General features: G+C 36.2%; 2 protein-coding genes across 2 annotated transcripts; one reads left to right on the plus strand and one right to left on the minus strand.

Moving 5' to 3' along the window:
* The first annotated feature begins 8,921 nt into the window (after nt 1-8,921).
* LOC149845092 (uncharacterized) lies at nt 8,922-20,173 on the plus strand. The gene is made up of 2 exons (XM_089997457.1): nt 8,922-9,344; nt 19,945-20,173. Exon 1 carries the CDS (start codon nt 9,054-9,056, stop codon nt 9,306-9,308), a length of 255 nt encoding a protein of 84 aa, XP_089853583.1. The 5' UTR covers nt 8,922-9,053; the 3' UTR covers nt 9,309-9,344; nt 19,945-20,173.
* Nucleotides 20,174-21,653: 1,480 nt separating this feature from the next.
* LOC149845093 (chromosome transmission fidelity-like protein) lies at nt 21,654-52,329 on the minus strand. Its single transcript, XM_089997459.1, has 3 exons — nt 51,751-52,329; nt 24,104-24,311; nt 21,654-21,943 (listed from the first exon to the last, which is right to left on the minus strand). Exons 1-3 carry the CDS (start codon nt 51,895-51,897, stop codon nt 21,891-21,893), a joined length of 408 nt encoding a protein of 135 aa, XP_089853585.1. The 5' UTR covers nt 51,898-52,329; the 3' UTR covers nt 21,654-21,890.
* Between the last annotated feature and the right edge of the window lie 19,368 nt (nt 52,330-71,697).

The following is a 71,697-nucleotide window of genomic DNA, read 5'->3' on the forward strand; positions in this document are numbered from 1 at the left end:
ATATGATACAATAATGATTACTTTGTTTTGGAATTAATTATTATTTCCACGGGGGCACCACTGCCTCAGACTGCTATAGGATCACCGGTCTATATGGGAATGTATTTTCAAACACTGGTAATTTATATCTTTTATTAACCCCAAGAGAACTTGGTTATACCAGAACCAAGGTCCAAAACTCTTCATCAAGGCATTTCTTTTCTCAAACAAAGTCATATTGCACTACTGCTAGCGTACATAGTGAAATTCCACTAGAGGGGGGGTGAAGAGTGAAATACGATGCAAGTTGATATAATAAAAAATAAAGCAATAAGGCACAACACAATGAACACAAGATTTATACTGGTTCGGTCAAAACCCTGACCTACATCCAGTCCCCAAGCAAACCACTTGAGCTTTCCACTATAACATCTGAGTCACCGGATAAATAGTACAATACCCTCTTCCTCAGAGGTCTTCTTCTCTCAACAGAGAAGGGGCACACCCTCTTCCACAGAGGTCTTCTTCTCTCAACAGAGAAGGACAACACCCTCTTTCACAGAGGTCTTCTTCTCTCAACAGAGAAGGGCAACACCCTCTTTCACAGAGGTCTACTTCTTTCAACAAAGAAGGAATACAGTGAATAACAGAAAGTTACAATACTTCCTATAGAACCTTCAGGATGATATGAATCCACAAATGAAGGATTCTCAGAATGTTCTGTTTGTCACTCAGAAGATACTCTTTATCAAAGAGTTATTTTTGACTTTTTCTCTTTCTTTTTCTAGGCTCTCTTTTAAATATCGAATAGGTATTTTTCTCATTGTAAGCTCACTTGTCTATTCCATTGCCTTCTGTTTGAATAGTTCATTTTAGTGTGTTTTTATAGCTTAAAAAAATAGTCGTTGGCCTTTTTGAAATCGTAGCCTTTTTGAGATGTGAAATGTCATGTCATTTCAAAAAAACATCTTTAGAGGAATTCGAGAAAGTCTTCTTTCCATAAAAGTAAAATATAGGGCACACTAGTCGTTGTAATATTTTAGGTAATACATATTTTATGTAAAAAGTTTATTTCTTACAATAGTACATTGAACGTTGGATTGTAGGTTGTCATGTGGTTTTGTCTTTATCCTAATTAATGATTTGTGGTACATAGGTACTTCTTTACTTTAAATGAGTGTAAGTACAATGAGTGCTTTGAGATATTTATTTGTACATAGTCATGTCAAGTGTTTTCTTTATGTTGTGTATTTCAAAGTCTACAGAGAGAATGAAGACTACAAGTTTAGTCGACATTCTTGAGAAGGATATTTAACAAGGATTCTTTACAGAAGGTATTTAATGCTATACAAAGAGAATGATGACTTTAAGTAAGTCGACATTCTATGAGTTTGTAAAAAGGTAACTAGAGTCTTTTTCAAAACAAATTATATTTGGTTTCTTTTGTGTAGCCGATTTCAAGTTTTGTCTTTTTCCTATATTTGAAATCATTTCTTTAAAGAAGGTAACTAGAGTCTTTTCAAAACATATTATATTTGTTTTCTTTGTGTAGTCGATTTCATGTTTTGTCTTTTTCCTATATTTGAAATCATTTATTTAAAGAAGGTAACTAGAGTCTTTTCAAAACATATTATATTTGTTTTCTTTGTGTAGCTGATTTTATGTTTTGTCTTTTTTCTATATTTGAAATCATTTCTTTTCATGTTGTCTTGTATATGATATAAGGTACAATTATTTGTTTTCAAAAAGGAGCTTTTTGAAACTATCGTATACTTTTATGAAATAGCTTTTATGAGTGAGTATGTAATATGCAATATGCATCCTTCTGAAGGTTCTGTTACAAATGACTCTAAAGAAGAAAAAAATCTTCAACTTGAGGAAGCTGATCTCTTTAGAAGGTCTTTAGGAGTGCATGGCTCAACAAGATTTTTCTTCAAGGAGTATGATTGCATCATAGTTGTACTTGAACAAGAGGTCTTCATCCTTTTTGAGTGAGATATCCTTTCATCAAATACTCGTTAGATATATGGCAAAAACATATCCAGACATTATATAACATTTTTCAAGAAGACATATTATCATATCATATGAAATTAAATAAGACAGTGTATCATATTGTGTGACATCAAAACAGAGTTTCTCAACACATAGCAGAACCTCCAACGCAAAGGATTCCTTGTCTCCTAAGCCATCATTGTTGGGGATTGGTCCACCTTAGTGACCAAGACGAGGCCACCAACAACTTGCCATCCTCAGTTGAGACCCCATGTGTGCAATAAAGTGATTGCACACGTTTGAAAATTAATCTCTTAAGCTAAGAACATAGTGTACTTTGTTGGGCAAGCCCTGTTACACTGAGATTATTTGGTTACGCCCTGAAAGATGAGGTAACCTGTCACCTTGAGAACTAATGTAAAAATGAGAATTAATCTACCATAATCTCTAAGATTGAGAACTAATGTAAAAATGAGAACTAATGTAAAAATGAACACTTATTCAATATGGAACAAGTTACACTAAGATTATTTGGTTACGCCCTGAAAGATGAGGTAACCTGTCACCTTGAGTGACTATCTATTTGAGGATGAAAGGCGACACTGAACTTCATCTTCATACCAACCCCATTCAGCAACTGCTTCCAAAATTGTGACATGAAATGAGGATCATGATCTGATACTATGTATCATGGAACACCATGAAGATGAATGATCTCATCAACATACAAATCTACCATACTCTCTAAGGATTTGCTCCTATTGATCGGGAAGAAATGAGCTGACTTGGTCAGTCTATCCACGTCACCCAAATCGTGTCATTATTTTTGTAGGTTCTTAGCAGACCAAGGATAAAATTCATGGTGATATGATCACACTTCTACTCTAGGATTCTTAATGGCTGCAAAAGATATCTAGGTTTCTAATGTTCTATCTTCACATGTTGGCAAGTGAGAGACATCTCACAATGAAATCAATCACTTTCTTCTTCTTACTATTCCACAAAAAACTCCTTTGAAGATCCTTAAACATCTTTGTACTCCTAGGATGAATAGAGTACCTTGATCAGTGAGCATCTGCCAAAATTTTTTCTCTCAAGATGGAATCATCATAAACCCATAATCTCTGCATAAAATGAACAACACCATCACTGCTGCACAACAAATAAAAATCAGCCTTGCTGACCTCTGCCACAAACTTTTCATAATCAGGACTCGCTTTCTGCGTAAGAGCGATCCTATCTAAATTTTTTGGTGTAACGATTAGATTTGAGAATCAAATATGGCTTGAACTCTCTAAGAACGACTCCCAATTGATGAACCCCTGCAGAAGATAACAATCTTGACTGATCAGGCATGAAATCGAAGCCTTTCTGCTCAATGCATCTGCAATCACATTGGCCTTTCCTGGATTATATGATATAGAGAAATTATAATCCTTTAAGAACTTTAACCATCTCCTCTGCTTCAAATTAAGCTCTTTCTGCAAAAATATGTACTTAAGACTCTTATGGTTAGAGAAAACCTTAAAAGTCTCATTGTATAGATAATGCCTTTATGTCTTGAGCGAAAAAAATGACTGCAGTTAACTTTAAATCATGTGTTGGATAATTACGCTCATGGGTCCTCAACTATCTTGAGGCATAAGCGATTACACTACCATGCTGCATCAATATATAACCCAATCCAACACCTCAGACATTGCTATAGACAATGAAGCCTCCAGAACCACTAGGTAAGGCTAACATTGTGGCTGAAGTTAGCTTCTCCTTGAGAATCCTGAAGCTCTCTTCACATTGTGGAGTCCAAACATACTTGGCTCCCTTTCTCAATAGCTTTATCATCGGAGCTGCTATCCTGGTGAAATTTCGAATGAATCGCCTATAGTAATTTGTTAAACCCAAGAAGCTATGAAATTTCGTGACTCTCTTCAGTTGCTCTCAAGCCATCACTGCTTCAACCTTTGCCAGATCTGCCTTGATACCACTACTAGAAAAAATATGGCCCAAAAACATCACATGGTCAAGCTAAAAATTCACACTTTGAGAACTTATCATAAAGCTTATGTTCTCGCAGTGTCTTCAATAGAATACGAAGATGAGTTCTATGTTGCTCCTCATCATCAGAATATACCAATATATTGTCAATGAACACTATCATGAACTAATCTAGGTACTGACAAAAAACACGATTTATCAAATCCATGAAAACTGTCAGAGCATTCATCAACCCAAACGCCATCATAAAAACTTGTAATACCTATATCAAGTACGAAATATTGTCTTTGGCACGTCCTCTGCCTTGATCCTCAACTGATGATATTGAATCCTCAAATCTATCTTAGAGAATACCTTAACAATCTTGATCTGATCGAACAGATCCTCGATCCTCGACAATGGGTACTTGTTCTTAATCGTCACTTGATTGATCTTCATATAATTGATGCACAATCACAAAGAACCATCATTCTTGATGAATAAAATATGAGCTTCCCACAATGAAACACTCAGTCAGATGAAACCTTGCTCCAACAACTCCTCTAGTTGCTTCTTCAGCTCTGCTAACTTTGCTCGCACCATACAATATGGTGCTTTGGATACGAGGGTTATACCAGGAACCAAATCGATGAAAAATTCCACGTCTCTCGGTAATAGTAATCCTGACAAGTCTTTGAAAAACATATCTAAAAACTCACGAACAATCTTTATATCATAAATTGATGTTTTCTCATGGTTTAAGGAAAGCATGCTAGCAAGGAACATCTGACTTCCACAACGCACAAACCTCAAAGCCTTCAACAAAGAGATCACTCTCTCGTCACTGGAGGGTCAAACCACGCAAAACTCCACTATGGGCTGACTAGGTCTTTCCAATAGGACCCTACGCCCATGACACTCCAAACTAATGAAGTGTTCGTAAAGTTAGTCCATCTCGAGAATGACACCAAAGCCCTTCTTCTCAAGGAGGATATGGTTTGTCATAAACATTTGACCCTCAATCAAAACAGCAACCCTTGGAAGATATAACACATAATAAGTCTTCGCTCTTAAAGTGTATTTATCAGCACAACTATCCATCTCAACCAAAAACTCTTTTCACATATAAGAATATGTCACACCAGAATCAAACAACGCACAATCTAATCACCACAAAGGTTACCAAGCTACACAACAAGCATACAGACACAGTCTAATTTTGTAGCATCAAACAAGCAGTTAACACAAAGCATCAATACACAAAACTACTACCCACACTAACAGGGTTAGGCGGTAGGCAGGATATAGATCTCAAGCTTTTTGATCGAATATTGGACCATTCTGGGAACTCTGCTCTAATACCAAAAGGTGTGGCGACCCTAAAAAATTGAGTCAAGTTTGTTTTTAATGAACACACAACAAAAGGAAAAACTATTTTAGATTATTTTTTAAAACCAGATGAAAGGACATTCAATAAAAATCAGTTATACCATACATTGAATAAAAACAATTCTATATATTGATTTTCAAGTTTTATTTACAAAATCTGGTGAACTACAAATACTCTTTTATAAAAAATTTAAATCATATAATCACAGTGATAGTCCTAAAATATGCAAAAGCCCAAAGACTAGAATGAGTCTATGATCTATCTCTAGAGATACTCGAGTCCACCACATCCATCACCACCAAAGCATGTCAAACCGTGGGTACCTGAAAAAGGAAAAGTATGGGTGAGACTAAACACATGTCTCAATAGAAAATTCGATCTCCCATCTCGTGATAGTAATATGGATAGGTCAACAAGCCAAACTAGACTCCAACCAAGTCCCCAGCTCAACACAAGTTCAACACTTGACTCTATGCAATATCTGATTCAGCTCAACCTCTAACTCAAGAGTGAAAACAACAATACATGCACAACCTAGATGCTTGAACATCTTTTAATTACTTTTTTTATTTAAGTTAATTTTTTTCCTTTCTACATGATGCAATCACGATTTTAGGCAACTTAGCATATCTCATAACAATTTTTTTTCAAAATCATTACACATAAGCATCATAGATATTTCATAACAGAAAAAAAATTCAAAATCAATACACATAGGCAACTTAGCATCTCATAACAGAATTTTTTTCAAAATCAATATACATAGGAAGCTTAGCATATCTCATAACATTTTTTTTAATCAATATACATAAGCAACATAGATATTTCATAACAGGAAATTTTTTGAAAATCAATACACATAGGCATCTTAGCATCTCATAGCAGAGTTTTTTCAAAATCAATACACATAGGCAGCTTAGCATCTCATAACAAAGTTTCTTTTTTTTTCAAAACCAGTACACATAAGCAACTTATCATCTCATAAAGAAGTTTTTTTTTTCAAAACCAATACACATAAGCAGCTTAGACATTTCATACAGGAAAAATTTTCAAAATCAATATACATAGGAAGCTTACCTAATGAGTTGAGGGTTGACTCTTACTGATTGGAAAATAGATTTTTGGCAAAGTGACTTTTCAAACTAACTTGTTCCCGTGCTACTATCTTGTGATGCTCGTGTTGAGTTGTTGGATCACACTGAGACATGTGTTGTCTCACACCTTCAATTGTTACTATTTTCAAGCACCCAACAGCAGGCAGATGTGGCAGTACAGGATACATGAATAGCTCGTGGACATTCATGGATGTGGACTTGGGATTGCTTCTATAATTTTGGAAACCTTGTAAATAGATGTACCTAATGATAAACATTTTGTATGAGATAAAATTTGTGAAATGAATGGCCCTTATGTTTTTCATAAGTGTACAAATTCTCTTGTGAATTTTGAATCTTGGTTTGGAAACCCGCATTTCAAAAGTAGTTTTAAAACAAGAACAATTTTTCGCTGTGTTTAAAAAAAAAAATTAAGAAAAAAGAAAACTATGAAAATTTTACATTAAATATCCCTATGTTTACAATAAGTCCCCAGTATATAGTCCTAGCGCAGATGAGGTCCAGTATGGATCTAATCCAGTACAAATTGATGCAAACTAAGGCACATACAAATCAATCTAAGATGGAACCGATCTCACACAAAAATACCAAACCAAATCAAATAAGTCTAAAACACAACCAAATACCCGACCCAGATACACAAGGACCCAAACAGGAAGAAGTGGATCCGATCGATTCAGAAGGTTAAGAACAGGATCCAGGTCGATCTATAACAGAAGGCCTTCGATAAGGATAAGGTCCAGATTCGTGTTTTCAAGGGAAAAAAACTGATATCCAAGGAAGAAACATATTCTTGTTTTAATGTGTTGAAGAGGCAAGTTCTTAAATCGTTATCTACTAATGTGGATATTGAGCAGAGCATGAAGTTGCACAGATACATTATATTCAGGACCCCGAAGAGCAAAACAAAGTGGTCAGTGGTCCCACAAGAGATGAAGCCAAACCTAGGGGAAAAAATGCGGAGATGCTATTTCTAGTCGAGCTCTTCAACTGGTGGATGAAAACCTTGGGTTTTGGAGTCAACCAGAACCGTTTGAGAGAGGCTGATGAAGGTTACGACCTTGGTTATCCTACTGTTTAATTAATTCCCAATGAAAATCCTGTCTTGGAATGTGTGGGGTCTTGACCCGGATGCGAGTGCTATATGGAAAGATAAACCACCGGACTGGTTTACGAGTGTCAATGAACTGATAGGAGGTCTGCCTAAGCCCAACCTTACCATAAAAACCAACAAAGATTGCTTTTTACATTTTAACCGTTTAATACATAATATGTGGGTCGGAAATAACAAGCTACCCTCATTTTCTTGTGCCTTAACTCTCTCTCTCTCTCTCTCTCTCTCTCTCTCTCTCTCTCTCTCTATATATATATATATATATATATATATATATATATATATATACCATAGTATCCTCACATTTTTAAATATTTAAAAAATGCCATCACTTGAAGTATTTCTCTCTCTCTCTCACACACACACATATATAATGTTTTGCCATACTGTAAGTTTAAAAAATTAATGAATTCGTGTTGTGTATGTTAAAGAAGAGTATCGCAGTTCTAAAAAGGAGTGTCACTTACCGAGAGTATAAGCGACACTAAATGTTCTAAAATAGTGTCGTTGTCCTAAAAAATATAACTATGGAGTGTCACTTGCCGTGCAAGCGATGGTGAGAATGTCTTAAAGAGGAATAATTTGTCAGGGGCTAACAGTGAAAATGTCTTAAAGAGGAGTCTCGCTGGAAAGAAGTTTATTACAAACAACTGTAAAAATGTCTCAAAAGAGGAATGTCGCTGTAATAAAAATAGAGTGTCACTTGTTAGGAACAAGCGATGGTGAAAATGCTGTGGAGAGGAGTGTCACTAAAAGGAAGTGTTGCTAAAAAGGAGTGTGGCTGAAAGAAAGTACCATTACAAAAGAGTGTCGTTAAAAAAAATGTCATTAAAAAGGAGTCACTAAAAAATAAGTGTCGGTAAAAAAAAGTATCGCTAAAAAAGAAGTGTGGCTAAGAGTGTTGTTAAAAGAGAGTATCATTAAAAAATAAGTGTCGCTAAAAGGGAGTATCGCTAAAAAAGAAGTGTCACTAACAATCTCTAGGGAAGGGTAAAAGCGTTATAAATGCTTAAAAAATCACCCAGAAATGAGTTAGTGGGTATGAAAAGAATATTGTGATGTCTTGTTGAGCACACTAAGAAGTACCATTATTTTTAAGGGTAGCACAATAATTATCCGCAAGTGGTTTTACATAGCTGGTAATGCAGGAATGCAAAGAGATCGGAAATCCAATATGGACCTGGCTATATTAGTAGATCCAGGAAGCCCGTATTTAAATACGGACCAGCTCAAGAAAATATTTGCGTCTTCGTCATTCAAAAAGTCAAGTCAACGGCCGGATGCCCATCGCAGTCCTTGACCCAGGCTCCTCCTATGACCCGATATATACATCGCCGTCCTCGCTTCTCTCACGTCCTTCCTGCGCACCACGTTCTTTGTCCCGAATTCCGTCCTCCGTTTTACCGTTTCCCATCATTTCCGCCACCGTCTCTCGGTCGGAATCCGACCGTCGACCTGCAGAAACCCTAGCGGATCGCCGGAGGAGATGGAGAGCATCAGCAGCTTCCTGACGTGCGATAAGCTAGACCGGGTGGCCAACTGGGTCGGCGCGAGCGTCGCTTCGGCCTTCTTCGCCTCCCTCGAGCGGTGTTCGTGCATCAACCTCAGCACCACCGACGCCGAGGACGAGGAGGAGGCCAAGGACCGCCCCTTGATTCTCACCAAGCCCATCATCCATGACCTCCCCGAGAACCAACCGGAGAAGCCGCCTCACGTCGCCGCGAACGTCGGCACCGATTGACCGGTACTCCTCGGTTAGGCATCGTCAAAGATTAGGGTAATTACGTCTCCTTCTTCTTCTTCTTTGAGCTTGTTATCGGTTTTCCGCTTTTTCTTTTTTATGTTTCTTCTGTTTCGAGTAATCGTGGCAGATTGCCAGAATTCCACGGCATGTTCGGGGGGGATCTTGATTCACTCTCTAGGGTTCTCTTTTTGTTTTTAATCGATATCCTGATTTTGTTGGTTTTCTTCGGATTGATTGTTAAAATATGGGGAAGATAAATTTAGGCTACATCAGTTCTCGAATATGAACTGAATTACGCTGCCTAGTTGAAATTAGGAGATGAGTTCTTGCTTACAACCATCGGAGTTTTGAAAAATTTTGTTTTTTATTTATTTCAAGCGGAATTTGGTTGTCTGGTTTATTGGAAGTGGTTTTCAGGAAAACTGTGTAAATTTACCTGTTCTGAGCAACACTTAAGATTGTCTATTATGATCTGGATTAGAAAATTGTGGGGAAATTAAACATATGCCTAAACTGGGCATCACCCGATTTGTGAGCATTCGTGTGATGAGTCCATGCCTATCAAATAGCCTCATCTCCGCTCAAGATAGTTTGTTGTTGAATGATTTTTCTTTTTACTTGTGGTGAGTTTGTTGCTGGTTCTAAAAATCAAGACTGCCAAAGAGGGAAGCAGAATCCAGAAGCGGTGCAGGAAGTGGAAGAAACTAGGGATTTATAAGTACACATGTAGCGGGAAGCAAGAAGTGACTAAGAAGCAGTTAACGTGTGAATTAATAAGTTTTTAGAATGCATAAATCAAAAGATTCAATATAATACTACTAATTCATCTCAGATTTCTTAAAACCAAAATAAAATTTCTATTTTTTTAGTATATGATTATGAAATTAGTTAATTATGCATATATCAATTATAAAAAGAAAATCTGGTTTGAAATGCTCAACTATAAATCACAATAATAACTGGTAAGCAACTTAGTTGTCAAAGGTGCTAGGCAGAGCCTAGGCGGTGAGCCCCTAAAAAGACTAGGCGGACTAGGTGGTACCTCAAATAAAAAGAATTAAAAAAACACATAAAATATGTAAAAAAACTGCTAAAATTAATAACAAACATGTATACAACATAAAATCAATCAACAATAAGCAATAGACAAAACATAACATGTATGTTATTAGAAAATCACATATACTATTACTCTTCTTCTTTTATTATTATTATTAATAATAATGTAGCACACTTATAAATTATATAAAAAAGTAATAGTGTATGTGATTTTGTAATGAGAAGAAAGTTTTGGATGTTTCGTGGCTTGACTTGTGAATAACCTAAATTACTTTTGAGTTCAATAAAGTTGAAAATACTTACATTTTAGCGTATTATAAAAAATGTATTGCCATTTCCATTTAAGATGTGATGCTTTAGTCTAATTAAAATAGATTTATAGGAATCACAATTCATCAATTATGTAAATACATAGGTTTTTGGTGAAATTTTGATTCTCATGTTGAAATTATGATGCCATTGGAAACATGCTTCCCATTGTAAGGGAAGTGAGTTTTAAAAATGCTTAGTTTTCAATTTCTGAAGTGCTTTCCAAGAAGTGAGTTTTCCAAGATAAGTAGAAGCTTCCGGCAACCGTGCTAAAAATAGTACATTGCTTCAAATTTATGGTTGAAAAGTTTATTTTGGCCATCTAAAATGTCTGCCAAAGAAGTGAGTTTCCCAAGATAAGTAGAAGCTTGATGTAACCATTTTTAAAAGTAATACATTGCTTCAACTGTATGGATGATATTTGAAAACGTCTTTTCCCCCTCAAGTTTTGGTGGGCCTGATCTCCATGGGATGTGATGTGATGTTTTGTGTTTCTTTCTGCCTTTGTTTAAGGATCCAATGGCTTGACAATGCCAACTTGGTTATTTAGAAATTTCTACATTGTATAGGAGACCAAGAACCATCAAACCCATAGTTGGCCTACACTCAAATTGGTTGGTTGCAATAATTATATTCACAAGTAATGGTCCATATCACTGGTTTGAGCTGTTGGAACTGGAGCTGCATAGCGAGATCATTCTCTAATATTTATTAGTGCTTTGCACTTGAATGTTGGAATCAAATCATGACATTCGTCAACTTAGCCACTTGGTGTTTTCTGTGTAGACCAAGGACAGTTGAACCATAGGTGGCATTTTCTCAACCATTGGCTGGCTGCTATGCTATGTTATATTTAACCAAGCGAATTATGTTTGCATGCCATGGTCCAAAATGCTGGGTTGAGCTGTTGAAAGCGGAGATATATGACTGGAGCATGCTCTACATTTAGGACCAAATCATGATGATTGCCAACTTAGTTATTTGGTTAATTTCTAAATCGTACATAAATCACAATTGAACTTGTAGTCATTAGTCAATGACTCAATCATTGACTGGTTGCATCACTTGATTTATATTTAACCAAGAAAATTATGTTTGCATGTAATGGTCCACATCAATGGTTTGAGCTTCTGAAACTGGAGCTATATGACTAAATGATACTCTGATGTTTATTAGTAGTGTGTACTTGGATGTTGGAACCAAGTCACACTATTACTCTTCTCATTTCTGGTCTAGTAATAAAGAAAAGGTGAATATTAGAAAGATCAGTCATATGAGTGTCCAAATTGTCTAACTTCAGTTCTCTGACTGATTTTAGCAATGATAAGACCCGGGGTTGGGGTTGTTTGGTTTCAAGAATTGGAGCAGAAGAAAAGTTGGTCATATAAGCACAACATGTCTTAGTTTTGCTTAGATTTGATATTTAAACCATTGGGTCACTTTGATTTTGTCCCATCTCAATTGCCATTTAGGCTTTTTCATATGCCTTTTGAACTTGTCTCATCTTTCATAGCTCTATGAAAGACCTCATGGTCCATAAAAAGCACTTTGATACACATTTGTACAATCTTTTTTTATTGGCTTGTCAATGCTAGGCCTGATCCTTTAGGATTTTCTTCCTTCCACTTGAGTTGTTTGATAGCTTTGATGTCTTATTTTTTTGTTCTAGCCTAAGCTATGATTTTTATGTTCCATGATCCCAATCCTGCTCTTGGCTATTGTATTCTAACTTATACTTGTTTCTCTCCCACAACACTGCTTCCCGCAGGGCCTTTCCCTTTTTCCTCCTTTTTGTCCTTTCCTTCCTCATTCATTTTATGTGCCTTTTTCCCCCTTCATTGCTTTTTTTCTCGGTAGGACATATCTCTGACGACATTATGCTTTCATCCTTAAATACGAATACTTGAACTAGGTTATGCTTTTGTCAAGTTCAAGATTGGATATAAAGGATTTTTAGGAACATCCTATGGATAGATCTGTTAGCGATATCAGTTCTCTATGCTGTAGAGGATGTTCTGGGGCTATCTTGACATTTCTAGACCTCAAGGGTATTATTGTAATTTTTGGATTTAGCAGTTTTATGAACCCGGCACATCTTCCTCGGATAGATGTCATTTTAATCCTCTTACTACTTTAGCCAGATTCTGGAGGTAAGCTGATGAAGCTGTGTATGTTAAGCAAAATAGTGATGTAACAACTGTAAGAGTGATTGTTATAGCCTTTGTATTGAGCTACTGGGTGCAGAGCATGCAGGTTGTGTTAATAGAATACTAGTAATGTGCTGGTGCTCTGCACCAAACACACACACACACACACAAGAGAGGCTTCCCGCAAAGCGATAATAAAAATTTGAGAAGAATTACCTTGAAATCCATGGAAATCTCTCTTACCAACTAGGTACTGTGCCAATTGTCAAAAGGAAAACTCAAAATCTCAATTTTTTTATAAAAAAAACCTTAAAAGGGGGAAAGGATATTTCTTTTCCCCCTGGTTCTTGCATAACCATCATTAAATGATAAAATCAATTGAAATGTAAAAATCAGAAAGAAGAGACAGACCTCCATGCCCTTCTCTTTCTATGAGAATGGCATCCTCAACCCGTCCACACACACACACACACACACACAGAGAGGGTGGGTGGGGGAGATTTTCTATTTTTATGGATTCCCTATTTTTAGGGGGTGTTGTTCGAATCAGTTAGTGACGGTGCTTTCTATATAATAATAGACTAGGATAATGGAGGCGATGAGGTGGAAATTGGAGGGAAGATGAGAGGGAAAACTATGGAATGACTAGGATAATAGTTTGGGATAGATGAAGGGTGTATATGAGAGTTTATTCCCCTAAATGCTAGATCTCTCTAGAGTCTAAGAGTCAATTCCCTAATTTGAGGTAGGGATCCTCCCAGTGGAGCACTCAGTGGGAGAACTCTCCAAATGAAAATCCAGTTATTCCAAGCGATACAAACCATAGTTACCAAGAAACAAAATGGATATAAGACGCAGAAGCTATGTCACACGGACTCGGCTCCAAGGTCGACGCACCCGCGTCGACATGCACAGACACGGGTGCGGACACGGGTGCGGCTCGGACTCGGTCAACCCGACCCTGGGTGCAGTCAATGCACCCAGGGTCATTTTGGTTCATTTTTTGAAAAAAAAAAAATTAAATTTTATGGGCTATAGAATTTAAAAAAAAATCTTTGGTTGGGGGGGGGGGGGCGCTGCACTGTGGACTGTGCTGTGTCTTTGCACTTTTTTTTTAAAATATATATATATATAGCCGAGTCCCCGTGTCCAAAAATTTTAAAATCGCTCTGCACCCGTGTCGCACCCGCACCCGCACCCATGTGACATAGCGCGAAAGCGGGTAAGCTAGTGCTACAAAGTAGTATGAAGCGGGAAGCAAGATACAATTATGAAGCGATTATGCAAGTGCATGAAAAATGAAAAGGAAACACATAGAAAACAATATGAAGCACATGCGAAAGCAAATAAAAAATGACATCAATACAAATGTAATAGGATATAAAACCAACATGCAAGCTCGTTATCAAAAAATTATAATTTTCTAATATTAAAAATGTAGGAAGTGTGGGGAAAGTGAGTGGGAAGTGACAAGAAACCAAAGACAAACTTTAAGGAAACGAAAGGGGAATTGATTTGGGAAACTAAGAGGGAAGTGGGCTTCCCGCTAAAGGAAATTGAGTTCCCCATATTTTGGAAGTGGGTTTCCCAAAGCTTTTCTTCTTTTTGGGGAAGCGAGGAGTTTCTCACTTTCGAAGCGAGCTTCTAGTGAAACGAGTGTAATGAAATTAGAAAGCGAGTACAAGTGGGTGCTTTCTATGGGCATACAAGAACACAAGAACATACACAATCAAAACCACTTATGGGTCAATACAAAATACAGTCACACAAGCCACTTAAAGACTAAAACAAGAGTAAAAAATATTAATGTTATTGAGGATAAATGCTTGAGAAAGCATTAGCTATACAAGAAGAGGAACACCCCCTTTTATACACATAGCAAGTCTCATAGAGCCTTTGGGATCTCTCCAACGACTAGAAATAGAGTTGTTGGGGAGATCCCAACGACTGGATTTTTCACAAATACCCTCAACAATAATTTAAATACTAAATTATAAGAAATAAAAAGGAAAACATATAAAAGATTGTTGCATCCCTAATAGGCACAACCTATTATAAGATTAGGAAATGACCAAAATACCCCTGATGGTATTTCCTATTACAACACTAAAAAATGTAAAATATATACATATACGTGTGTATATGTACAACTTAACACTCCCCCTCAAACTTACGGCTGGATCATCGAAAGTTTGTCAAGTAAGAAATAAAACCGAGGAGAGAAGGAAGCGCCTTTGCGAAGAAATTAGTGAGCTAAAATTTTGATGCTTCATATAGCAGAACGATAGTCTTCTTAAGATACTCTTTAAGAGCATAGTGGCAATCCATCTTGATATACTTGGTCCGTTTATGAAATGTGATTGCCAACTATATAGATGGTGCTTTTATTATCACAACATAACCTTGAGGGTGTCTACATATACCCCTGTGTCTTCTAACAATCTTCTCAACCACATAAATTTAGACGATGGCATGGTAGCCATGGTGTGATACTCAGCTTCAGTCGATGACAAAGATATTTTTTGTTGCTTATTGCATTTTCAAGATACCAGCGAGTCACTTATAAACACATAAAAACCCGTAGTTGAGCATCTATCATTGGGATCCCCTCTTCAGTCAGAGTTACTATAGGCAATTAAGTCAAGGGGGAGGAAGAAAATAATAAAATTTCTTTAGAGATGAAATTTTGTAAATATCTAATAATGCACGTAACAACACCCATGTGCACAGTTGTAGGAGAATGCTGAAATTGATTAGTTGTATGCACTGCATGAGAAATGTCAGGTTTGGTAATGGTTAAGTAAGAGTCCCAATCATTTGGCGGTAAGGAGTGGGGTTGTCTAAGGGTGTGTCATCATCTATCTTTATTTTTGCGTTAATCACTTCAGGGGTGTGTACCATTTTTTTGTCTGTAATTTAAGACCGGTCAATTATGTCAGTAACAAACGTAGATTGGAATAGTAAATAACCATGAGTAGAATTTACAATCTCAATCCCTAAAAAATATCTAAGAAAACCTAGATCGATCTTTTCAAAATTTTGTTTTAAAATATTTTTAATATAACTAACTTCTTGTTTGTCCCCTTCAGTGTTGATCATGTCATCAACATAGAGAAGAATAATAACACCATCTATATTATATTTCTTAACAAACATAGCATTGTCAGTATAATAAGATGTAAAACCAAGTTTAATCATAACGGAACTGAATCTATCATTACTAGGCTTTAGGAGCTTGTTTTAAACCATACAAGGTTTTACGTAAATGAAGAACTTTTCCTGTCAAAATTTCATATCCTGGTGGAGGATCCATATAAACTTCTTTCGACTCACCATTTAAGAACACATTTTTGACATCTATATGATAGATTGGTCAATTCCTAATGGCAGCTATGGCTATGAGAGTTATTTCATCTCTTCTGTTGTATTTATGGAGGATGAACGAGAAGTCATCATTTTCATTCCCGTAGACTCATACTAACTATGTGATATGGGCGTCCATAGTGAAGCACAAAATTTGGGAAAAGGGTCTATGGGGTTTGATTGATGGCTACGAGAAAGAACCAAAGCTCGTTCTCACCAAGAACGGAAATGGCAAGGAAGTGGCGCTTCAAGGAGAAGATATGAATAAAGTTGTTGACTATGAAAGAAGATGGGAAAAATAGAAGATAGGTCATTCGAAAATCACGGGATGACTCATTAATAGTGTTGACATAAAAAAGTGTTCAAGTTTAGCAAAATTTGAGTTTGCTAGTGATGCTTAAAAGTATCTCCATGACATGTATTCTCTAAGGGATATAGCCCATGTTTGTAACCTCCAAACGAAAGTGAGGACCATGACACAAGAAGAGATGAGCATTAGTCTCTCTCTTCTTTGGGATGAGTTGGCTCTCCTAGAGTCTAAGTGGCATTGCCTCATAGACATAGAACTCTGTGAGAAATAAATCAAAACAGAGCATTTCTGTCATTTTGTAAATGGGCTTAGACCTGAGCTTGAAAGAACTAAATCGACTCTCCTTTATAGAGGAGGTGTTCCTTTCATAATTGAAACTCTTTGAAGAATTAACTATGGAAGGATATAAATTGAAAAAATCTTCCTCTACAAAAGATGAAGAATCGGTGCCATGTCAAGGCTCGAAAATCACACAAGAGCCTATAAGCCTCCACATTTCAGATGAAACTCAAATGACTATGATTCTAGAAAGAAAATCATGTCACTTTTGTAATGAACCAGGTCGCATCAAACATTTTTGCCCAAAAAGGACAAGTGAATATAGAAGAGAAGAAAAGAAAGTTGCCTCCATGAGGCCATCATTCGAGAAAGGTGGTGTAAATGAAGGCTCCAAAAGTGTTGGGAACATGTCGCTTGATCAACTCATTGTAGCCCTACAACCACTACTCAAAGGTCAATCTTCTTCCTTTTCCAGTGCAGTCGTCTCTACATGTGTAGACACCGGTAAGACTTCTTGGATCTTTGATTCCAGTGCCTCATTCCATCTGACTTCTAATGAGTTCATATTATCCAAATGTCACATTAACCTCAATGAATTTTATATTTCAACCGCCGATGGAACATCTTTAAAAATCCAATTTTTTGGTACTTTTAAAAAATTCTTCTAAAAATAGCCAAAACTTTTATGTCCCAAACATTATAGTAGTACCTAAACTGAATCTAAAACTCTTATCCATTTATCAAATTACCGACTATGAATGTAAGGTTACTTTATCATCTAATGGTTGTTTGGTACAGGATCTCCGGTCCGAGAAGTCGATTGGGTGAGGCCATAAAAGAGGGGACCTCTACTTCGTGGATAATTTAGAACTTTCAAATCAAGTTTTTTGTAATTTTGTTGAAAAGAAGGATATTGAAAATTGGCATAGGTGATTAGGACATCCGAGCATGTAAAAAATGTATTTGTTTATGTTTCTTAGAAAATGTAATGAAAAAAAATTAAGTTGTGAATTTTATATTCTCGGAAAAATGAAATATTTGCCTTTTGGACCTAGTCATTTTGTTTTTTAAAAACCATTTGAGTTAATACATTCGGATGTATGGAGATCGACACCAATTATGTCTAAAGGAGGAGTTTCTTGTTATGTTATATTTGTGGATGACTATAGTAGACATACATGAATTTATTTTCTTAGGCTCAAATCCAAAGTTTTGATTGCTTTAAAAAAAATCATAAATATGTCAAAAACCAATTTAAAGCCTCTATTAAAATCTTTAGGTCTGATTCTAAAGGAGAATTTTTATCAAACGATTTTAAAGACTACCTTGATCAACAAAGAATTGTTCATCAAAGATCTTGTCCCTATACACCACAACAAAATGGGTTGGCCGAAAGAAAACATCAGCACATTATTGAGACCACTGGGACTCTTCTCATATCAAAAAATGTTCCAAGAAGGTTTTCGGCCGAAGTTGTCTTAACGACGGTCTACTTAATTAATAGAATGCCTTCAACCACTCTTGAAAATAGTTCTCTTATTGAAAAATTGTTTAAAATGTCCCCCGACTATAAACGATTAAGAATCTTTGGTTGTAAATATTTTGTCTTTTCTAACAAAAAAGACAAGCTTTCCGCAAAAGCTATTCCTTGTGTTTTCTTGAGCTATGCCGAAAACCAAAAAGGATATATTTGTTATGATATTGAAAATGACAAACTTTAAAGGAATTTGAGCGGATCTTCACACTAATGCCTTCAATTAGGTCGATCTAGCCTCCTAGTCGTCCGATCTTCTTGCAATTACTTAGATGTTGTATGCAAAGAGGGCGTGTGATTGATGAAGTGGTGGTGGCATGCAAAGAGGACGTGCCTAATTCGACAGTGACCAAGATGGTCAGCTTATTCATCAACTGTCCATGAGCATAAAAACCCCTCATGCAAGTTCGGTTGGGTTCTGGTGATTAGCAAAGGATAGATGATTTTGATGGCTGGAATTATGTCATGAAGGTAGATTGGGAGAGGATGTTCATGTGTGCTTGGTGGGTGAACAGATTGGAGCCAAGTTGGACTTAGGAGAGATGGATTAATCACAGTGCACAGGACTTGGGTTGTCCTTTTGAAGTTTGTGAGGATTAGTGGGCATATGAATCTGCCCTATGCTTTTGTGATCTAGAGGTTCCTCCAAGGAAAAGATGTGTGCTCAAGATGGCAACTTAGCTAGAATGATGAGCAGGTAAAGGTTATCTACTGCAAACCAAAAGGACTGATGACTTTTCGTTTTACTGAGTCCTAATCGAAGTGCATCTGTAGAGGGATGGCTAGAATAGCATGTGTTACATCACACATGAATATCTTCTCCATCTCTTCCTTCTTCCAGAAGTGAGTTGTTTAAGGGGTGCTGTTACATCTTCGTAGTTGACATCATGGAATATGGATACATCAACTTTGCCAATACATTCTTTCCAGCCTATATACTCAATGCAAGGTTATTAATCTATTATAATGTTTAGCAGTTTTCTTTTCCTTTTTCTTGTATTATGGGACTCTTTTTAATGAGAGATTCAATACCTTCAAGTGGTTTTAGATTATTCACACTTGTGCATGTTTAAAGATGGGCCTGATGGTGGCATTTTCATTGAAAACATTTTTTAGGTTGTTTTATCCTTTTCCCTTCACACATTAATATGATGATACAGTTAGTCTTTGGGTGAGGATTTTTTTTTTTTGGTATTGTTAGGGGATGGGTATGGAGGGAAAAAAGAATGTGTACTTTCTAATCAAGTAAATTTTTATTCCATTGTTTTGACCTTTCCACAAGGTCTCTTGGCACATATACTTAATTGAATTTATTACACTTGCCTGTCTGGAGTCGTGGCTTGCTTCTTTTTGGAAAACATTTTTATTTGTGCTTGCTAGTTTAGCATTGATATGATGTACGGGAATCATCTGGTGCCTATGAGTCAATTGGCTTCCCCTGTTGCCGTGGGTCAAATCCTGGCTCATTACAGTGAGCCAATTTTTGGTGGTTATAGTGACTCCATTTGTCAGATCAATAAACCTAGTGTTGCTGGATCTCCTCTAACTTCTGTCCTCATTTTAGCTGGTCTATTCTAAAGCAAGCATCAATTACTGCCATTTATAACTATGTTTCTGTTTCTTGACTTTCAGGAATGTCATCTGTTGATCAGCTGGTAGGCTTTGAGGTCTCCGATAGACCTGTCTCATCCTGTGTTTTAGAAGCCGTATGTGAATCAATTTGAGTGTGTAAATGTCTTTTTCCGCACTCATTTCTTCCGTAATCTGTTTGATATGCTGGTTGTCTTATGACCTTGAAACAGTGTTAAGAAACTACAATGTAAATTGATATTCATAGTGACTATCTTTAATGCACGAACAAGCAGGCTGCAGATTTGATGAGTTGCTTGTATAGCCCTTTTCTGCTGGAAAATTCTGCCTGGTTTTCAGTCTTTCTGGCAGTTCATGTAGGATCGAAAACATATAGGGAACGTTTCCTTGGTTGTAAGAGGATGATTCTCACAAATGTGAGAGTCGGTCATGGGTGGAGCTCATGACTGATTCTCATGAGAATCCCTCTAAGGGCCGTGTAAACGAGGCCATAATGTACTTGTTGCGACAAAAGCATTTGTTTACTCAATTTGGCATCAGGGTCAAAGTTTTTCCAAGCAAGGGTTGCATTGATGGAATCTGCCTAGTTCCAACCAAGGAATTGGGAAAATGGTCTCACTGGTAGTTCTGATTTCTTTTGGTACTTGTTACCTGTAATTCTTGGAGGTTGATGGGGGTGACTGTTTAATAATTTCTGAAAATCAAGTTGTGCCGATATGTGTGCATTATTGGTCGTCTGGGGTTAAGTAAAAGAGGAGATGGTGGGAAGTCTTGGCATCTGGAGACGCACAGGCTTCTCAAGCATATGGAAAAACTGCTATTGCAAACTCCTCTCAAAGCATATGAAAAAACTGATAATGCAAAGGCCTCCCGGCGTGTGGAAAAGCTTCCAATAGAATTGTAAAAACTCACCTTTGATTCCTTGCAATAGTTCTGAATCAGGTAAAAACTTCCAAAGATTTCCGGTGTGGTAAAAAGCAAGGTTTTGCACCCAATCTCGCAAAGAAAAAGGAGTTCTAAAGTTGACAAAAAGTTTCATCCCTTCGGGAAGGTTGTACAATTGCTTTCTGATAGTTCCCAAGCTCAATTCCTGCAGTAGGTTATACTTTTTACCCCGATTCATGTCAGGTTGACATTGGTGAGATTTACATATTGATCAGATTCTAGTTCAGGCTCAAGGTCCAGACCTGACCAAATGCTTTACAACCGAATCAAATCTTATTTTTTATCAGGATCAAAATGGCATGTTCTCGAATTGCAGAGGAACCATATTTTGGGTGGATCATCCTGCCCTAGATAATCTGTGAGAAGGTACGTTGGCATATTGAGTACCAAGGGAATTATGCCAACCCATTATATATATATATATATATATATATGAGATGGATGTATTGTCGAACACCCAGTTTATTCGACCATCCATCAAACAAACGAGCACCGCTGATCACATGCACGAATCAGTGGCATTTTTTTAGCGCAAAACAGGTCAGTAGCAGCGGTCTTTGACCACCACTAAAGAGGTTTCTTTTGACGCACAACCGTGTGTCCAATGCTTGTTCGACGCTTTCAATATATATATATATATATATATATATATATATATATATATATATATATATATATATATATATATATATATATATATATATATATATATATTCTTGAGTAAAATCATATTCTGATCTTTTGCAAGAAATAGTTTAATTTAGAGAGAAAGTTCTCATACTTGGATTTAGACACTAGAAATATATATATAATTCCCCCTTGTGAACATATTCACACATAAAGCAATTCATGTTCTGTAATCATCCTTGCAAACAATAATAGTTGAAAGAAAATACTGAAGGCAGATGAGGGCCATTAGTAGTGCACAGATGCACATGCTCTAATAAAACCTGCTCCAGAAGCATCACAGTTACCGGGAAACGGACGTGAGCCCTCAATATTATGAACCTCGTTTGTTGCATAATATGGAATGAATTGCTTGATCAACCAACTGCGACGCTTGAAGTACTGGCCTTCCTTTCTTTGGTGGGTGGTTCTGTGTCGATTTAAATTCACCAAGACGACACAAGTCAGCAATGGTACATGGAGCAACATTGGAGATATTCAAGTGTTGGAATAGTTTAGCAGCCTTTCAACTCAAAAGTTATTACCAAGAACTTTAGCTGGCTGTGTGGCCCATAGTTGCCAGAGCGGAAGCAAGAGCGTGGACATGGGAATCAAGAGTAGAAAGCCACAATTTTAAAGTTTGAAACAATTGAGGAAGTGAGGTGGGGTGAAAGCGACAAGGAAACCATTTGGAAAGAAAAACAGGATTCGTGTGAAGTCATGGAAAATAATTTAGTACATGGATATCATATTCTACAAGCTATTTCAAAAGATCCTAACTCATTTTGTTTGAAAGAAAACAAAGAAATAACCATGCAAAAGTCAAAAAAGAAAATTGTGATATATTTGAGACGAGAATGAGATTCATGAAAGGTAACACAAGTTTTATAATAAAGTACTAAAAAAGACTTAAAGAAAATTTTATGCAATAGTCAACATATTCCACAATGTTTTTTAACTACTAACAAATCTAAATAAGCAATTATATAATATGGATGGTACTTTTTGGTAAACAAAAAAGGGAAAACTAAAAGCTCATAGAATAGTTGCTTCAAAATTCTCACTTCCCATTCTCAGGAATCAGGATTCTTGAATATAAATTGAGGTTCCTTGTCAGAAGCAGGACTCTTGACTGCTTCCTGCTCATTCTGCAAGTGGGTGGCTTCCCCCTTCTTAGTCAGGTTTCCTAAGAAGCAGGATTCTCACTCTATCCAAGTGCTTCCGGTAACTACAGATGGCCCATTATCATGGGCGCACAGCTTTTCATCGAACATGTTTTCACCCATGAGATGCTCAGTCCATGCACAGGATAAATCTCTGTGCCTACAAGTTACTACATAAGTAGTATGTTTCTCTCTATTTGCAAATAAATGCATCTGTAGAACCCAAACTTGAATTCGGGTGAACATAGCTTGCTAAATTTTGAGACCTAAACTTCAGCTCGGTTTAGTAGCCAATCCCATGAGCATAAATGAGCTGATAAACAAGCCAAGCTCAAGTTGCTAAGAAATTTCTTGGTGCCTACTTATTGCCTCTATTGAGAAAAATACTTTTGTTGCAGCCTGTCACATGAACAGGCTCAAAGGGACACGGGACATGCCATTTTTGTGCAGTTTCCCATTAGAAATAGTATACAAGCAAGGGAACACGACACAAGCATAAATTAAAGTATCCCTGTGAGATAGGCTGGGAAAATTACCTGGGTTATTAGAACAACAAGGACCATAAATTATCATAAAGTAAGCCAAATCATATTATCACGCATACTTAAACCTAGGGTGAAAATCAGCAGGTTAGAACAAGGTTTGCCCAATATTCCCAATTCATTAGCTAAAGAGATCTCTGGAATTTGTAAAGCCTCTCGAGCCTACTTATAAGCCAAGCCAACCACAATATGCTATGGAGCTTATATGAGCCAATCCAAACCTGGATGGACTTAAGAAACAGTAAATTTGGAGTGGGTTTAGCTATTAGGCTAATGGATCAGACCCATCTGGCAATGCACAGTACAGGCTATACCAGAGTTACCGGAAGCGCCTAGGTAAGTGGGGAAGCGCGCTTCGGAAGCGCAGAACGTCGTGCTTCCGAAACGCGTGGGGAAGCACCCTTTTTAAATGGGAAGTGCGCTTCCCATCACACTTCCCCCATTTTTTCAATTTTTTGTATTTTTAAAAAAAAATTGCTTCCCCCTCACTTCCTAGGTCGCTTCCGAGACGATTCCCGATTCGCTCCTAAGTGGTCCCACGCTTCCCGCTTCCTAAAATTTTGAAAGTACCTCACTTCCCGCTCCCGCTTCCCGTATCGCTTCCCGCTCCCGCTTCCTCAACTGGCAACCATTGGCTATACTCTTAAATCTTGGCCTCAGTGAGAACTAGATGGATCTGATTCATCTGAACTTGCAGAAAAGAATCTTGACCCAGATCTAGATGGATCTCAGCAATACAATTTGGTTCTCGCTCCATCCAGATTATTACCAGAGTGAAAAAATAAGCTGTAGTAGAGCTCATTTGAACCCTGCTGGGGTTGCTTAGGTGAGATCCTTGGTGAATAAGGGAGTGTAACCATAATTTTTTAAGTAGAATGGACGTACTAGATATTAATGCCTTGGGCCTGGTCTTGAAAAGAATTCGATGTCTGATGATGCCTATGACGTCCAATTCTGCCGCCAAATGACTAGTGCTTGTGCTGTCATGAGCTTGCTTCTCTTGGGCCGTCTTCCTCATCACTAGCAATGGCTTCTTTAAGGGTAATTTTGTCCCAGAGAGTTCATGATACCCGATTGTTAAAGTATAAGTCCCCTGAGACAAATGAAAATAGTGAGAAATTTTTCAAGAGAAGAAGTCAAAATTAACCAATCTTATCTTCGACTTCATCCATGCATCCAAATTTAGGATATGTGCAATTCCATCCCGTCCACATTTTCTTAGGTGTGTTTGCATGACACTAACATGCACTGAAAATGTTACTACAAAACCAAAGTCTAACATCTCCCTTTGACTTTGTCTCAGATTTTGTTTCTACCAAAAAAAAACAAATAAAGATTTTAATGAGGTCAGGCCCTCCCTCTGAAGAGTCTGAACACATTCTCTCCTTCGCATCAGACTATTGCCACAAATGTCACTGAGATTTTTAGCACTTATGATACTATCATGAGATTTTCACAAGCAGTGCCAAATCTCACCTATTTCTGATATATTACAATATCATCAAGATTTGTCTAATTTTATATTTTTATAAATTTTCTGTTTTTTCTTATACTTTTTAACTGTAAATGTACCAGGACTTTCCCAATTTTTTTCAAAAAAACAAAAATTAACAGTTTATGGAGAGATTTTCCCTTGCCCAAAAGTTCCCAAGAACAAAGAATTGTTGTGTATTAGACACGCCACATATGTATCAGCCCAGAGTTTCCACCAATGTTGTGAAAAGCATTGAGGCATAGCGAAGTGCTCCACCAAAAATGAAGTGAGGTGTAAACCTCGAGGCATAAAACATATGACTCAAAAATATATTTTTAAAAACTTTTAAAAAGATAAAAATATCAAAAAATACAAATAAATAAATAAAATGCTTTATTCATGAAGCAACAACCAATCTAAGATAGGAAATATCAAATAAATACCAAAAAATATGAGAATAACATGTAAAAGTAACATTAATGCAACAACTTGATCAAAGTATCTAACAAATAAAATATGAGCATTCGATGAAAAATGAAGTAACAAAATCACTAAAATATGAGCATGTCATCATCATATAATGCATATTAGCATTAACAACCAAAAGTTAATGTATTTGTCCAAGACTCTCCAAAATTAGTGTTACAACATTCACGAGTGCAAATGAAGGACAAAACATATGCAATTTTTATATGAAAATCTACAAACTTACACATTGGTGTGTGCTTGGGTCAAGGGTTCAGATAAGGGAAGGGGGTAGACTCAATTTGGTTAGATTAAGGTCAAGGTAGCAGGGTAGTGGGTTCTGACAAGTTTGGGGAGAAAAATCAGTTCTTCCAAACGGTGCAACAGGAAAAACCCAAAATTTGAGGGATGATTCAAGACACCCTAAACTAGGTCCTAACCAAGATTGCCAGACTAAGAAGCAAAAGCGGGAAACGATATAAGAAGCTGAAGCAAAAAGTGATGCATTTTAAAATGTATAGGAAGCGGGAAGCAAGGAATAAAAAAAACAATATAAGAGTTGAATGAGAATCGAAATAGAATGCAAATAAAAACTAAAATAAGTGATTATTATTAAATTTTATGATTTTTTAATGTAAGAATTAAATTTTTAACAAAATCTAAAAGACTACCAATTTAGAGAAAGCACATGAAAGTGAGTGAGAAGCATGAGAAAAAACACATAAAAGCATTGAAAGTAGAGTGAACATATAAGAAGAATGGATAAAGTGTGTGGAAAGCATAGGAAAAGCATGGGAGAATCAAGATTCTCATCAAGTTTCAAAAGCGAGGAGTATCGTGCTTCCGAAGCGAGTTTTCGGGAAGCAAACTTCCCACTTATCTAAGAAGCTTCTGGTAACTCTGGTTCTAACCAAATTTGAGGGTAAGAGGACTCGGTAATAGAGAGTTGTGATTTTTTGAAGCAGCAGGGAATTTCAAGACTGTACAGAGGCAGACTAGGTTTGGGACTGACAAAATCGACTTGAAAATTTGAGTTCTCGATGATGAAAATGTAAGTTTTTCACTTTTGTTCCTGTATTGAGAAAGAGAAGAGAAAGAGAGAGGGAAAGAAGGAAAGATATCGACTGCGGCTTGTCACGATTTCTGTAAAAGAAATCGTGACCTAAACATGTATTTAATGTTACATTACAATATGGGTCGGATCCTGCACCTTTTTCACCTTCCCTCAAGTTGATCATGGTTTTGGACCATGAACAACTTGCTTTTAAGCATCCAAAAGCGATCCTTGGTTAACCCTTTGGTAAATATGTCTGCAACCTGTCTTTCAGTACTGACAAACTCAGGTTCAATCTCTTTTTCTTCAACCTTCTGCCTCACAAAGTGTTGGTCGATCTCAATATGTTTGGCACGACTGTGATGTACTGGATTGAATGACATATTGATAGCACTTTGATTGTCACAGAGCAAGGTAGTGTGGGAGATCTTTTCTCCTACTTCAGTTAGAAGATGCCTGATCCATGTGACTTCGGCAGTGGCAGCAGCCATGGATCTATATTCAGCCTCAGTGCTGGATCTAGCTATAGCTTTTTGTTTTCTGCTGCTCCAAGAGACTAAATTTCTTCCAATGAAGACACAATATCCTGATGTGGATCTTCTTTCGTCGGGATCTCCTGCCCAGTCCGCATCACAATATACAGTAATTTCGTGCTTGTTTTGGCCATGGGACTATGGTAAATATATCAATCCATCCCCAATAGTCCCTTTCAGATATCTAATGATCCTTTTGACCGCTTCCATATGTCCAGTCCGTGGTGCATGCATAAATTGAGACACTTGATTGACTGAATAGACAATATCAGGTCTAGTGAATGTGAGGTATTGTAACATTCCTATTATGCTGCGATACCTGGTGGGGTCATCACACAGATCTCCATCATGAGCGCTAAGTTTTTGATGAAGTACACTCGGAGTTCCTAGAGGTTTGCAGTCTTTCATGCCTGCCTTGCTGAGAACATCTACGGTGTACTTGTGTTGAGTGAGTGTCAATCCATGAGCCTGGTTGTCAACTTCTACACCAAGGAAATAGCGTAGAACTCCAAGGTCTTTCATTTTGAACCTTTGACCTAATAAGTCTTTTATTTTTTGGATGTGGTCCGCAGAGTTTCCTGTGATGATAATATCATCGACATAAATTAATAATAGAGTAGTCACAGACTGGCTTTTAAAAATAAATAATGAGTGGTCCAGCATGGAACGTGAAAATCCATGTTTCCGAATCTCTGATGAGAAGCTATCAAACCAAGAGCGAGATGCTTGCTTCAGGCCGTAGATGACTCTTTTTAACCTGCATACATGGGTTTTACAATTTTGTTCTTGATATCCAGGGGGTTGTTCCATGTATACCTCCTCCTTCAAATCCCCATGTAAGAATGCATTTTTTACATCAAGCTGACTCAACTTCCATCCATGTTCAACAGCCAGGGAAATGATAATTCGAATCGTTCCCATTCTTACAACTGGACTAAAGGTCTCATCATAGTCTTGCCCTGCTTCTTGAGTGAATCCTTTTGCTACAAGCCTTGCTTTATATCGTTCAATGGTTCCATCTGGCTTGTACTCGATTTTGTAGACCCATTTGCATCCGACAACATTTTTGTCAGGTGGTCTGGAAACAACTTCCCATGTTCCACATTCATGCAAGGCTTGCATTTCATCATTCATGGCTTCTACCCATTTCATAGAAGTTGTTGCCTGATAATACATGATGGGCTCTTCATCCTTATTTATGGCAGTTAAAAACAGTTGAAAATCCAAGGAGAAGTTGTTATAACTAACCCACCTGTCAATAGGATGTCGTATGCGATTTGATTTTCTGACTGCAAGGGTATTAGAAGGAGTAGGATTGGCGACTGAGACATGATCTAAAAGGCTTGATGTTGCCGGTTTCTGTCTGGAATAGACAATGCCTTTGTATCTGCCCGGTACCTCCTCGACATTCTGTGACCCTGACGTCCCAGTGTCCTCAAAGACCTCTTCTTGTTGTTGCACGCAATCTGAGGAACATGTTTCATTGGAGCCAGCAAAAAGTTCTGAGCTTAGCCAAGGATAGTAAATTTCAGGTGGCATATTTGTTGTGTCAGCTCTGTGATCAAAATTTTGTTCATCAAAGACAACATTTCTTGAGGTTCTGATACGTTTGTTGGTGGGATCATAACACCTATATCCTTTGTAGTCATCTGCATATCCCATAAATCTGCACTTTTGGGCTTTGTCCTGAAACTTGTTTCTCAGGGACTGATCGATATGCACATAGCAAACACATCCAAAAACACGCAGATCATAATAACTAGGATAAGTTCCAAAAAGACAGTGATAAGGAGACTTATTTCCAGAATAACCATAGGCAGTTTGTTTATCACATGCACGGCAGAATGGAAAGCTTCTGTCTGGGAAGATTGCTGTCATGAAGCATACTCATGGCACTTTCAACGATATGCCTGTGTTTTCGTTCAGCAATTCCATTTTGTTGAGGGGTGTGAGGACAAGACACCCTTCTTCCTATTCCGTTATTTTGAAGAAAAGAGATAAAATCACGGGATGAGAATTCCTCACCTCCATCACATTGGAAAAATTGAATGGACTCAGAGAATTGATTTTTGACAAGGGAAAGAAAATTTTGAAACAAAGAGAAGACTTCCGACTTATTTTTTATGAAATATATCCAAGTGTATCGAGTATAGCTATCAACAAAGATTAGATAGTATTTGCTCCCAGATCCAGAGGCAACTGGGGCGGGTCCCCATACATCAGAACAGATTATCTCAAAAGGTTTTGAAGCTCTCTTATTAATGGAATGAAAAGGCAATACATGACTCTTGCAGGAAAGACAACTGGAACATTTGTGACTGTTCTCATCCTTATTTAGACTTTCTTTTGGAATGAGATTATTAGATACAAGTTTCTCAATGAAATGACCCCCACAATGTCCTAATCGACTATGCCATAAAAATGGCTTATTACATTTAGAAATACTAAAAACATTAGCAGAAGAGGATGAACACGACTCTAATGAAGACTCTGAACTCAGGTGGACAGGGCGGACTTCATGGCAAGGAGCTTCTTCAAAGACATACATATTGCCTCGTCTCTTTCCTTCAGCGAATGTTTCCCTCGTGCGAAGGTCCTTGACCTGCACAGAGAAGGGAGTGAATTCAACTGAAGCATTATTATCATCAATAAGTTTGGAAACAGAGACAATATTTTTCTTAATGTCAGGAGCATGAAGAACGTCAAAAAGAGTAAGAGTGGAATTTGACATGGGAATGACAGTTTTTCCAACATTAGAAACAGGGTGGTGGGATCCATCTCCAGTGACAATCTTACTTTTTCCAAAATAAGGAATGGGATTAAAAATCTTACCTGCATCACCTGTTACATGAGTCGCTGCCCCTGAGTCGACAAACCAGGTGCCTTCATCGCTCTGCTTCAATTTCAACTCTGACAAGGCAGATATCAGCAAATCTTTAATCTCTCCACTGCTTGAGAACTTCCTTTTGTTTTTTGTCTGTGGACCCTTTCCTTTATTCTCTAGATTATGCCAACAATTCGCCTTGATATGTCCCTTTTTGTTACAAAGAAAGCAGGTAGGAATGGATCTTGACCTGTGCGCATGAGCTAACATATTTGGAGTAGGAAGCAAACCACGCTCTCCGTGTCCACTTCGCCCTTGTCCTCCTCGTCCGCGTCCTCTACCATAAGTTACCCCTGTGGCGAAAACTTCCTGAGAATTTGTGTGAACGTGAGATTCCTCAGAGAACCCTTTCAGAGTCATCTCATACTGAATTAATTTTGCTCGCAACTCATCAAAGGTAGGAAGGGCAGGAAGACACAATAGGGAAGTGACAATCATGTTGTAGTCGGATCCCAATCCACTCAGAGTCTGTTGTACCATATCTCTGTCACTCACCGCGCATCCTATAACTGCAACTTGGTCTGTGATAGTCTTCATCTTGTTCAGATATTCCATGATGGTCATGGAATCTTTTCTCAACATCTGGAATTCCCTCTTGAGAAAAACCATTCTCGCCTGCGAAACTTGTGAATATGTTTGAACCAATTTTTCCCAAAGTTGTAGAGCAGTACAATTGTCGGGAATGGCAACAAGGACCTCTTGAGACAAGGTGGAAGTTATGTATGCAACCACTGATTGGTCTTTCCTTTCCCAGTTGAGGTACTCAACATTCTTGACATACACAATTGAACTTACTCCTTTGTCGTCTTTTTCTTCTCTCGTAACAAAATCGAGTGGGACGGAAGTGGTTCCATCAAGGTGACCTAAGAGACCTTGACTCCTTATAAAAGGAATGATTTGTCTCTTCCAAATCAAGAAGTTTGAGGTAGTTAACTTTTCAAAAACGAGTTGAGTGAGAAAACTTGAGGAAAGATTGGATGAAGGGGAATGAAGATCCATGAAAAAGGAGTTGTAATAAGAAAGAAAACCTCCTTTTTTTTAGTATTCACAGAGTGCTCAGTCTGCAGTCAGAGAGGTTTGCTGATCGTCTTCTTCCTCTTTTTTTTTTTTTTGCGCTAAGTAACTCAAAGATAAACGACCAGGAGCTGTCAGAACTGTCAAAAGAAAAACTGTGTTTTCACCACTCGTAACTCAAATGATACGAGAAAAGTCAAAAGAGAGCAAAGAGATGAACTGTCGCACAACAGGCTGGACAGTAAAAGAAATTTTTTTTTTTGGAATCCCAGATTATATGTCAATTGGTTTTATGCAGGAGAAGAGATCTGAATAAGAAAGAATATGCATGTGAAGTAGATTCACGTGAAAATCACGACCTTGGATGAACAGCGTTCACGTGAATCCTGCGTGAACAAAATAGGGATTCACGTAACGTGAATCCTGCGTGAACAGATTAGGAATTCACGTGAGATGTGAATCCACTAAGAGAAGATTTGAAAAATGGGCAGATTAGGGATTCACGTGAGATGTGAATCCACTAAAGGAAGATTTGGGGGAAAAAATGGAAAACGGTAAAGGAATCGTGGTAGAAAAGGAAGGTGGAGATTGAAATCGTGGAAGATGGAGATTGAAATCGTGAAGAAAAAAACTGAAGAGAATGAAGGAATCGTGAAAAAAAAACTGAAGGAAATGAAGGAAGGAATAGACCTCAAACCTTGATTTGCCGCACCTTCGGAATCCACTTCAACCCTTAGCTGGATCTCAGCTCTGATACCATGTAAGTTTTTCACTTTTATTCCTGTATTGAGAAAGAGAAGAGAAAGAGAGAGGGAGAGAAGGAAAGATATCGACTGCGGCTTGTCACAATTTCTGTAAAAGAAATCGTGACCTAAACATGTATTTAATGTTACATTACAATATGGGTCGGATCCTGCACCTTTTTCAGAAAACTCAATAAATCATGAAATTCGGGGGTTTAGTTCTAGACACATTGAAGAACACTGAATCCAAAAATCAGACCCAGATACATCACGGTTTGTGCTAGGAAAATTTTAGAAGTATGATGAAGTTTCTGGGTTCTACAGAAATGAGGTGAGCTCACTTGGGTTCGGTTAGGTTCACACTTAGATGAAGGTAATGTAATAAACTTGGCTGGCTTACCCGGTCCAGGGTGACTCAAGGGGAGGTCATCTGCAGAGGGTTGGGCAGGTGGGTTGAGGTTGGTTCCACCAGGGTTTGGCTCGAGAAGGTGCGGACCGTCGAGACTTGGGTTGGCATGCGTTAGGTTGCTTGGACCTTGGGCAACAACCTAAGCTCAAGTGAGTGTACATGACCCATTAGAGGTATGTTTCACCAAAGAGAAGAAGTGAGAGGGACGAACCCTTGAGAGAGAGGGAGAAAGAGAGAGAGAGAGTAGAGAGAGGATTCAATTTTCCTTTTCTTTTTCCTTTTTCAAGGCTAGAAACAAGCCCTATATATAAGCCTAAAGGGGCCTTATAAAACCCTTACACAGGTAACAAAAATATTTAAATGCACTACTAATTCTAGTTAAACCCTCTAAGGGCTTAGGCTAAATCTAGTTAAGCCCTCTTTTGACTAGCCTAATTATTAAGAGTGTAATTAGTTGCTTACTGAGCGTATAACCCATTCAATGTTATTATTGTTTTTCAGAGTCAGAATTTTGATAGAAGTAGCAAGAATTTAAAGAGACGCTCACACGATATTTCAACGAGGATAGCGACAAGGAAGTCCAACATCTTAACCACGGTGGAGATATTAGTTTGATCATTTAGAAGACATGATTAATCAGTTCATAATTATATTTTATCTTGTATTGGAGATTTTAATAAAAGATGAGCTATTTGATAGAGTTGTTAGAATGCTCTGTAAATGTTCATTTTCTTGTTTTTACACAGCTTTGTTGGATTAGTTAAGCCCCAAAGACAGATATGAACAGGACAAGAGTCACACCCTAAGATTGGACCAAATACGGGCAGGTTTCAGGGTGTGACAAGTAAAGCAGATCCAATGACTAATCAACATTTGTACCATAGATCATCATCATCAAACCTGATCCAACTGTATGAGGTTTGCTTTCCATATCTTCCTCTTTAGAGCTATAACTCTGTTCACCTTAGAAGCCTTTATATCACCTCTCGCTAGCTCTCTTCAAGTATCCAAGTGGTTCCTCTACTAATTCTTTCCACATGCAATACATAAACCATTCATACTGGTTCTGTGATAGGTCTCCACAGGACATGCACAACGCATCTAAAATTACATTCCTTAGTTTTTTCTTTTATTGACAATACTCCTCAATGTTTTTGGATATATTATTTCTAGTTTTATGCTTTTCGTAACTCCATCCATACTAATATGCATCTTTATGGCATGCACTCTTGTTGCTTTTTAGTTGCCCAACAATCAAGCACCATATAGGGGTGCTAGTTTTATAAAAGTTTTAAAGAAATATCCTTTTAACCATAGAGGTATTCAGTTATCATAAAACACTCTAATAGCTTGTTGTACGTTTATCCAACCAGAACAAAAAAGTAGAATAAAAAAATAGAATCCTCTTTCATTTGATTGATTAACTACTGCATATTAGGATCAGCTTCTCGATCCTTCTTCAATCCTCCAACCAGGTAGCATGCAGCTTTGAAATTGCTTAGGTCATGATCCTTTCAAACTGTCTTAAAATGCATCAACTGACACATTATTTGTTGCTTTAAAGAAGTCAAACACTACTCCAAAAATGCCTCAAACTTCAATTATCAGTATAGATCTTGAAATGTCATCCAAGGAGATAGGGTTGCCATTTTGTAATTGCATATACTATAACAAGCATTTCTTTTTCACAAGTTGAAAAACTACCCAAAAGGTTGTTTCTCAACACCTTACTAGCATAAGCAATCGGGTGTCCATTGTACATTAGGACACACTCCAATCCCCCAACCAAATGCTTCACACTTAATTTTGAATGTCTTTGAAAAGCTCAACATGGCTAAGACAGGTGCAACTATCATTGCTTTAGTAAGATCCATAAATGCTTCATTTGCTTCTAGTCTACACATGAACAATTTTTTTCTCAAGGAGGGATGCAAGTGGTGTATTCCATAACTTTCCATGAACTTGTGATAATAACCATTCAGTTCAAGTTCTCTCAGAAAAAAAAATTTGTCAGTTAAGGAACCCACATAGAGCCCTTAAGTTTGCAGATGTCAGCCAGGAAACCATGCCCTCTACTTTGTGAGGACCAACTAGGGGTGGCAACGGGTCAGTTTTGACCCAGACCAGACCTGTACCAAACCCTATAGGGTCAGGGTTTGGTGATAAATAAGAAGGTCCAATTAGAATCTGGGTCAGACCCGAATGATCGGAGTAGTATATGGAGCCAAGTATGGTTTGTGAAATTTGATACCAGACCTGCGTCTGACCTGAGTTCTGACTAAGATCCATGAATTTTCAATGTAAAAGAAATTAAAAAAAATATTACTTTATAGGGTATGGACTGAGTCTGGTTCATGTAATCCTTATAGGACCGGGGTACGGTTTTGCTTATGGTGGACCCAATCAAACCCCGGGTTCGGACCCGATACTCACACTTCAAAGTCAGAACAAGGTTCAAACCCTGAACCAGATCCAACCCGTTGACATCCCTAGGACAAGAGGATACACCCAGAGTTACAAATATCCAGGGGCGGCTTAAGAGAAGTCGAGGCCCTAGGCGAAGACTCCAAATGAGGCCCTAAATTCTTTTTTATTGTACAAAAAAAATCTATTATTTATTAAAGGGGTTGCACCTTTTTTTCTTAAATTTTTAATATCCTCTATATTTACTATTTGGATTCATATATATATATATATATATATTCATCATACTACACCAAAAAAACATAAAATAGTTTAAAAAATATTATCTAAAATTCACATTTCTTGCTTTTAATGATTCAAATGTATTAATTAAATCTTTATAGTCAAGCTTTGTCATTATATCTCTTTCAATAGATAGCATAGCTAATTCACTTAATATTTCTTGTGACATAGTTGTTCTTAGATATGATTTAATCAATTTTAATTTTGGAATTTTTTTAGTAGAAGCAAACAAGTATGGTCAAGAGTATTCTATAAGCAATAAATGCATTCAGAAAAGAATTTGAACTTTTTATGAAAGTTAGTGTGTCAATTGGATTCTTTATCTCTTTTTCTAAAATTTCTCTTAAGACTTTTAACTCTAAAAGTAAATTTGAGTCATCTATATCTAAATATATATCAAATTTTAAAAAACATGCAAGTTTAACACAACAAGCTTTTAAACTTTAATCATCTAATGTTCTTAGTTTTTCTAAGTCAAATAAAAAACCAAAATAATCTTCATATTTTTGAAATTGTCCAAATCTAATGTTAATGGAGGAGATGGCTTGATCAACAATAAATATAAAATAATTAATTCTAAAAGATTCTTCCGTTGATTGCATAGATTCATCACTAACATTTTCATCAAAATGGTTTTTCCTAAAAAAATTAAGTTTTACATGAAAAATGGGCTCTATCTTCATGTTACTTGCAATCTCTTTGGAACGAGTTAAAGATGATTCAAATCCATTTTCTCTAAATTTTTTAAAAAATTTAAGAAGGCCTTCTAATTGGCTTATGGAAACATCAATATACATATCTTTAGATTGCAAATTTTTACTAATTGTATTAATGACAAACAACATATCATACCAAATAATCATCCCTAATAAAAATTCAAAATCTTCTATGTCATGTATAGCTAAACTTTCTGCTTCACTTCTTATTTTAGCATCTTCACTAATTTCTCATAATTTAAATAATGCATCTCTTATGTATGGTGTTTGGTATACTATTGTTTTAACACTTTCAACCCGACTTTCTCATCGTGTTGTGGACAATGGTTTAAGACTTAGAAATGAAAGTGTCTTTTAAAAATTTTCAGCGTTTTGTGGAAGAAAATAAGAAAAAAATACATTGTATAATTCCAAAAAAAGACAGCTTTAGGACAAGAATTAGCCATTTAACAAAGTATTAAGTTAAGACTATGACAACCTCGGCGTGTGTAAAATGCCCTAAGATTTAAATCTAGCATTCTTTTTTGCACACCTTGATATTTTCCCTTCATATTAGACTCATTGTCATAACCTTGTACTCTTATATTATTAATATCAAGTCCAAGACTGTTTATTGCATTTATTAGTTCATTAAAAAGACCTTGTCAAGATGTGTCATCAACATCTAAAAAATCTAAAACGAATTCTTCTATTTGTATTGGAATAGTGGAAACATCAACACATCTTAAAATAAGTGTCATTTGTTGTTGATGACTCGCATCTGGTGTATAATCAAGTATTATTAAAAAATATTTTGCTTCTTTAATTTTTAAAACAATAACATTTTTAACAATATTAGCTAACAATAATATCAATTCATTTTGTATGTTATATCCAAGATAATGATTTTGTATTTCATTATTTTTAATACGCCTCCTATGTTCTTTCATTGTTGGATCAAATTCTATTATCATTTCAATTAAACTTAAAAAAATTCCATTGTTTTCTTGATATATCATCTCATTAAGTCAAAGAAATGCTAGATTATTTTTTGCAAGAATCTTAACAACGACAATAATCCTTGCCAAAACTTTTTTTCAATGTTCTTTTTCTAGATTAATTTCTTTTTTAATACTTTTGTCAATTGGCTTTTTTTTAATAATCTTTTATCAAATTCAACCCAAGCATTCATGTTAGTAATATGTTCTCTTGATGTTTCATGACTTTTTAATATTCTACTAAGATTCTTCCAATCTTTACTTCCTTCGTTAGCTAATTGAATTTTGTCAGGTTTCACTGTAAATAACTTACAACAAAAACAAAACACTTTATCAACAACTTTCAAATCAATTGACCATTTTCTATCATGTTTTCTCCATTTGGTAATTCTTGATAATAATGAAACATAGAAAAATACCTAGAGTCTTTATCAAGAAGAAATTTTCTTTTATTTTTTTCAGTTAGCCTCGTTCAACTAATAAATCTCGTAATATTATATCTATTGTTAGCTAATGTCCTAGGTCATAAATATTGATAGAATCATCATCTATTATTTGTGGTTCCCCTTCTAAATGGTCTTGAAGTTCCTCATTTACTTTTACATGTTCTTCCTCTATATTTTCATGAATTTCTTCAGGTATTTTTCTTGGTTCTTTTAAATCAGTGACAATTTTCTCACTTTCTTTCATTTCAACATCTTCTAAATTTTCCTTATTGTGGGTAATAGTATCATCATTCAAGTAATTTATATTTTTCCTATTAATAACAAACTTATAGCACCCTTTTGAGAAGCAATTACCTTTTTATTTTTCTTTTTTTCACGTTTTTTATGTCCATATTCAAATTTTAACACTAAAACCAGATAATAATTTTATAGCACCTTATATTTTTCCTATTATCACATTTTTTTCAAGTTTTTGGGAAGACATAATAATTTTAACAAGATAGAAAATAAAAATGTAAATAAAAGAACACTAAAACTCAGTGTTGTGAAAAGCGTTGAGGCGTAGTGAGGCGCTCCACCAAAATCTGAGGCGAGGCGTAAGCCTTGAGGCGTAAAGCGTAAGCCTCAAAAAAAATTAACTTAAAAAACTATAAAAAATATCTAAAATTATAAATAAATAAAAAATTCTTCATTGATGAAGCAACAACCAACAAGAAATAAAAAATCTCAAATAAATACTGAAAAAAATATGAGATTAACATGTAAAAGTAACATTAATGCAACAACTTGATCTATGCAAGTATCTAAAAAATAAAACATGGGCATTCATTGAATAAAAAATTAACATTAAAGAACATCCAAACGTGATCTCAATGTCCAAACGAATATTCTAAATCTTAAAGACCATTTAGATGATCCTGTATAAGGAGGAAAGAGGATAAAGACATAACACGATATAATTTAATGCAACAAGAGAACATCCAATGATCAGATTTTTGTTTTTTTCAACATGGGAACATACAATGAAAATAAAATGCTAATACAAATACAGCAAGGGAAAGGGAACAAAAAGTAGAACAATACAGCAATCTACGGTGTGCACACGCTAATAAAAACCATTCATTATAAATGAAATGCAAACGACACTCATTTCAACAATATAAAAACAAAACAGGAAACAAAAAAAGAAACCAGCTAAGGTTTTTCAACATACACTATATGGGATATTGTTCAACGCATGGATGAATGGCATCAGGTTGACCTCTACCATTGGAAGTAGAGGTCACGCGTGGGCTGCAAAATCCATCAAATGTACTAGACATGCCTTCGATAGCACGCTAACGGCACAGCAGTTGCGGAGCCGCTGATTTTCGCAGACACACTCGTTGAAAGGTGGGAAGAGCATCAATGATTGAGAGAGAGGGGGGAAAGAACACACCTGACCTCCGAGAGAGGGAGAGCGAGCTGGCTCAATGGTGGCGACGTGGGCAGGTGAGGAGAGGGAAGCGCGAGCAGGAAAGGAGAGGGAAGCACGAGCCGAAGAGGAGCTGGAGGTCAAGCAGGCGAAGGTGGAGCGTGAAAATGCCTTTTTACTAACCTAATCAATTAAAATTGCGTGAAAACCCCTCATTTCTGGTCAAATGGGGGCTTTGACCCTCATTTGACCAAAAAATTAGAGGCGAATATGCCTCGGCTTGAGGCGCGCCTCGCCCTGAGGCGTGCGCCTCAAGGCCTATGAGGCGCACGCCTTGAGCCTTTTGCGCTTTATATGTGCACCTCAAGGCATAAAGCCCCTCGCCTTGAGGCGAGGCGCGCTTTTTGCGCCTTGAGGCGCGCTTTTTGCACCTTGAGGCACGTTTTTAATAACACTGCTAAAACCTAATAATTTCCTTAAAATGAATCCAACAATTGTTAGGCACACCACACATGTGAGAGACCTAGTTGTTAGGCAAAACCAACATTTGTTAACACCTACTGAAAGGAAATACATTATCATATATGTTAAAAGAAAGGGTGGAAGACCTAATTGTCATCAATGAAAGTAGTCATACATCGTATAAATACATCATGCATAAATTATTTAGACTAATAATGCATAATATATACAGGATTATGCAATCCTCACTCTATTAAGTCGGGTTAAAAGATATACAGGATTATGCAACCAATAAGGTTTAAATATGAATTGAACATGAGCTTGCGCTTGAGCTGTTGAAACTTGTCATGGTTATTGAGAGTGCAATTTTCTCTTCCTCTAAGTTATCATTTTGCCAACCTCCTCCAATCATTCATTAACCAAAAATACCACTTCAAATGGGATAGTGTAATATCGCGTATTTTCATACTTAGTTAAATTCGAGAATTTCATAAATTTGGCTAAGTATAGAAGAAAAATTGTTTGATTCTCGATTTTTGGCCGATGCTTTGGAGTCTGGGCTTAGCCCAGGTCTCATTGTCAAGGCCTAAACGAGCCAATCGAAACGTGAGAAAAAACTTTATTTTCGACCTTTAAATTCAAGCAAAATTTGAGCAAAATTCGAGTTATTTTCGAGTGAAATTTAGAATTTGATATTAGTGTTGTATGTCGTTGGATGCGTCTCGGAATTTTGGGCACAACGGTGTTTTACTTTTCTAAATTCGGGATACGGTTGGCCCGAAAATTGTGTTTTTCCAAAAATTGAGCAATCTGTCGAAATGGATCCGAAGTTGGATCGGATTGGTTCCAAGGCCTACGATCCGAATTATTATGGATTTGGATCTTATTTAAGACCTACTTAAATCTGGATTTAATCTAGATCTTGATCTATTTTCGTTTTGGGTATGGGTTTGGATCTTTGACCCAAATTTAGATCCAAATCCAAGCCCAACGTTTTTCTAGCTTTAAATTTAATATAAAGCCTTAATTTGGAGTTTAATAAGGTTGAGAAGTTTTTTGGGTTAATTTGGTAATTTTTGAAAGTTTTTAGATAATTTTAATTAATTAATATTTAATAATTAATTAATTAATACTAATTCCGAATTTTATTTTTTTGGCTTGAGTAAAAGAGTCCTTATTCCAGCTTAAGAGAGGTTAGGAAAGAGTTTTAAAAGGATTGAAAGCTTTTTTTTAGAAAAGTCAACATTTTGTAGTGTTTCAAAAAAATTAAGAAACAAAGGAAGAGAGAGAGAGTTCCATCTTTTGGAAACTCTCTTAGAGAGGGCTGGAGAAAAGGGAGGGGTGACCTCCCCTATGGGGCCTATAAAAAGACCCTCAAAAAAGAGAGAGCAGAGAAAGAGATGAAAAAAAAATAGGAGGAGAGATAAAGTGAGGAAAAAGGAGGAAGAAGAGGAAGAGTTTGGGTCATCTCCAACCATTTACCCACGTTTTTCAATATCTACCATCGTTTTCTTCATCTTGGATTCATGGTACGGGTTTCCTCTCTTGATTCAAGTGAGAAATTGAATATAAATTAGATTTCCATACAATATTTTGGTAGAAATTCATGGAAAAAGAGTGAATCTGGATATTCACTCTAAAATACATGAATGAGAATTTTTGAATCCTCTTTCATGAATGTTATTTTGTATATATGCATCTAGCAAAAGAAATTTCTGTACATGTTTATTTTTATATCAAAACAGAATTTTATTTCGTAGTAAATACAGTTTATTAAGTGCGTGTTTTTATTGAAAAAGGAAATGGGAATATCAATTTATCCACATTGCTTAGGTATGTTAATGGTTTAGAATCTGATTTTGTATTGAAAATGTATTCTATTTCAGATTTATGCTTACACGCACATATGAAACATTGTACATCTGTGTATTTGTTAGTTTTTAGGCTCTTTGAAAATGCTGTTTAAAATTGGTGTCATTATCTTTTGTTCACCCACATTCATACAAACTTAAAAGTGACGTTACACACTCTAATATAGATAATTTAATTGCTGATATGGATGTGCAGAGGGCTAACTGTGGATCGGCATATTCATATAAAGATATGCAAATCCAGGAATAACTGTGGATTTGCATATTCGTAGAAACCTAAATATGAATTTACATATTCCTGAACACTTGAAAGTAAATCTGCATATTCATGAAAACTTGATTATGAATCTGCTTATTTTAGTTTTCTTCTGTCAGTTTCAAAAAAAAACTTTACATATAATGACATGCGGGTCTCTAGTGGGCTGGCTGTCAGGCCGGCTAAACCTGGCCTGACAGGCCAAGTCCTACTAGGACTGGCTGGGTCTGGTCAGACCAGACTAGACCAGACCCGGCCTGGTCCTAGCTGGCCAATCGGCAGCCCAACCGAGTGACTCTGCTGGGCAGGCTGGGCACTGTCAAGACCAGTCCAGCTCTTGGCTGGACTGGTACAGGCCTGGCAGGCCCTTGCCAGGCCCGATTTGAATGAGTTTTTTTTAAAATAAAAAATTGTGTGGGGCATTTTAAATTTTCAGATTCTGGTTAAGAGTGTCTATTTTAAATACATGATAAACAAAAAAGGTTTTTTTTTACAGGTGCAAACAATATTCATTTTAAGTTTGGTTTCAAGTGCATGCATAAGGTGGGCATATTCAGTTATGTGATTAATTCCCAGACTTGTTATTGGGCTTGGCTGTATGCATGTAAAAGGATGAAAATTTTGCATGCTTGAGCACTTGTATAACATGCTTAATTAAAGTGTTAATACACAATCGGTCTTATGTGCATGTGTACTCTTGAAATCGTTGTGTTTTGCATACAAGTAATAGTATGAATGTCCACATGTTTCAATTTAAAGGACTCCAAAATGAAAGCATGCATTTGATATGAATACATGTAATAAATGAAATTATGCATTAGACATGAATGTGGGTATTGAGTGAAAGCATGCAATGATCATGAAGTTGTGAACTCATGCATATGCATATTATTGTTTTATGCACATCTTTAAATGACATATATGAATGTGCATTGTGAAGCACTCAAAAGTAATGCATTGTGGTATGATATTCATGATTCTTGCAAACCTTTTCAGAAAAATGCCCCAAATTTCAAACTTGCGAACCTTTTCAGAAAAACAGGCAAGAGACTAGAAATATCTCTTTCCTTCAGAGTTGTTTTATGAAATCAGTGAAAGATTTTTCTTTTGATAAATCATAAGGCAAGCTGATAACTTTGGGCAACGTTAACTAAAAGAACCAAAACTCTTAAGATTCGGATATCCCAAGGAAAATCCGATACAAACCCATAGCATCCAGGACGCGAGCTAAGAGCAGGAAGAAGTCTTGAAGTCATCTTGCAATCGCGTTATCGCCCGTAGAGTACTTAATCATCACATGTACCCATAGAATGGGTTAGTTTCGCGAAAAACTAGTAGGTGCACAAGAGAGACTACAAGAAACTGAATTAAGTACATTTAATTCAGTAGGTTACGCAGTTTAAAGCAGATACGCAGTTAAACATGTAAGCAATGCAAGCAGGTGAATAGTGCAAACGCGTAAGTAGTACAAGCGAATAAGTAGTGCGAGCGAGTAAGTAGTGCAAGCGAGTCAACAGTGCAAGCGCGTAAGCAGTGCAAATGCGTGAGTAGTGCAAACAGTAAGCAGTTCAAAGCAAGTAAGCAGTGCAACTGACAAACGCAGCATACGATTCAATTGATCGTAAGTTGTGAACCACCACGCAACTGGCTTGTTCTCGTTCCTAGAACGAGGTCTCTGCATCTAATCACCAGGACATCGTTTGTCGCCCACTACTTCTAACAAACACTTTGTCCTGAACAACCTTAATCTATTCTCATCTCTCAAAGTCTTACGCGGGTAACTGTCACCGATTATGACTCACTAAGGCGTCATACTCTCTGAGAAAAGCTCACCCTTCCGTAGAAGGTCCAAAACATGATCATTAACTCAAATCGCTAACGATCTAATTCTCACACCTCAGTCATGCATGTAAACATGCTAAAACAGAAAGTCGAAACTATGAATTCATAGTTGGCTATCACAAACAATCTCAGAAGATCGTCACAGCTCACCATAACTTTTTATGGTAAGCAAAAACACAAGATCCACGTTGGATCGCTCGGTCCGGGAGATATACGACCAGACAAAGAATTTCCGCCCTAGAGGGTATACCTGATCTTGATCATACATACCCCCACAGCGAAACCTTTGGGAAGCCGGTCCCCCAACAAATGCCATATCCAATGAAAATCATTGGATACACGATCACACAAATGACCACTCTCAGGGTCGATATCCCCCATTACAATCAACAAGGTCAACACTGAATCACCTAGTCTGGAAAATGTATAACCTCACAAGGAATTCCGCCCTAGATGGTATACCTAGTCTTGGACCATACACTTCCTCACAGGAGTTCACCGTCCTTGCGGCTACCCGTTCGTGGACAGTGTACATCCTTACAAAGAATCTACCACTCTAGCCGGGTACCTGGTCTTGATCATACACGCCCTCGCAGATAATCCTTTGGAGATCAGGTGCTCGACAGACACCCCACTCAGTGATACATGCATCAATAATCGATTGCTCTGAACCATTGACCGCCTCGGGGTCGGCAGCCACAAGCATGCATATCAGCAATATGCATCGTATCACTTCACATAGAAGCATATAATCCTACGCATTGTGTTATTGCCACAAGGAATATTGCAATCCTCATATAGGCCCTCAAAGCATGTGTAAACGACACATGAGAACGCGCATATATGGCAATCCAGTTGATTCTATGGGCGAAGGGTAACTAACTCTACCCGTTAGCCAAACAAAACAACTGAATAAGACAAGCACTCATAATAATGCTCGTAAAACATATAATTACCATAAAATGGCTCAGTCCATCAACAAGTAATTAAATTAATCGTAAGGCATAAACCATTGCATCACCATCCATTCATAAGGAATCATACAGCAGCAGTTATATCATAATATGTAAGCAGCTTATAAGACAAGCGGTCACATCAATCCTAGTTGCCACCAGTTCGTAGATTACGAGTTGTATGCAATCACATCAATCATAAGAGATGCAAGCCAACAAGTGCTACGCTACAATAAGCACCAAAACAGTTCGACCAAGGGATAAAGCAAGTCACATGCAAATATGTAGCAACTGGCATAATGCTATTATTATAAGCATTTAACTAGTATGAGAAGCTTCTTATTACTCTGCAAAGAACTGTGTAAGCAGTTTAACCAACTAGAATAATGCCTTGACAGGCGTGCACAACTCAACGAGTAGTATACTGAACTATCGAGCAAGCAAGCGAATTAGTAGTACAAGCGAAGCAGTAGTGCAAGTGAATCAGTAGTGCAAGCAAATCCGTAGTGCAAGCGAATCTCACGACCCAGCGACCAGTGTGAACAGACTTTATGTATTAATAATTACTAGCCTGCGGGTACGCGCAGGCAAAACGTAGAACCAACTGAGACTAGTTCAGGCGTCTGTTATTCTATGTATTTTCAATAACCCGAATAGCTAGTTGAGTTCGCTCCAAAGGGACGGCTTTAGCCGAGAGAGGATTCCCCAAAGGAGGTTGTGCCACGGATGCATCCAACTTCTGCAGAAGTGTTGAGCTAACTAATGTAGCCCCTTTCCCCTAACTCCAATGACTGGGGAGGCCGGATCAAATGCTCGTAGGGTGGTTGTTAACAACCTGTCCATTAGAGTTTGTATCGCTCCGTCATCTCCCTTGACAGACACATAGAAGCGAATAGGTACGTTAGGGGTTGCTTAACTAACGACTCATCCTATGTTGTGATCTTTAAACCACTCGAGCATCTTGCCTGTGAAGGCGAATGTGAGGCCATTTATGTGATTATAGCATTTTGCATTTAGCGTTGTTCGAGGTCGCACGACCGTCTTATCTGATCATCGCAGTATTAGGCGTGTCGTGCACGACTACAAGTACTCTAGGATGAAGGGGTATAGCTCCTCAATAGAAGCATCAACAGGAGTGTTTCACAAAGATGTAAAGTTTATCAACTTTACTTTATCTTTTGAAACAGCAGTACCTTGTGTCAACATTATGCATGTGATTATCTCGAATCACATCCGCTATCGGGGTATCTACATGTCTCGATACCGACCTCGATAGACGGGATACAGGTTTCTCAACAGAACACCCGATAAGAAGTTCGCTCGAACCCCCAATTCTGCATATGATTGTTCCCTAATGTATGTTAAATGTTTTAATGCTTAAACTGTTATCTTTGTTATTATTAAATGTTAACTCATGCTTAATAAATGTTTTTTATTGCATGAATGATTATTTGAATTATGAATGTGTTATATTTATGTCCCTCTAAAATATTGCATGAATCTTATTTATGTTCTTTTTACTTATTTGATTCATTAGAAAGACCTGTACACAGGATTCTTTGGATTCTGACACCCTACTTTTTGTGTTTTTCGCAGCCTCAGATGCTTAGTGGGAAGGACTTGCTTCTGAGAAGAGTCACGAGGGGACCACACGACTACATGGCAGATTCTTTTGACGACATGGCTCTTTTCTTTTGTTTTTCCTTTTGCTTTCCTTACTTTTAATTAATTATGTCTCAAACTCTTTACATTTGAATAAATAAAGTTTGGTTTGGTTTGGTATGAAAGATGAGTATAAGATCCCTTGTGGTGGTGGTGGTGTTTAACTGTAAGGCCCCAGGTTTCTGGGATTGTTTCCGCACTTGTTTAAAAAAAAAATCCGCACCTTTTAAAGGGTATGAGTTGGGGTCATTACAGGTAGAGCTATTCTTGGCCAAATGTTTAGGCTCTCATTGTTTGATGAGCTATGTTACATGGGTGCAGGCAGGGGTGCGCCACTTTCAAAAAACTTGGGTGTGGGGGTGCGGCAAATATATATATATATATATATATATATATATAAAGTCCAAAAGTTGGACATAAATGACCCTGGGTGCGTTGACTGCACCCAGGGTCAGGTTGACTGCATCGGGTGCGGGTGCGATGCGGGTGCGACACCTAGTTGGAGAATCCCTGTGACATGGTTGATGAGACATTCCTATGCAACAGACTCATAGAGTTCTTTGCAAAATCGGGTGATTTGGGCAATGCCCACAAAGTGTTTGAGGGAATTCCCCAGCGAAATGTTTATTCGTGGAATGCCATTGTCAGCGCATGCTTCAAACATGGGAATGTGGACAATACCCACCAATTGTTTGTTGCAATGCCTAAGAGGAATGTGGTGTTGTAAAAGTCGGAAAAAAAATTTGAATCCTAATGAGTGGAGGAAGAGCAAATCTTTTTAACAAGATTTGGCAGACAAATAAGATGCCTAATGAGTGGAGGAAGAGTACTTTGGTGCCTCTATATAAGAATAAGGGTGATATACAAGATTGCACAAACTATCGTGGTATAAAACTCATGAGTCATACTATGAAACTTTGGGAGAGGGTGATTGAGTCTAGGTTGAGGAAGGTTGTCATGATATCGGAGAATCAATTTGATTTTATGCCTGGAAGATCAACTATGGAAGCTATACATCTTCTTAGACAACTTATTGAGAGAAATAGAGAGAGGAACAAAGATTTGCATATTGTTTTTATTGATTTGGAGAAGGCATACGATAGAGTACCTAGGAACGTTCTCTGGTGGACAATGATGAAGAAAGGTGTTTCTCTCAAGTACATTAGTATAATTAAGGATATGTATGAAGGAGTAGTAACCAATGTCCACACTTGTGGAGGGGTGACAACCAATTTTCCTATAACGGTTGGGTTACATCAAGGATCTGCTTTAAGCCCTTTCCTATTTGCTATAGTGATGGATGAGCTTACGCGATCAATTCAAGAAAATGTGTCGTGGTGTATGTTGTTTGCTGATGATATTGTTTTGATTGATGAGTCTAGAGCTGGGGTTAATGCTAAGTTAGAATTATGGAGACAGACATTGGAAGCAAGAGGTTTTAAGTTGAGTAAGAGTAAGACATAATATATGGAATGTCGGTTTAGTAAGCAACGAAGTAGTGATGGGAGTGTAGTGAAGCTTGGTGAGCAAGAAATACCGGTGGATGATTGTTTCAAATATTTAGGATCTATCATTCAAAAGTATGGAGAAATTGATAGAGATGTAAATCATAGGATAAAGGTTGGGTGGATGAAATGGAAAAGTGCAACTGGAGTGTTGTGCGATCGTAGAATGCCATTGCGGTTGAAGGGAAAGTTTTATAGGACGATTATTAGGCCCGCTTTACTATATGGTACGGAATGTTGGGCTGCCAAGAGACATCATATTCAAAAAATGAGTGTAGCTGAGATGCGTATGCTTAGATGGATGTGTGGAAATACAATAAAAGATAAGATTCGGAACGAGGAGATACGTAAGAAGGTAGGCGTTGCACCCATTGAAAATAAGATGAGAGAGAATCGTTTACGGTGGTTTGGACATATTCGACGAAGGCCTAATGATGCTCCAGTTAGAAGGATGGAGAAATGGGAAAATATATTAGTTAAAAGAGGTCGGGGTAGGCCTAGGAAGACTTGGATGGAGATGATAGGAAAGGATATGAAGGCTTTGAACCTCACCGAGGACATGGCATTGGATAGAAATGATTGGAGGAGAAGGATTCATGTGGAAGACCCAAAATGATTTTCTTTGTTGGTTCATATCGCCGACCCCAATTGTTTTGGGATGAAGGCGTAGTTGTTGTTGTTGTATTATTATGGAAGAGCACACATTATTCAACTTTTGTGCTTGATGTTAATGTAATTAGTAAAACTAATTAATGAAAGACATTATGAAGCTTCTTTTTTAATGCTTGCTACTTATGAAATGACGTATTACTTTCTTTTATTTTTACTTTTTAATGTTTAATCTTGGACTCTTTTGTTATATGTAATGGATACATTATATAATATCATAATTATAGGATTTATAGTTGATAATTGTTATATATTTATTCATAGTCAATTTATTTCATGATTAAGTTTACTTAATATTGTAGTTTGTCAACTTAAATGTGTTTTATTTCTCTTTGTGGTCATACTTTTAATTTTTTATAGTTATTGTAAATTTTATTTTATTTTTTAATTATATGATTGTTATAGTTTGTTTACTAAAAACTTTTTTCTTCTGTTTTTTAATCTAATATGACTCTTTAATAGTAAACCCTTTGTTTTGTTTAGTTGTTAGATTGTTATAATATCATTTCTCGCATGTTATAGTAGTACATGTGTATGTTTAGTTATTCATAATGCTTAAATTTGATTTACTTTTTTCTATTTCATTCTATTTTTTCTAATTTTTTCTGTTTTCTAGAAACTTTTCTATTTTTTTGTGATTTTAAAATGAGGGTTTTTCGGTTATCTTACAATATGGTATGTACACCCATAACATCAGCCTATCTGATACGATAATTGCAACATTGGATACACCCTTATGAGATATGATGTATCCCAAAGATTAAACTTGAATTTCGCATATAACCTATTTCTCTTTACAATGTCCAGATTAATCTTTATATGCTAGAAATATTTGATACAAGAATTATTATGTACAAGAATGTAATCAAAGAAAGCAAGAACAAACTTGTGCAAATACAAACAAAAATACCCCATTCATTAGGCTTTGAAATGTGGAGGGTGCATTAAATAGCCAACAGGCAACACTAGAAATGCATAGCATCATGAATCTAAAATGTTGTCTTAGGAATGTCATCTTCATTGATGCGAACTTGATGGCACCATGCTGATAAATCAGGTTTAATGGAGTATTATGTATCCTGAAGTTTATTCACTCCCATAACCGAAAAATGGCATGGTCTTTGACCATGATCTTATTCAATGCTCGATAATCCACACACATACTCCAAGACCCTTTTTTACAATACTAGAGAGGAGTATGGACTAATGTTAGGGCAAAGGATCCATGTGTTCAGCATTTCATTCACTAGTTTTTCAATTTTATTCTTCTAAAAATAAGGGTAGCACTAGCAGATTGGACCAGAGTTACCAGAAGCGCCCCTACTATAGGGGAAGCGTGCTTCCCCGATACACGCTTCGGAAGCGCGAAACGCGGCGCTTCCGAAGCGCGTGGGGAAGCGCACGCTTATGACAGGAAGCATGTCCCCCTTTAATGGGGTACGCGTACCCCATTAGATACACGTACCCCATTAAAGGGGTATGCATTTTACCATTTTACCCTTTTTTTAAAGAAATATTTTTTCCATTAAGGGTAAAATGGGAAATTTCAAAAAATCGTGAAATAAAAACTCGAAAGAGAGGCTTAGGGTTTTTTTTCACGCCTCTTTCGAGCCTCTACTCCTCCCTCTCTCGCTCAGCCGATTTAGCAACCTTTTCCGGAGACATTCTCCGACGACCTTCTCTGGCGACCTCTGACGTCCGATAATCAGTTGAGTGGTTGATTTTCTATCGATTTTTTGGTGATTTTTGGATATTGAGGTTTCTTATGTCCAGATTTGGTTTTTTGTTTAATGTAATCCAATCGGTGAGTGTTTGGGTCTCGGATGGATTGTATTTTGGTGACAGACGTATATTATTCATGTTTGGCTGAGTTCTCGTGATGCTTATGAAGTGGTACTAGAGGCGGTAACCTGGATTTGGCTTGATGTGCTTATCGGCATTGTGAGGTAAGTTCATCTCATTGTATTGATGGCTTGGATATCATATATGATATTTGTGGTAGTATGGATGTGATATACTCAGTTTGGATGTGAACTTATTGTTAGTTCTCGCTTACTTTTGGTGCCTATAGTTGAGTATTCATATTCATATGAAGCTAGTTGTATGATATTTTATTGGTGTTATAGTGTCGAGTTTTAGATATATTATGCATATTTTTTCTTGGTGTTCTATTTGTGTGCAGGGACATTAACAACAAATACAATATCTCGAATCTCCAATGCTCAGCCAATTTTACAATGATGAACACTAAATTCATGTATACGATCTGGCAATCAACATAAAATAAATAAAAAGACAATAAAAATTGGGAATCATATCCCAAAATCGCTTCACTTTCGCTTCTCATTTGAATCCTATGTTGATTCCTTTTTCGCTTCTTAGGTCACTTCTGGTTCGCTTCCTATATCGCTTCCGAGACGCTTCCCGGTTCGCTCCTAAGTCGTCCCGTGCTTCCCGCTTCCTAAAATTTTAGAAGTGCCTCGCTTCCCGTATCGCTTCCCGCTCTCGCTTCCTCAACTGGCAACTCTGGATTGGACACACAGCTCTTGAGTATTTTGTGATAATGGGACCAAGGTGAAAATGACCCTTGGTTCAATGAGAAAGTTAGAGTCTGAAAAGAATTCCATCTTCATATTCATATTGCTCTCATCTGCTGCAACCTCTGCATCATACAACACTTGCACGGTTCCACCACTCCATAATATGTTTTTCGAAATTATTCATGTCAACTGTTTTAGGGTCACCCAACTTCTTTCCATGAGTTATTTACTGCTTACCTCCAAATCTGACTTGTATCCTTAATGCAGCGAAATCCCATGTAATTAAACCCAAGGTATGTAACCATTAAGCCCTAAGACAACAATCCATCTCCCTAAAAGAAGAAGGCATGTTTCAGATTTTAATTTAAATCCTTGCATATCAATTATAAGGTTTTTGGCATCTAGTGTACTTTTCCCCACCAGCTACCATGATTTCAATTCTCTCATCTTAAGTCCTACCTACAACAATCTTCTTTCCCTTTCTCGCATTGCTAGTTTTCCCTTATGTGATCAAGCCAAATGCACAGCTGTAAAAACAAAAAAGAAAACGTCGATTGAAAATTTTTACATCTATATGCATTGCTTCCTAAAGACCACTAACAAAACAGCCAACTAAGATTTCTTTAGTCCTATGTTACAGATACCAGTGATATTTTGAAAATATCACAATTTTATCACGATGTTTTCAAAAGCTGGTACATTAACGAAACAAATGTGATACTAACACAGTAAACAACCCCTTTCAATGGTTTTTTTTAATATGTTCTTTTCACTTTTATGCATTCAATGTTTTTATATTTGGTGATATATTTCAAATATTTCCCTAGAAAACAAACAAATTTTAATTTATCATGAGATTTTTCTCACCAAGATTTTCCCAAGAATAAAATATGTCCAACCTTCAGCCCAATTAGTCAACTTCTCAAGTATTCCGTAATAAAATTAGGTCGTCAACAATTTTGTGAAAGCATTGTGTACAGATGCATGCTCTATGGGTCTAAAACATGCAAAAATTGCATTCAAAATTTTGTTTCATTGAAGTTTTTGGGGTGTTTGCTCCAGTCTATGAAACCATTGCAGAACATTTTTTTCAACATGAAACCAAGCCGACAGTACTTTTTGATCTTCTTGGATACTATTATATTTGAAAAACTATTCTTCTCTATACTTAATCTCAAAACAACTTCTCCATCAAACTGAGAAAAATCGAATTGTGCATACAATGTATGAATATCTCCTCCATTACCTCATTACCTCGAGTTGGTGCTATTTCAATTGGTTGATTCAATACCATCGCAGAAACTTAAGATGTGTTGCGCTCTTTAATCGGTGATAACTTATCCAACTAGAAATTCATAGGAATGATCATAAGTACATTCACAGGCATAATATTTGAGCTGCTTTAAGTTGTCCTACATATGTACCTGGCTGTCGTGATAATATTTTTCTCATGGTTTCAGAATATTTATTGAAAGAAATGCACAGGATATTGTCCTCTTCGACCAGGACTACTCTACCAAAACAGAAGTTGCAGTCCGAAATAGCGAACACCTTTTCCATATCCCTAAAGATGAAGGGAGGGCATCCACCGTCCTAATCGAACCACTAACTACTCCAAAAGTCTCAACTCTACTCATACCAACACTCTGTCGGATCATTTCCATCAAAGAATAGAAATCAGCATCTATCAGATGCAAATGTCAAGGACTATCAAATGTCAAGGACTATTTCTGTCGAGGACACTTCCCCGCCTTTACGACTCAGGATCATTGGATAACCTGAATTCCTCACCAAATTTATTCATTGAAGAAAGGGATTAAGAGGAAGAAGAAGCAGGAAACACGAAATGAGGACTCGAGATCATAACATTGATCGTGAAAAAAAAAGGAAAAATAAAAGGGATAAGAGATAGGGATAACGTGAGGGCTGTGACCGACCTGTGAAGGGCGACAAAGGCGTCCGATCTCAAGGTTCTGGAGTTGGCCGTAGAAAGAGGGTTGGGTTTCGACGACTCCCTGCAGCTCTACGATCGCCCACTCGGGGCAATTCTCCCCGGAGCAATTGCATCGCACCCTAATCTGCATCGCCTCCGATTTTCCGATCGCCGGAAAAAAAGGAGAGGGCCAGAAATGGTGGAGAAATCAGGCGAAGAACGCCGGGAATTTTCTTCTTCGGAAATTTGATGCCCTAATCGGGAGTCTACCCTTTCCCTTTTGTGGCAAAATCGCGCGGGAAAGTTTTTTTTATTTTTTTATTTACAAATACCCGTCTGACTTTTGACCTATTTAAAAACAACCAGACTGTTTAAAAATTTTATGAATACCTTCGTAGTGAATGGTGAGTGATGCCAATGTGATAAATGAAACATAGTAAATATAATTTCTTTTTTTTTGTATTTTCAAATTCTGACTACACAGATGTGATCTACGTATTTGATTTTATAGGGATCGACTCTCGGAGCATTCAATTTGGACACATGGTTGGGTTTTATATGAAAATCAATTATTCAATATCTTTGTAAACTTTTAAGGCTTCAAGTTTCATTTTTTTCTTAGAAAACACAATTCTAGCATCAATTCCTACAAATCGACCACAACAAGGTAAGAATTATGAAAAAAAATAACAATGAAAGAGTTGAAAAACCCCATTTATCATATTTGCGTCAACAATGCCGAACACACCTGAAAATGCTGAAAAAAACCCATTTAACATATTTCATTTATCACGTTTGCATCACTCCCACCTGATTAGCAAAATAATTATTAAACAAAGTCTCCTTTGAATGGATTTATCATGGTTAGCAATAATAAAATTACAATAGTAACCCCCCCCCCCCCCCCCCCCCCAATTAGGGTTTTAAGAGCTCAGTGGTTCCGTGCTTATAAGAGTTTTCCAACCATTGAAGAACCAACTATTTTTCTGACCACCATCAATGTCTCCTGCGGCCTACTCGATAGGAGGTTGATTGACTCTCTTTCTCTCTCTCTTTCACTTTGTGTTTTTTATACTGCACATACAAGCTAGTATTTTTCATTTGGAAAAGTTGTCATCAAAATTTCTCATAGGCAAGATTTTTTTCCTATAAAAATTTTTCTTGTGCTCGTTTGGAAGTGAGAAAATTTCTTATATAAAGAGATAAAATTTTATACAAAGAGAAATTTTTGCCTATGAAAAGTTTTCATATGATGTTTGTTTTAAATTAAAAAAAATCACATGAGAAAAATAAAATAAAAAAATGAGAGAGAGGAAAGGGGTGTGGCAGTAGCGCGTCTAAGTTTCCCTTGCTCTCCATCGCCGCAGCGTCCAAGTCCTCCCTCAAGGAGAAGTCGCAGCTGCCCAGACGGTGGCCAGCGGCTTGGCGGCGGCACCTGCCAATGGTTCGGCCACATTGTCAGCACCCTCCCATACATTTTCGAGGCCCTCTAGTGCCTCCACACATCCATGAACAGCCCACCTAGATTGTACAAAGCATAGAGATGGCCTGGCCTGAGATCAATCACCTTTTGAAACTCCCTTATCCCCCTCTCATCCTTGCCCATGGCGTGCAACACCGACCCGAGATCACAATGTGCATCGGCGTCGAAAAAGAGTACTGCCCAAAAGCTTGAGAGCCCTGTAATGCGTAGGACAGAGGATGGCAGCCTCCCTGTAATGCTCGCAAGCACCAAGAAGCATTCCTTCGCCTTCGAGAGTGATCTTGAGATTGACATGAATCAGAGGAGGCAAATAGGACCATTGGTTGCTGCTAGCCTTTGCTACCTCAAGGGCCAAGAGGAACTTTTCTTTAGCTTCAAAAAACCCTCCCCAACACATACATGCGCCTCGGAAATGCATGGGAGGGTGCTGGCGAGGAGGCGAGGGCATAGACTGTGGTCGGGCTTTGGCACCGACGACGCTCGCCAACCAAATGGCGGCGGCGAGGCAGATGACAGTGGGGGGCAGGGGCGGTAGAGAGGGGGGTGGGGGGTGGTGAGACGGATGGTGGTGCTGATATCGAGACGGTGGGTGGTGGTGGTGAGAGGGTGATGGAGAGTGTAAATCATCATTTTCTCTTTGTATAAAATATTACTTCACCTATCTCTGGAGGAAATGTTTCTTTTTTAGAAAAAAAGTCTTACTCATTTGAAAGAGTCAGAAAAATCGTCATCTCGTGTCACTTTTCTTATATTTTTCTTACTTCCAAACCTGGCCAGGTTTGAAAGTGAGAAAATAGTTGAAAATAAAAAAGTGCATCTTTTCCAACCATTCTAAATGACTTATAATTTTTTCTAAAAAAAAGTTTTTTTTAAAAAGTACGAGTTTTGATAAGAAAAATTCCTCCTCCTGAGTAGTGGAGCAAGATGAATTTTTTGTATCAAAAGAAAATTTTGCATCAGGACTGTTGTCGCTGCATCATCTTGACTAGTTCCTTACCATCAAGCCCAAGGGTCACGCCGTTATGATCGGCGCCACCTGTGAGAAGCAGAAGCTAGTCTACTCCGTTGCCATTGTCAACTGCAGCTTTTGACAACCTTGTCTTCACCGCCATTGAGCTCGAGTGCTCAACTACTTTGAGGTAAAGGTTGACCAAGAACCCTCCGGCCAAGCCGCCATCGACGCCCAAAAGTACCTCACCTTCTACAAGCTCGACCTCAGCCTCAATCACGTCTCCCACAAGGGGTCCAAGCCCATCGACAATGGCACCAAGTTGCTCGTCATTGTCCCTGGAGGTGGCAACGACCCTAACGTCCTCCTTGTTTGAACCAAGAACTTCATCATCTACAATAACCAGGGCCACCTGGACATCCACGCTCTCATCCCTTGCCGTGGTGACCTCCCCGCCGAGTGTAGGCTGATCGACCACACACACACACACACCACCCTTCAAACCTTTTGTTTTTGTTTTTGTTTTCTTTTTCATCACTCTCTATTTGAGACTTATTATGTAGGTTTATCTATTTCTTGTATCTAGTGAAGCATGTTCGCTTATTCTCTTATTTTTTTCTGTTGTACTATCAAATCCCTAGTTTTCTTTCAACCAAATCGTTCATCACTCACTAAAATGATCATGAAGTTTGGTGATTATCCTTTTGTATGAAAACATAAGTAAAACTTCTTGACAAATTGATCGTGTTGGCCATTCACATCCCAAATGTCCAACAACTACCACCAAAATCTTCACGTGCCTGATGCTCATTTTCTCAACAAAAAAAAATCCAAATACTTAACAATGCAAAGAAAGGGTATGTCTTTTGTTGGTGTAAGAGAGGGAAAGAGAGGGGCCTAACCAGCCAAAAACGTGCCAGTTCCTTTATATATATATATATATATATATATATATATATATATATATATATATATCCAACGAATAGCAAACGATGACTTGGGGTCAATAGGGGCAAACCTCAAGCTCCGATGACCGGTGGGAGAATGTGTCTCAAGCAATGTGATGAGAGGTAAAACATATGTAGTGGCTTTTACTGTAAAAACTAACTTGTTTAAAGGGGCAATTCAATAAAATTACTAAGAATTGCCATGGTTTGACCATAGGTAAACCACCTGAGTTGAGGAAAGTGGGTCTTGTATATATGAAAAAACGATAAGAAAACTTTTTCCTAAAGAAGTCATTAGTATTGAAAATAATTCATTCTGATATTTGTGACCTTTTAGAATCCGACACCCAGAGAAATGTTATATTTCATTACTTTTATTAATGATTTCTCGAGATTTGGACATGTATACCACATAAGTCTGAGGCATTGAATAAATTTGAAGAATATCATAAAGAAGTTTAAAAGTAACTTGGATATTAAAATTTTAAGGTGTGCTCGAGGAGGTGAATAATGTTAAATTATTTTTAGAAATATTGTCAAGGACATGCAATTGTTCAACATATAACAACATTTTGAATGACACAACAAAATGATGTTGTTGAGAGATATAATGAAACTCTCATGAACATGGTATGGGCTATATTGTTTAGTGCAATTCTGCCTAAAGTGTTTTGGGGAGAAGCCAGTGGCGGAGCCAAAAGTTTTTTGTTGGGTGGGCAGACTTGGGGTCTCGGGGACAATGCTATGGTCTTGAAGGACGATCCATTTATCCGGACCAGTGGCGGAGCTAGAAATTTTTTGCCCACCCATCGTCAGAAGAAATTTTGGTTGTGCGTGATAGATCTGACATGCTCTTCCAGAAGCAGCCTTCCTGGCCGAAGAAGGCGATGGCCATCAAGTTGATGGTACCATCTGGTTTCATCATTCTAAGGGCCTTCATGGCATCGGCTTGCCCGTGGTCAGGCTACAACACACTTTCAATCCCTCTTTTCCTCCATTTAGTGAAGCAAGCATAGTGTTTTGCATGACACCCATAACCAGATTTAGGTTCCAGTCATCCATATCACCATTCCTGTGATTAGGACCTCACCGATGCAAGTTGTTTTCATCAAATTGGACCCTGTGTATGTGATCTACATCATCCATTTAGTGAAGATTGACATTTGAATAGACAGAATCCGACTTATGTGCAGGACTTTTTGTTGATTCAAAAATCAATAACCATTAATAAAAACATGGTTTTTTTTTGTTAAAGAACACTGTCAAAATAAATTGAAAATCATGTTTTTTTTGTTAAAGAACACTATCAAAAGATTGATTTCTATTAAATCAACCTTGTTGAACCCATCGATAGGGCCAGATTGATCAAAACAACTTAGTACCAATGAGATCCCAGGGGGAGTTATGACCACAGAGGATGATACAGGGATGAGTGGAGCCGGGTTCCCCATAAACGTAGGTTACACGGTTTCACAAAGAACAAATGACAAAAGAAGAAGCTGGGGAAAAGTACACAGATCTTAGTTGAATATTCACAAGAGAGAACTCCAACTCCCACGAACTAATAACTCGTCTCTTCTGCAGTTTTTACACAGTTCAATAAGGTAAAAAAAAATTAAAGGAAAAGATTAGCACTACCATCGTCAGAAGAAAACACACATGGACGCATATTCTTTCTTTAACATCGTCAAAAGAAATTTTTTTTTTTTTGATTTCTAATTCTGGGGTGGGCGACCGCCCACCCATGCCCACCCCTGGCTCCGCCAGTGGGAGAAGCAATGTGCATGACAATATATATCCAGAATTGAATTCTCTATAAGGTAGTAATGTGAACTCCTTATGAACTTTGGTTTTGTAGGAAACCAAGTCTGACACACCTTAGAAGATAGGGTTTTGTAGTATATGTGAATATCCTCGATAATAAAGAGATAAATTGGTTTATTAGATGCATATTTATCAGATATCCTATTAGATCCAAAGCTAGAGATTCTATCATCCCATCATAGGTTTAGTTGAGATTAGAGATGTTAATTTTTTGGATAATCAAAATGCCAATGATGATGATCCCATGGGAGTTGACAACAATCATTATGATCTTATTGATGTTAATGATCTAATAGAATACTTAGACAATGAACCAATTGTGAATGATCCTTTTAACCAACTAGGTGATGATATGCCTTCATATGGAAATCCTTCCTCTTCACATCAAATGTTAAGTGGTCATAAAAGGTCCAAAGCTCTTTCATTGTACTTAGATGATTATCATGTCTACTTAGTTGAGGAGCTATGTTAATTGCTAGATTTGAATAAGATATATGATAATCTAATACATAGTGAAACGATTCACTCACTTGAATGATCAGGTTGAGTAAAAGCCATTGATGAAGAATTTGATTCTATTGAGAAAAAACATGTATGAAAATTATCATATCTACCTGACAAAAGAAAGCCTATTGTGTCTAATGAGTTTTAAGAAAGAAATATAAATATGATGGAAACATTGATAAATTCAAAGCTCGAGTAGTTTTGAAAGGTTTTTCTCAAAAGGAATGAGTGGATTAATAGGATACATATTCTCTAGTTGCAAAGTTTGCATCCATAACGATATTTTTATCTATTGTGGCATATTATGATCTAGATTTACATCAAGTGGATGTCAAAACTTCATTTTTGAATGGTGATCTAAGGGAAACTATATTATGATACAACCAAAAGGTTATGTTGTTAAGGGTTAAGAAGATAAGGTATATAGGTTAAAAAAATCTTTATATAAACTTAAGCAATCATCATGTTAATGGTATTTAAATTTTCATAATGTCATATCGAATATGATAATGATATCATATCCAATATGACATTATCATTTTATCTCTTTATGTTGATGACATGCTCTTGGCTGAAAATGATAATGATATGAGTGGTAAAACCAAGACGTAGTTAAGTTCACATTTAAAAATGAAAAACATGGGAGAGGTATCATATGTTTGTAGAATAAAAATTACATGAGACAGAAGAACTAGACTTTATATCTAAGTCAGGAGAGATGTGTAGATTATATACTTAAAAAGTCTAGAATGTATGGTTGTAAATCAATTAAAATTTCCATAGCTAAAGGGGGCAAGTTGAGCAAGAATGATTGTCCAAGAAAAGGACAAGGCAAATTAAATGTTGCTTATGCTCATGTTGTTGAAAGTCGAATGTTGTGGATCCCCAAATTTTAAAAGGAAAAATTGGGTAAATTAAAAAATAGTTTTTGATTTAAAATGTATCAAAATTTTGAAAACAAAGAGAGAGATATGGGGTTCGCTTTTCAAGTAGTGTGTCTTTCTCTCTCCGCTGAATAGGGATCAACCACACGAGAGACTCAAAATCCTCGATAATCAGATCATGGCTTGTAAAGTGGCACATACCTCGTACATGAGTTCTATAAAAAAATGTCAGGATGATGGTGCAGGGCACCACCAACACTCGAAAGATTATGGACAAAAAAAAATATACAAAAATGAGAGACAAGCATACTCTAAATAAATTAAATAAATTAAAAATAAGAGGGAAGTGAACTCACCACAAACTTAGGTAGCCCTCCTAAGATGTTTCCGACGAGCGACGAATTCTTCAACACCTCTGCAGGGCACATATTCAAGGAGGTTCATATCTTGCATAATGGATCCTAGGACTAGACCTAGAACTAAGCAAAATGGGCTAGCAGGTTCAACCGAGTTTGGATGCTCAGGTTGGGCTAGGCTTTCAATGCAACAGGATTTCTTTACTCTAGTTTTAGATGGCTCGACTAGAGAGGTAGAACCTTATTTATAGTTTTTGAGGTGGTATGTATATTAATCTTATTATTTTGAAATTTAAAAGTCTGGATCCAATTATTGTGGAGCTGCTTGAATCTGATTGGATGAGAATGTTGCATGATACAATCTTTTTGGTTGATGTTTGCAAGGCTAATTCCTATTGGTTGGAGATATCTTCAAGTCTTTTAAGTCATCACGAGTTTTGGGATTTCTGAATGAAGTATAGGTTCATTGATTGGTTTCTAGGCTTCCTAAGATAGTAATGGCTTATCTCTAAGAGAATGAGAGGAGCTTCTAAGTAGCTTTTAGGGGTTTTTAGGAAGATAAGGATTCAAGGTCATTAATGGGGCTTCTAAAGGCTTCCTATGGATTGAATATAGAAATTTTGAATACACGTTTCATATTGGGTTGCTATTCAAGTGTTAGATTGAGATAGGTTTAATGCACTGAAAATCTAACATCCTCTATTTTAATTCATCTTTTAAGTTCAAAACCAAAATTCATAATTTTTGTAATAAAAAATGCACTCAAAGTGAGGCCCTTAAAAATAGAATTTTGGTGAGATAAGTCACCTTGTTTCTGTCATAACTCTTCACTCAAATGTCAAATCAAGGCTAATTTTGTCTCATTTAAAAGTTAAGACCCTAGTTTAATTAATATTTTGATCTAAACCCTCGATATTGTCATTTTGATCATAAACTAATTTTGACTTGAAAATAACTAGAAAAACCTTATTTTCAAAGGAAGATTTTTAAAAAACTATTTGGTCAAAATTGGGATGTCTACTGATTCCTATTTTTGTTGTCGAGTATACAAAACTCGGTTGATAACAAAGAAGTAGAGTAACTGATTTTGAAATACAAATATTGACTTCGACATTAGAATTTCTGAAAAAGTCTTGTGAAAGGCAATGACATGATGACATAATATGCATTTCATAGCTTAAAACATGTATGTAACTTTACATGAGGATCTCTCTATGATGTCTTTCTATATAGGCAGAGAAGTCTTGGCCGTAAAACCTTGGACCAAAGACTAAGCTAATACCTTTTTTGACACAAGGACTTTTACTTGAACTTGGACTAGTGAGCGGGATGTCTTTGCCGAGTGAGGTCAGATGAAAGATGAAACAAGTGGCTTATCTTGTAAGATTGCACAAAAGATGACTGACATTTTTTCAAAAGATGTAAACTTCTTAAAAAGCCAGTCAGAGACAAACTTTTATAACAAAAATGCTTTTAGCCTAGACATGTTTGGAGATAAATGTAGTTATGCACTTGTTAAATGGGTATCTGTGGGATAACCTATGAACCTAATGCCCATCTATCTACAACATGATCCTAAGATAAGACTAGGTAGATTTCCTAATGTTATAATTTGGTTGCTAATTATGACAATTGTAAAAAACTTATTTATAGCATGCAAGATATGCAGGCATATGCTTCATGATATAATACATAAAATATGCATAATGGGCATACAACATTCATGAGATATGCGTGAAAGATGGATGCACATAATGACATAATTTTGAAATTTTGGTATGAAGATCTTATGATAATGATATAGAAGATCATATCTATTTTCTTTGACCTTTTATTTTTGTACAACCCCTTTAAAAACAGACTTAAAACTCTTTATAAAATATTGATGTTTCTTTTTGGAATCATTGCAAACAAGGAAACTCTGACAAACAAAAAATTTCTTGAAGAAATTGGGGCACAACGAGATGGAGGACCACTCAATATATAATGAGTGCTAAGGGGCGAGAGCAATATGATTCCAATAAGGTCAGAGACCCATGCGAGCGCTAGGGGTGTATTAGAGATAAAAATCCATGTAGGCTAGGATTTTGACTTTTTATAATGATGTGCATATTCAATATGACATGATTATGACACTGGTGTGCATTCATAATTTTTGTATGACATGCTATATTTTTTACTATTTTATTTGACTCTCATGAATGCATGAATGAGAGAATAAATGCTATGTGACATTGTGACATGTGAATGTGACATCAAGAAATGAATGAGCGGCATATAGACTAGTAAGTGTGATCTTTGAAGAACTCATCAGACCTTAAGATTTTTTCTCAATTTTTTTTATAAAAAATATGACTCGTGTGCTAAAGTATGCCCCAATTATGTCGGTTCAATGCACTTTCGTTCATATTGACTTTAAAACTTGGTCATTTCAACCTTCCACCTTTTTTCAAGATGATTCAAGGTTGAAAAAACTGCTTGACATTCACTATCACCCTCTTTATTGGATTCCAACAGTGATAAAAAGACAACTAGTCATAGGGTCTTATAGTTACTTATCCATAGTGATAGACTGCCATATTGGGTCTTAAAGAGATTATAACTCTATATGCCGCCAAAGAGAGAAAGCACCTTAGAAAGATTTTTATGCCCCTGTGAAAATAAAATATTAGAGATAAGTTCAGGTTTAACCTAAGTCAATTAACCTTATTATGTCCTTTCCTAAATAATAATCCTCCCATTTTCTCACTTTCACACTTTTTTTTTCTTTTTACATGTAGCTTCTTTTACCACTTTCTGACTTTTTTTATGTGTGTGGCCGCTTTGGCTCTTCTCGCCTCTTTCTTGACTGATACCACTTGAACCTACTATCAAGTGATATCCTCCATAAAAACCACTAAGCCTCGGTATGACAAGATTTTTCTCACTTTTCCACACATTTTTCTCACATTTGACCTTTTTCATCTCTTTTCGATTTTGCTATTGGCAGAGTCCACATAAGGATAGTGATTAGGGATCCCTTGGTACAAACCAAAGGAAGTTGAGAAGCAAGGCCAAAAACCTCACTTTGGATCGAGACATTTAATATATCAAGGGACTCATGTTGTTGGCTTACTTCATAACAAGGTTGATTTCTATCTTATTTTTGAACTTCAAAACAAATTTTTTATGGGTTTTTACCAAAGGGAAAAGTAAAGTAGCAGATTTCAACTTTCCAACAAGCAAAAAATCAGGACGATATGGACAAAACAAGTTATCAAGAACTAATGACACATATAGTGTCATCAATATTTTCTAGCTTTGTCATCAACAATGAACCTTTTTTTGTGTTTGTCGTCAGGACTTCCCTAACAACACATACATTTATCGTCAAGAACTTACCAATTCCATGTATTATCATCAAGAGCTTGCCAACCCCATGCATCTGTCATCAACTCCTACTAATGGCACTTTATGTTTGTCTTCAGTGCTACTTGTCATTGACATTATTTGTCGTCAACATTTTTTGCCAACTTTAGAAAGTGCACCGCTCAAAGAAACTGCCCATGTAATGCATGCAAATTTTATATAATTTTTCTAATATGGTTAAAATTTTTAATTTGGGGTTAAATTTCATTTAGAATGAATTCCCATTTAGAATTTTGAATTTTAATTTACATTTGAATTTGGATTCAATTGGGATTTGAATTTGGATCTAATTTGAAAATCGGACCCATGGGGTGGGATGCCCCTTATGTGGTTCCCTCTTAGATATTGGAGATCCCATTATGGGAAGGATCTAATGGAGTAAAACCAATCCAAGGAGGGTGGGATGTCCCTACCTACTTTCCATATTCCATAAATTAATTAATTTGTTAGGGATCTCCTACACATTTTGGAGTGACTCCATATAGAAAAAATAAGTAATGGATTCTTCCCTCTCTCTCACACATTTTTTGAGAGTCCACACATAGGGAAGAATGCCAAGTAGGCATGGCATTAGGTCACTACCTATATAAGAGACCATCACACACCCTCCCCATCCTCTCATATTATTTATTTTCCTACCTCTCTCACCCTCCTTTTCCCTCTCTCTCCTTCTCCCTCCCTTGCGACTTTGGGTGGTAGGCTCTATTGGCGTATGAAGATGCTGAGCTTTAGAGGTTACTGCAAATCTTCTTGATGGTGCTATTAATCGAAGGACCAACAAAATGATCCAATGTCCCAACACCTTCCACCATTTTTGAAGGTTCCTAGTCCTAACAATTTCTAAATTATAGGTATACTAATTGTGTGTGCATAGTTTCAATATGCATATGCATGTTGTGGAGGATCTACATATGCATATCAATATGCTTATATCAGTTCAAATGAATAGAAAGATTGTTGTGATATTGATTATAAGGGTTTAAAACTCCAAAACAATTTTTGAAAAAATCGATTTGGGATAAGCTGTGTAGTATTTTTTGAAAAATGTTTTTGATGGTGTGAATTTATATTTTGCATGAATTATATATAATAAATCAAATCCATGTTAAATATGATATTGGATGTGTAAATACAAATTAATATCAAAATCCTATATGTGGAAAATGATTTTTGGGTTTTTTGATGCCTTAGTGGAAAAAATTGGTTTATGCTATTTTGAAACTATTGTTTAGCAGGAAACTCAGGTATGTACAACATGTATGGACTTAGATTCAGGTTGTATCAAATGCTATGATATGTGTAGATACTTTAAATTCATATCATTGGTTGTAAAAACATTAATTTTGGTGCATAAATATCTCTTTTTGAGAAAATTATGTTTTCAATGTAAATACCTAGGATCTTGCATTTGATTCATATCATGAATTTGATCTCTGTGATTTCAGTATGCTTGAATGCGTACATGCATGTGTATGAGATGTTTATATGAAATTAAAGTCATGAAATGCATGATTATGGTTCTTCTTTATGAAAAACATGAAAATTTTCATGTGATTATTGAAAATGCATTCTATCATGTTATTTTCATTCTGACTAGTGTTAAAGAAATTTATGGTTCTCTAAAATGGTGAACCAAAAAATTCTTAAATTTTAGAGGGATGTTTCAGTAATATAGGAGAAGTCTCAAAAAAAATTTTGGTTTGTTTGATGTTCGAATTTAGAGATACGACCTCTGCAATTTAGTACATAATTTCTATCCTGATAGAAATTCTATGAAGGTTGAACATTTTTACTGATTTTATTTATTTCAAACTATTTGATATTTATAACCAATATTTTTATTTTGTTATTTCATACACTAAAGACCACATGATAAAAATTCTTGTACACCGATTCATTACGATTTAGGAATTAAAAATCATGAAAGTTTGTTCCAAAACCTGAAATTTCTTGAACACTGTATATCCAAGAACAAAAACAGATTGTAGTGCATAAATTTTAATTCTTAGCTGGGAAGAAGTTTATACTTAATTTCTTTTAAAAATTATGTCACACACTCAGATAACTACATACATAATTCGTTGGCCGATGGTTCTTCAGTCAAATCGAACCAAACAGGTTTGTTCTGTGAGAAGAAAATCATTTTCAATAAAAAGTTTATTACTCCCTAATCCAAAATGAAATTGTACCTAGATTTTGCCTGTAGACAACTAACACACCTCTGCATCTACTATAAAAATTTTAAATTTAAATTAATTGTATTTAGGCCGAGGCAGAATTTACACTGACTAATAAATTTTGTCTATGCAATTCCGAATTAGGAATTCTTGTTTGTGTACATGTCATGGTACAAAAAATGAATAAGTTAGACATGTATGAGTATTAGAGTTGGACCAGATGGACACACACATTATTCGAGTATAACCTTTACTTGGGATCATATATTGATTCATATCTTGTAATTCTTTGTTTCAATGTTAAAATGATTTGCATGCCTATGATATTATGCATATGATGTTATGCATATGCTAAGATGTTATATATGGTATGCATATGATAATATGAAGTATGATATTATGCATATGGTTTTATGTACATCGGGTTATGTACATGAGACTTACATATTGACGGTTAAACATGATTGACTATGTTGTTATGTTGTTAATTTTTTTTCATAATATAGCATGCCATTTATATTGATATGCATGCACACAGGGTAACTTACATGTTGTTATATTTGAATTATTGTATGTATAAGAGATTATTGGTTTGGCCTACCTGAACATTGAAATGCATGTGTATTGCATTTATGAGAACCTAGTAGGAACTAAGTTAATTATTGAATAAGGCCTAACTGATCTTATGCATGTTTGAGCCCAAAATAGTGGCTATGCTTGTGCCCAAATTAGAGTTTATTGACCCTTTGAGTGGTTAATTGTATTAAAGCATGAATAATAAATAAATTAATTAAATTAATATGAAAAATGCATTAATTCTCTTAGGCTTACAAGGAGAGGGTAAGCAGTACTCTAGGCTCTATGAGATTTTTTTATAACATGGAATGTTACTTTTCTCCAACCATGGAGAGAGGAAACAAGGTTGTCACTGCAATTGCGAGTTGGTACGTATGTAGTTGAGTTGAATGAATTCTGATATATCAGGTTGAAGGGTTAGAAACCCTTTCAACAAAGGTCGCCCTACACCCTGACACAGGTGGTGATGTGTAATGTTAAGTTTAATAAGTTACAAATTGTCTGAAAATACACCATGTGTCATTGCTTTTGATCGACTAATGTTTGTGTTGGTACCCACAACATTTTATGATATTGAAACAATTATGGATTATGCATATAGTTAAGGTATTGCACACATCATCTAAGTAAGGAATACAATAATAAATATAAGAAGCTACCGATGCATAAAAATGGTGTTCCAATTATTTTGGTAAGCTCATTCATTGTTTAATTGCTCATGCATAAATGTGATATAGGACGTGCTTTAAAATTTTTGGATATTTTGATGTTTCCTAGATGTACATGTGCGTATGGATATATTCATGTTCTAGATTATTACTGTATGGTTTTAAATGGTTATAATTGTAATATTTGAGAATTTTTATGAATATTTTAATATAATATTGAGGGATTTACCTGTTCAAAATTGAATTGTTAGATTTATGAAGTTTAAAAATATGTTTGAGTTTGGATGTCGATAGAGGATCCAAAAAGACCAACCCGAGTAGACTTGAGTTTAGAAATATCCAAACAAAACACATAGGATCCATTAGATCTTAGAACTATTGAGTTTGTATATTAATGGAGATCCAAATTGTTTGACCCACATAATTTGGATTTGGATCCAGGCGGGGGATCCAAATTGATCAAACTTACATGATTGAGATTTGGATCCAATCCAAAGTAGAATTTAGTTTTAGTTTGGATCTTAAGGAAGATCCAAACTAATCAGCCCACATATTTTGAATTTGGAATTGGATCCATTTAACGAACCTAATTCAAAGTAATTAAATAAATAATATATATATAAATAGTTAAATAAATATCTATATATAGTTTGAGGATTAGATCAAAATGGATTCAACCCAAACTCCTTTCCTCATTTAAACACTCACCTAATGGATTGGGATTGAATCTAAGAAGATTCAACCCAAGACCCAAACAGAATTCAAACTTGCTTTTGGATCCAAGAACCAAGTGATGGGTTCTATTTGGATCCCATCACTCATCACCTCTCAGCTCTCTTTTTTTTCTCATCCTTTTTCTTCCCTTTTCCCTCCTCTTTTCACCTTATAGGCACACATTACACCCCTCTTCCCCCTTTCCTTCACCAACCATATACACCCCCCCCCTCTCTTTCATATTTAAACCCTCTCTACTCCCTCACTCTGCGTACTCCCAACTCTCCCAAGTTCCCTCTTCTCCCCTTAGTGGCGATTTTCTTGGAGTAAAAGAGCTCATTCTTTTCACGATTTTGAGACTGACCTCTAATTAGGCTCTCTCTAAATCCACAAAATTGAGGTATCTCTCAAGTGTGGGAGCTCATTATTAAAAAGGTTTTTTTGTTTTTGGGATTTTTATAATCTTCAAACAAGGTAGGATAAATGTACACTAACTCTGGTATTTATGCAATTATAATGCATGCATAGTTTTTACAAGCTTATATGTCTATGATCATGCATAATATTCATATTTTATTCATCTCTATTTATGCATGTTCCATGATAAAATCACATTAAAAATACATCTTTATCATTGCTTTTGAGAAATTGATTTTAAATTGAATTTTAAGGAAAAATCATATTTTTTGGTTCGGCCCTGCGTTTTTAGTGTTTTCAGCTAATTTAAAATTTTCTTAATCATAATTTAATTAGATTAGGAGTGTTTTACTAATTTTTAATTAGTTTAGTAAAAACCACTTTTAGAAAATACATTTTTTAGGAAGATCCTTTTTGAAAATTCTAAAAATTTGTCAGACTTTTTATGAAAAAATGTGTTTTGCCCTAAGAGAAGAGTATAATTATTAATTTTTTTCTAGTAGCCTTGTTTTTTTCATCTGTAGCTTGTGCTCCTCTCTCTCTCTCTCTTCTCTGCCTCCCCTTCTTCCCTATTTTCGATCGACTGGTTGCCTACCTTCTTCCTTTCTTGCTTCTTATGCTTCTCAATCTGTCTTCTAAACCTCATTGTCGTCGGTTCCTTGCATCCCCTCTACCGGAGAGAGAGCCGAAGTTCGTTTGGGTGCAACAAGGTAAAAAACATCTCCTTCTCTATTGTTTCATCATAGTTTTTGCATCTCATAAATCATAGCATTGCATGCATCGTAGTTCATTTTAGTTTAATCGTATATGGCATGATTTAATCTTGTTTTCTTTTCAGCATATTGCATCTTAGATAACTTATTATTATTTAACATCTAAAAAATTAAAAAGAAGAAAAAAAAATAGATTTTGTATAATCCAGTTTATCTGTTTTCTTGATTTATACATAGAATAATATTAATCTAGGTAGATTGATAGTTTGAACATAGGGTTTCTTATCTTTTCTTGATTCTTGATTAGTTTTAGATTAGATACAGTGTAGAGTAGTTTGTATCAAGTTTTATATTTATTTTTTTAGGCCATGTAAATAGTCTGTTTCCTATTAGTTGATTTAACCTCTTGCATAGTTTTTCTAAATCTTTTTGGCGTCAAGTAGATCTTAGTTTTTGTGTTTAAGTTTAATCTTAAGTTAGTTCTTTGTTGTTCAATACACTTTATTAAGTTTTTATCAAATATTAGATTATGAGTAGTTAGCTAGATTAATTATTAGCTTTAAAAAATCAATAAAATAGAGTGCAATGTTTTTATTATTGCAACCAGTCATATAACATAGAGTTAAATTCTATTATTTCTTGTTAATGAGGATGTTGTGTTTATTTTTATCTCAGATTCGTAAGGTAATTCAGTAGATTAACATTAGGTTTAAAGATTTAGCCATTGTCATTTTTTTTAATCGGCTACCAACCGATCTACTAGTGGGGCATGATTCTTTTGATGTTTAATTTCTTTGTTTACAACACACGTCAGCAGGTTGCATCAGTTAGTTAGGCGTCTGTTGATTCATGAAATTAGTTTTAATTGTTAAGTCAAATTCGAGTTTTCTTGCCTTGCTTGATTGATTAGTTTCATAGTTGCTGAATTTATTTATTTTGATTCATGGTTTACTAGTTACATTTGATAACTTAGTTATTTATTTCTGGTAGTTAAGTTAACAATAGAATTGTTAGCCTTAGTCTAATTCAGAAAGATTAGCTTAGTTGTTTCATATTTAACTAGATTACATTAGTTTATTAAGATTAGTCATGCTTTTTAAGTTCACGTGTTGTTAGTTGCTAATTATTACTTTAGTTGTCATTATTTAATTAATTAGCATACATTAGTTTTTATTGTTTCATATTTACTATTTGTTAAAAGTTTAGATTGTTGAAATCCGTATAACATGCTCTCTCTATTCATCATTTAGTTTCTCGAATTAGTTAATCATTAGTTGTTACAAATTAGGTTCTTGATTTGTAGTTAGTTTGTTTTGCTAGCTTGTCTTTTAACATTGTAGTTTGTTATTAGTTGGTTCATAGTTAGTTATATGTTATTAGTTTGTTTCATATTAGTTAATTCATATTTTTGTGATTTTTCTTTATACTATAACCTTTGATTTTCTCATAATTTTCTTTCTCATTTTTGTGTTCTGTGTTTTGACTTTTGCAGGAGAGCATTTAGATGTGCGGTGAGCCCCTTTTTGTACCCCCAAAAGCCCTATGAGGTCCCTAAAAGGTCTCCTTAAAAGGCCCTCAAAAGAGCCCTCAGAGAGCAAAAGTTAAAGAAAACAAGCATTACCTTAAAGGGACAAAGGACTCGAAGCACTAAAGACCTTTTTTTTATTTTTAGACTAGGGTTTATTTTATTTTATTCAATTAAATTGGGTTTGTAATAAGGCTATTATTTTATTGTTTAAAGTCCTCCATAGAGGGCTGCACTTTCTTTCTTATTTACTCAATTAATTGATTTTTTTTTGGCAATAAAGTATAGTTTAATTGTGTGCTTGAATAAAAAGTATTTTTCATTCCCTGAGATCGACCTGGACTTCACCACTAGTGTGAACTAGTTTTTATGATTTGATGCACGGTTTGCACAAACATTTTTACTAAAAATATATCTCAAAAATACTCTATTGAAAAAGTTGCATCAATGTATTTACGGGCTTTTACGTAAGTGTGCAAAGCTAATACATATAGTATATTTAATGGTAACATAATTCATCAAATTAGATATCCATGATGTACATTACTCATGGTACACATATACGATATATTTTACTCAAAAAAATATAATGCATTCATTTGAAATGTAACTAAGTAGGCATGATATGTCATTCACTAACATGTTTAACCCATTCAATCATAATCTCATGCTAGGGTATATAGTCGATAAAGACATGAAACCTCAATGACACATGCAATATATTATACTAAACCTTTTATCATAATCAACATGAGTAATCACATACATCATTAATCTAGTATATCAGAATTTACTTTCAGTATTCATCCTCAGATATTCACCGTATCTTGAAAACAAGTTTCACTTTGAATCACCCGGTCTTGAAAATGTACAATCTCACAAAGAGTGTTTGTACTAGTCAGAATACATAGTCTTGGACAATGTACTTCCTCACAGAGATTTACTATCCTAGAAAGTTTCCTGATTTTGGACAATGCACCTCTTCACAGAGATTTACCGCCCTAGCCAGATCACCCGATCTTGGTCATGCACACCCTCACAGAGATTCTCTTTGAAATAGTTTCTTAATAATTTTATTATCATACATGCATAAACAAAGTTAACCACTTACAAAGTCAATGACCATCAATTTGGGCACAAACATATATACATTCAATTAATCAGGCATAAGATTATCGGCCACCACTTTGAGGCACCAACGCATGTTAATTCAGGTGACTACATAAAGTCATGAGCCATATGCATGGGTTTGATCAATCAATCAATCTCATATCAAAAGAAACAATTACATATCTCATTTCTATCGTGCTATAATTCAATCATTTCATACATGCATCATTCAACATGAATAACATCAGATATCACATCATCTAGCAACATATTATAACATTACATTTCATAATATTCATACGTTCGTAAATTAATACCAAAGTATGTATGGTCATGTATAATGCATATTTGGATAATTGGTAGTGGTTTACTTAAACCCCAGCTTTCTGTGCCAAAAAAAAAGTTTTACGTGTTCTTAAGGTTTTAAATCTTTGGACGTTACAATACTGGTATCAAAGCAGTATGAAAATATTGGCTCACAACACATCTAGCAACTAACATCGCTCTGTAAGTATGTTTAAATTAAACTAATCGTTATTTTATTGTGATGTGTTATTTAAAACCTTATGTGATATCTAGAACCTAAAAAAGATTTTGTTAGGTACCTCGTTTGTTCAAATAACCCTTGCAATTGAAATTTTAAAGACAAAGTTATTTTAAGAGGGGTAAGATGTAATATCCTATAATTTTTGCAAATATTTTAATATATTATTGAGAGATTTACCTGTTCAAAATTAAATTGTTAAATTTATGAAGTTTAAAAAAGTGTTCGAGTTTGGATCTTGATGGAGGATCCAAAAGAACCAACCCGAGTAGACTTAAGTTCAGAAATATCCAAACTAACACACGGGATCTATTGGATTTCATAACTATTCTGTTTGGATCTTGAGAGAGATCCAAATTGTTTGACTCACATAATTCAGATTTGAATTTAGGATGAAGATATCAAACTTACATGACTGAGATTTAGATCTAATTGATGGATTCAATCTAAAGTAGACTTTAGTTTTAGTTTGGATCTTGAGGGAGATCCAAATTGTCTGGCCAAGAATTTTTATAAATATTTTAATATATTATTGAGAGATTTACCTATTCGAAATTGAACTGTTAAATTTATGAAGTTGAAAAATGTGTTTGGATTTGGATCTCGGTGGAGGATCCAAAAGAACCAACCCGAGTAGACTTAAGTTCAAAAATATCCAAACATAACACAGGATCTATTAAATTTTATAACTATTCAATTTGGATCTTGAGAGAGATCCAAATTGTTTGACCCCACATCATTCAAATTTAAATCTAGGAGGGAGATCCAAATTGATCAAACTTACATGACTGAGATTTAGATCTAATTGGTGGATTTGATCTAAAGTAGACTTTAGTTTTAGTTTGGATCTTGAGGGAGATCCAAACTAATCAACCCATATGTTTTGGATTTAAAACTGGATCCATTTACACTACAAGAATTTTGCGGATTAGCGATGGACGCTATCCGACGCTAATCCATTGCAAATCTGTCGTTAATCCGTTTAGCGACGGATTGGCGATGGCTTAGCGATGGATAGAGTCCATCATAATTTCTTGGTTGCTAAATAGCGACAGAACTGATATGTCGCTACTTTCGTCGCTAATTTGTGATGGATTAGCAAATGCCATGATCTGTTGCAAGTTCGTCGCTAAATAAGCACTGATTTGGTTT

The sequence above is a fragment of the Nuphar pumila genome, chromosome 2 (assembly GCF_984573655.1).
Source record: "Nuphar pumila chromosome 2, dmNupPumi1.hap1.1, whole genome shotgun sequence".
NCBI lineage: Eukaryota > Viridiplantae > Streptophyta > Magnoliopsida > Nymphaeales > Nymphaeaceae > Nuphar > Nuphar pumila.

Bases quoted from the DNA above. Each gene is read 5' to 3' on its own strand.
- LOC149845093 (XM_089997459.1), bottom strand. From the start codon at position 51,897: ATGCAGATTAGGGTGCGATGCAATTGCTCCGGGGAGAATTGCCCCGAG. The intron at 24,312-51,750 runs GTCGGTCACAGC...CATTTGTCTCAG, and splicing joins GCCTTTGTCGCCCTTCACAG to GGGACTTATACTTTAACAAT. The intron at 21,944-24,103 runs GTACGTCCATTC...AAATCGACACAG, and splicing joins GCCCAAGGCATTAATATCTA to AACCACCCACCAAAGAAAGG.
- LOC149845092 (XM_089997457.1), top strand. From the start codon at position 9,054: ATGGAGAGCATCAGCAGCTTCCTGACGTGCGATAAGCTAGACCGGGTG.